The sequence below is a fragment of the Cupressus sempervirens genome, chromosome 3, assembly GCF_028749045.1.
Source record: "Cupressus sempervirens isolate cs-2001-9-10 chromosome 3, ASM2874904v1, whole genome shotgun sequence".
NCBI lineage: Eukaryota > Viridiplantae > Streptophyta > Pinopsida > Cupressales > Cupressaceae > Cupressus > Cupressus sempervirens.
The window spans coordinates 786407398-786479486 of NC_143120.1; the positions used below are offsets into that span (position 1 = coordinate 786407398).

At 35.9% G+C, this 72089-nt stretch overlaps 1 protein-coding gene across 2 annotated transcripts; it reads right to left on the reverse strand.

The window, feature by feature from the left end:
* Positions 1-7432: 7432 nt before the first annotated feature.
* On the reverse strand, positions 7433-37174 carry LQY1 (DnaJ/Hsp40 cysteine-rich domain superfamily protein). 2 transcript variants are annotated; one of them, XM_089821919.1, is made up of 6 exons: positions 36838-37169; positions 8799-8882; positions 8648-8699; positions 8343-8499; positions 8099-8142; positions 7433-7773 (listed from the first exon to the last, which is right to left on the reverse strand). In XM_089821919.1, the coding sequence occupies exons 1-5, from the start codon at positions 37060-37062 to the stop codon at positions 8121-8123; spliced, it is 540 nt and encodes a 179-aa protein (XP_089678045.1). In that variant the 5' UTR covers positions 37063-37169; the 3' UTR covers positions 7433-7773; positions 8099-8120. The 2 variants fall into 2 exon arrangements, with proteins under 2 accessions (XP_089678045.1, XP_089678046.1); XM_089821920.1 differs by lacking the exon at positions 7433-7773 and having other exon boundaries at positions 8097-8142; positions 36838-37174.
* Positions 37175-72089: the final 34915 nt, after the last annotated feature.

Below are 72089 nucleotides of genomic sequence, written 5' to 3' on the forward strand. Positions count from 1 at the left end.
GAAATAACATCTTAAGTATAAGTCAATTTTTTATTTGCATGTATATGCTCCTAATTGCCTCAGCAATATCATAGGATATTGATTTGAATTATAACAGTGTCTTGTATTTGCACTACTCCACAAAAAATCATTGTTCTAAAATGTATCTCCAATGTGTTTCTTACCATTCTGTGTTGTGTTTTTGATGCAGCTTGCCATTTCATTATAGTGGGTGAATTCATCAGTTGTAATAAGTGGAGATTCATGGCTGTCAAAGTTTGATTTGATGGCATTATCTTTTACACCACCTGGAGTTTAATTTTAATAATGGTTGTTAAAGTTCGATTAGTGTGTCATTGTATGAAAATTCATGTAATTGACAATATGAACCATGAAGTTTGATGGCATTGAGGATTATATGGGATAAAGGAAATTGCCAAAAAAAAAAAAATCACAAGACATTCATAAAAGTTATGTTGATGAACATTAAATTTTGTGAGAAATTAAGTGGTCAAGTATGTGAAAATGTGCTTATCAAAACCAAACCAGAATGAAGCTCACTTGATCTTTGATGAAATGAATAAGTTTGTGCCAAATTAATGTCACTATCAAGACAATGGATTAATTAAGGTTAACTGCTTATCAATTAACCTTACCCATATTGCTTTGTAACATTTTTCGTTGTAATTTTTTTAAAAAATTCTGTTATGATCCTAAAAATGTCATTAACATGACATACATTTATCCTTCAGGTGGGTCAATAAATAGAGAACAAATTGATCCAAAGAAAAGTTCAATGATACATCTAGAAAATAGACACAGTGCTCAAGCAAAAGCGTCAACACATACACTATAGATTGAATGAACCTGTTTGCAAGCATGGGTGCTTCCTATTAGTGCAAAAGAAATGCACATCTTTTTAATATAATACAAGCATCCAAGCTCGTCTTTTGTCACTCTTAGGTTTTTAAGACGTAATATTGATCTGAGTATGTGTAATGATGCACTAGCCAGTAAACATGATTGCCAAAAGAATTTGACTGATCGAATCATAAGAATATTCTTGGTAGATCTTACAATAAGTTGGAATCAATGCAAAAAGATTTTAAAGTCATGAAGGATGTAGCAATCTAATGTTGTAAAACCGAGTATAAAGAGAAGAATGTTGCTATAATGCAATGCATAGTGGGTTATGCAGAAACGGCATGAAAGCAAAGATAAGACTTTCAAGGCAACAGTGCATGGGTGTAAGCTTTGTGTAGTATGTTGATTTGCAAGATACAATCATAAAAAGAATACCTTAAATAGAAAATGATGGGGGAAAAATAAAACAGATAAACAAGAAATTTGACAAGCTACAAACTGGAATCAAGAAATCTCTGTCAAGGCAAGTAATAATGTATAAAAAATAGAGCTGAAATGAGCAGTAGTTTGATTAAATTCACAACAAAATCAAAAGTATCTTAATAATTTCAGCAGTTATATTCAACCATAATGGCTGAACCCCATGAAGGTGACAAGGTCACTGTGAAACTCACCTTCACTGTTGAATCTTGTTGATGCGGGTTTCGTGTCACTACATAACATATTAGTAATTGGATGCTCGATACAGAATATCAAATACACAATTCCTCTCTTGAAAAGTTATCTCTCATGGGACATGAGTATAACTCCAATGTTCCTTACACCGTTGGATACTCGCTCAGTTTTATCAATGTGATTTGCTGGTAATCACGTAGGCGGCCTTACGTTTTCTTGTTTGAGAAAAATTTGGATCTTGGTGAGAAAATGGAGATGGTGGTTCGGTGTGAATGCTAGATGATGTTGATGGCGCGATGATGGCAATGTAGGGTGAATGGTGATGGAAGGTGAGGATGCCGATGTTTTGGTTTACTTCTCTAACTAACCTCTTCTAAGCATGAAATTTGGCTACTCAACTACTCCTACTCCTAAGAATGGAAGGTTAGCAGATGGACGGGGATCGAATCTAATGAAGGCTAACCAGCGGCCCTACCTCCATAGATGCAACGCTTCAAAGGAAAGTAAACTAGATCACCACACAAAGCCTCCCAACCAGCCGCTAGGATGCTAGTGGCCTAGTGTTGACCCCTATCAAGCATCTACCAAAGCTACCATGCAACTATCCATTTTATTTTACTCTTACTCTAACAACTTGAAATGAAATTGCTTCAACTTGAAAAGAAAATTTAACTATGTGGAAGTAGAAAACATGCAATAACACCCAATGTTCTTAGTCAACATGCAATGAAAAAGAGAGCACTTTGGTATTATTTTCGCAACAATTTCTCCAACCCCCCCCCTTTACAAATGAGAGCCAATGGCCTTATATAGAGGTCCAAAATACAATGGACGGTAGAGATCAAAACAAGATCGACGATCCAGATTGGATCCAAAAACCCTAATTAGGGTTGCCACCCCATCGGCCAATGAGAAGATGCCACCTCATCAATGGACCAATGAAAAAAGTGCAAAAGTGGCAACCAATGAGAAGGCACCAAAATGGTGGCCAATCAGAAACAAACACTTGTCCTATTCTAGAAGAAAGAGAAAGTTGCCACTTGGGCTTACATAAGATGATCTTCTAATATAATTCTTCTGTTTTCTTTTGTTCTTTTAGCTAAGGCAATGAACTTAGCTAGCCTTTCGTTAACTTCTTCCATAGGAGGACAAGGTGTGTGCTTCGCTCGGAGTTCTGCTGACTTTGCCACGCTATTTGCTGCTTGTAGTATCCTTTCGCGATCCTTCTCATATTCCTTTGCAAACCCAATAAAAGCATTGAGTGAGGAAAGGGTGTTCAGATGTTTCCTTTTGACGGCAGCCTTTCCTAACTCATCCAATCTCGATCCAAATCCTGTCTCACTGACATCCTCCTCTCTAATACCCTCAAAATCAAGCGCCACCCCAACGTCGCTCATCATGGTCGAAATGGAAGTGTCGACGCTTGGGCCGTGTTGTGCAATCTCATCATGAATTTCTTCAAGTGTTCTGAATCTGGTAGTCAATGCGACATACCAAGATTCAACTATGCTCAGTCCTCTCTCATCAACCAACCGGGCTCTTTCTAAATATGCCTCCGGTAACCTAATGAACGCCTGCAGCCTAGGAATAACCAAATCCTTGATGGGAAGAAAATTCTTCCATTCCTCTTCAAATAATCTGAACTTGTTTCTAACAGTCACCAATGACTGGAATGTTGAGATGAAGGAGGGAAAGAAATTTCGCCCATCTTGGATTGTATCATAGATCCAACCCCTTACTTCATGTAACTGAGCTGATACCTCTTCTAAATTGCTCCCGCTGTCTTGAGGAAGGGCTGCCTGATGCAGCTGTTGGATTGGCTGGCAATCTCTCCAATATTTGTTTTCGGCCTCCAACTTTACTATCCTTTCGTTTGCCTTCCTCAATCTTTCTCTGATTGATGCTATGCCTTCCTGAACCTCCTCACATTCTATATCATCTGTATTTCTTCCCAAATTATGTTCTACTATTTCGTACTCCTGGGCTGCAATCTCATCCGCTACCTTATTGACTCTTGGTATAGCAATCTGAACCCTTCGGTGACCATCACTATCGCTTCTGATTACCCTTGCCATCGTATTTGCCATCTGTTTTTGGTTCTCGCTATCATCCTTTTCTATTAGTCCTTGGATATCATCAACTGTGTGAGCCATTACCACCTCGCCTCTCGGCATAAGCATTTGCCTTAACCATAGTGGTGCAGTGCATCTCCCCAAATCCGGATTCGGTTCGACCAACAAAGCATCACCAACGGCCTTAGACGCCTGACTTATCTCTTCAATATCAATCGGCCCATCTTCTTCTCTACTAGTTTCTGCCATATTTCCTTGCTGGTTCTCCGAGAGAGGGGAGTACTCCATACTTTCACTGTAGCCACTTGATTCCGAATCAGAGCTCACCTCCACTGCGGCCCCTTTATCACTCGAATTGACCTCTTGGCTTCTAGCCTTAGTTATACTCTCCCTTGACGGCGCTGCCCGCTGTCTCTTGGCTGGAGGTTCCGAACGTTCTTGGCTTTTCTCTACCTCCAAAGCCCTCTTCTTGCTATTTCTAACTGTCTCTGATTGCCGGCCACTTCCTTCACCCTTCTGTCCGATTAATTCTACTAGACCTTCCTTCGGTTTCATCATCTCATAAGTAAGGAGAACCTTTTGTCTTTGTAGCTTTCTCAACTTGGCATAATACCACGACTCGGTATGCAAATCTACTGTCCTTGTGACTGCCTCCAAGGAAGGATCCTGATGATCGTCCCAATCCACTGGATTCAACTCTGTTCCAACTACTGTCTCATAGTCTTCTCTCAACACACTACGATCATCCTCCAATTGATCAGGAATATCAAGGCCGCTCCATCTGATATCTCTCATCATGTTCACCGACAATCTCGAGAAAGCTAGCTTTCTCACGTGAAAATCATCCTTTGCATTGGCCCAAAAGTCCTCTATAGTGGGAACATGCTTAAATTCGCTTCCATGAGATGCCTTGATAAGACCAACAGGGTCGAATCCTTGCCTTGCTCTGTACCATCCTAGATGATACCACTCCAATTCCTTTCCCGCAGCCTCAAAGGTGGCCCGACTTGGGCAACTATCATTGCCAATTATAATTGAGAAGGAAACGCTTGTTTTCCCCTCATTCCTCATTACTCTATCATAGTGCTCAAGCTGCCTAGCCAATTCCATCAAAACTACCTTGTCGGGCGGGTATCTTGGAAGCCTCTTGGGACAAACTGTACTTCCTGCCACTCTAATGTATGTGAATTGCGGGAATTGGATGAACCAACTCCCAAACTTCTTAATCCTTGCTTCTGCTTCCGATGAAAGTCTCTTAGCAGGCGCCCCTTGTAATACCCTTACTGTCTTCATGGCGAATGCATCGCAAAACATCTTGTAATCCTTGTTATTGTGCAAATGAAGCCGCGGATAGCATTCATGCACCAAATATTGCCCCGGCCCATTACCAATCTCTCCTAAGGCCCTAAGTCCCGGACTCTCATACAATCTAGCAATTAAGTAAAACAGATAGGATCCCATGTAGAATTGCCTTTGGTTTTGAACTGTTCTAAGTTGCAACTCTAAATTTTCACTTATGATCCTAGCCCAATCAAATTTTCCTTTTCCCTTTTCAATTTCATCAATGAAGAAGTACATCCAGTTTTCGAATTGCATAGCTTGAGCTAGGCCCATGATCCGGCTGAGAAGAACAATGAGATCGCCATATTCCGGCTTGAAATCTGCCACTGTAAGCCTTGTTGATTTGTTAACTCCTTTCCTGCCTTCGTGTATCCAATTCCGCTTTAGATGTGAGAAGTAGGCCTCTTGGTTACCTTGAAATGATTTGGCCGCCTGATCCACCATTACAACTGTCATGCCCTTGCTCTGGGGAATATTAAATGTCTCTTCAATTGCTTGTTCACCAATGTTGGCCAACACTCTCTTCCCTTCGCCAAAAATGATGGATTTACTGTCTAGATCAAATCTAGATGCACACTCCATAATCAATTCCGGACAAGGCAAAGTAGGAGGAAAAGCTGCTGCATGTACAATTCCGCTCTTGTATATCCTCTTTGCCAAGGGGGATTGTCCTTCCTTTAGTCTGTCCCTCATCCGTATCATGTCCACTGTAGCGATATTAGTATCGGTTATTTTCTTCATTTTCGAGAAGAAGGAAGTTTTGGGCGTCATATCCTCTTTGTCTTTCTTAGCGTTTGCCCGCTTGGGATTCTTACTTGCACTATCATCCTCCATGCTCGTCGCCCTATTACGGGATGGTAGAGTGGTGGACCAAAAGGCAAGAAGAACCAAGTAGTGCAATTCTTAAAAAAGAGTGAAAGAATGGATGTCAGCTTAAGCACTCCTTGCAACTCTAGATGATGACTTTCACCTTAACTAATAATCTTACAGCAACTTTTCGGAACCCGGGATATGACATCAAAGAATTACAAATCCCTTTGCAAATTAGAAAACAAAGCCTCTAAGCTTATCCAACACTTGCCTTCTATGCAAAAATCAAACTTTCATATGTATCTCTTCTCCCAACAAAATTGCCCAAATCTGATATAAAAATTGCAGCCCCTCTAGAAAATCAGAATTTTGTCTTCCACAAATTTCGGCCCCCACAAAATTCGGCTAAGCATGAAAAAAAATCTGCCCTTCCACAAAATTCGGCTAAGCAAAGAAGGAGCAAAATCTGTAAAATCTGCCACCTAGGGCACAAATCGCAGCCCACAAAGTGGAGCAAAAATCCCCAAAAACGCAAAAAATCTGGCCCTTAGACAAATCGCCCAACAATGGCAATGGAGAAATTGCCCAAAAATCGCCAAAAAACTGCCTTCCACCAATTTCGCCCAAGTCTGGAAATCTGCCCTTGCTTCAAATTCGCCCAAGCATGAAGAGCAAATGAATTGATGAAAATGAAATGGGAGGGGACTCCCTTTATAGCAGCTTTCACCTTCCTCCCAGGCTGGCCGACTTGGTCCTATAGAGAAAAAAAAACCAAAATTAAAGCTAAGTTAGTGGCCCACTTTAAATACTTTGCCAAAATTTTAATTTTCTAAAATGAAAACTGCACCTTTAATTTACTAATTAACCACAAATTGCAAAACGAAATTGAATGGTGCCTTGGGGATGCTAAAAATTTCTATTTAATGAGGGTTTGCTAATTAATACATCCTTGAAATTGAATTTTGGCTAACCAAAAGCCATTTCTTAATATTAATTTACCAATTTCATTAAATACCAAAAGCTTTCAAGGCAAATTTAATCTATTAAAGCCAATTTTTGCAATTTTCCTCTAAATCGATTTTGCTAAATAATTAAAATTTTATGACAAAAAATAAAATTGCCTCTAGAGTAAAAATCGATTTTGCAATTTAACCTCATCTTACAAAATTAAATTTTATTTCACCAAAAAAAATAAATAAATAAGATTTTCCAAGAACCTAAGTCTAACGAAAAATTTCCTTATTTGAAAATCATTCAAATTTACAATTAAATCCAAATTTTCAAAAGAAATCGTCTAAGTACAAAATTCACAATCTTATCCTGCCAAGTTGAAATCAATTTTGAACTTATTCGGCCTAAGGATAGAACTGATAGCTCTGGAAAATCAAGTTGAAACCGGGTGAAAAATACATCTAACCTTCTCCGCTGGCCCTAAAGGTGATTAAAAAGGGGGTCCCCAAGATTTTGGGGCGATGTGTGAAAACCTCACAACAAATCTCCAAATGATACAACAAGCACATGATCTACAGATACCACGGGTGTATAATATGCTCTCTATCATCCATTTTTGAATATGCAGCAGTTTGAACTTTGGTGATAGCGAAGCAAACAGTAGCAACAGACATATCCATTTTTTATGTTTTTATTGCAATGCCTTAGTTTATTGTGTTAATGGTCTGAGACTCCATAGATGGAAAATTGATAATAAACCAGGCCAAAAAGTCCTGGTAATCTGGCATTGCAATTATTTTGATGCACTTATTTTGTACAGAGAACCAGAAAAATGCTAAATTGCACAATTTATAGAACAAAATAAATAGCCCTTGCTAGACTTGGTACATATTTTCATCCTCAAGTGTGTCCCAACCAAGTTGTACAAACAATGAACATAGCACAGTGAAAAAATAACAAATAAAAATGTCTTGAAAAATAGGCAGATAAAGCTTCAAAACATTGGATGAGCAGTGCAGCAAATTGGTCATCTCTTTTCTGCTGCTAATGAAAATGTCTTCAGCAGACTTTAATCTGAAATCTGTTGATCATACATCAACTCAATATATTTTTTTCAACTTAAGGACAGGAGCCAAAGAAAATATGAAACTTAAAATGCCACCACATGGTCAATATCGTAATATCATTATTAGTTGTTACACACACAAACATATACATATATGAGTATATATACATGCCTACATATACATACATACACCTGTGTGTGTGTGAGTTTACATATATGTATATGCATCCATGCATGCATACATTATATTTACACACACCTATACACAAACATGAACAAAAAATGTTTTATAACATGAATAGCAGATTTTAGGAGGAAATATCCATGGCTTGAAACATACCAGAATTTTTAATGTGGATCAATCAGTCATCATCCTTAAACTCTCTGCACAAACAAAACAATTCCTTTCACAATTGCAATTATGCAAAACAGCATTTTATGTGAATGAATTTAGCTTCCAAAAAGTTATTTATTACATTCTAGAGAATTATAGATAGTCTACAGAAAGTGCAAATTCAGAAGGTTATTATTGTTAGCCTGAATAACACACCTAAAGATCATTAGTCATTAATAGAAGCGTGTACCTTCTGTCTAAGTACCGAGGCTGGATTCCTGTACCTTGACATGTAGTGCAGGTCAAAGAACCTTTTCCTTCACAGTTTACACATTGGGATACCTCAGTCTGATCTCCTCCAAAGTCAACAGTAATGTTACCCGCTCCCAAGCAAATGCGACATGTTTCTGCAGTTTGTTACACACAGTGACTGAAAGAGAAAGGAAATCGTAGCAACCACAGTAGATCCAAATGCATGATAATGTTCTCCGATACTGACAGAATTTAAAAAAATGGAAAACATCAAACGTATGAGATAAAGGCATTGAAGCTTACGAGCACCAGTTCCTTTGCATGGGAAACATGGCTGGTCATTCTCGCGATTTGCCTGATCATAAATTAAGACTAATTTATGTATGACAGATTCTAAGTATGACTTCCTAAAGCCATTGAAAACAAGTTGCATAACTGAATAAAAAGCACATACTGCATTATTGATTTGAATTTCGTAGAACACTGGAATACCAATACCAACAGCAATGCTGACAAGACCTACAGAAACAGCAACAATCTGTAATCCCAAAGTCAGTAAAGATTATCCCCAAATACTTACTAACAGAAACAGAAGATGTTAAAAAGGTGTCTCAATGTTGTCCACTAAATTATGCTAGAAAGCATCAGCGAAATGTGAAGCTTCTAGAGAAAAAAAGGGAATAGATTGTAAATGCCATAAATATTGAACCTTCATTCCTGGTATTAGGACCTTTGCTGTGGGTTTCTTGCCTCAATGACTACATAAATCGCTTATCTATTAGTTGGAATTATTTTTAGCCACTGATTGAGAATTCCTGATCATCAGCAACATATAATGCAATAGCCTGGTCAATAAATCTGGATTGCATTGAGAATAAGAAAATACCCATCTTAAATGTATTCAAGCTGGGCAAACAACTACTGAGGGTCAAAACCTAACAATCCTTTATATTGAAATGTAGAAATTATGGCATGCAATGCAGACAGTGTTGTGTGTGAAGAATATTATAGACCAGCAATGTGCTGGATGGTTGGATCATCAATATTAGGGATAACTTTAAGAAATGCCCTTTTAGAAAAATGTATGAAATCGTAGCAAATCCAATATTATTTTAGAGGCAAAATAATTAAATTGTATTGGCAAAAAGAAATTTCAAAGTTGGAAAATTTTAAATTTTATTGGCGATTTGTTTTTTGGTCGTATGAAAATTTTGTAAAACCCTAGCGAATCTTTAATTATTTAAGAAAATCACAACCAAAAGTACAAATACTTAGAAACCATAATTTTATAACATTTAAAATACAATAACCCTTTTTAATAGCTGTTAGATGATTCTAAATCAACAATATATATTATAGATCCTATTTCGGGCTAAAATGTTAAGAACAACAAGTTTCAAAGAAAGTTTCCAGAATAATGACACTTGTCCACAATAAAATCTATTTCAGGCCAAAGATTTTAAGGATAAAAAGTTCCTTGGAAAGTCTCCGGAATAGAGACACTTGTCAAGTCTATGTACTTTACATATAACCTAACTTAAATTTTTACCATAGATTGGAAATGTGACCATCGAATAAGACATGCCTCGGAAATTGTAAGCGAAAATATTTAATTTAGCCTGTGGCAACATTAGATTACATTGGCGAAGTCATCACAAAAAAAAAAAAAATTATGTATCATTATTGGCAATTGGCCTAAGCATAGGACCCAATTTTCATAAAGTGTGGGCAACGGGGCCACCCTGAAAAGTGCAAATTTTTTCGCCAAATTCAAGGTCCTCGATGAGTGAAATTTACCACTAAAGTTATCCCTGATCATCATTGATATGGGTTAGTAAATGACAAACTAAACCCTAGTTCTCGAAACAACAAAAATACGACAAGCATTGATACTTTAAATATTCCAGAGTGGGATGACCACTCCTTAGAAACTAGAGCTAAAGAAAAAAATTGTAGTATTAAAATTAAGACCAATAGTAATGGTGACCAGCATCTGTTGGCTGTAGGAAAATGTCTTCGGTCAATATTCTTTAAAAAGCTTAGTTATAGAGTCAAACTAACCCAAATTGCACTCTTAAAGACATAATGACTCAATCTATTAGGTCTAGATCCTATGAATTTATATCATCCTAATTAGACCTATTCTTTGCCAAATAAGTTGTACTACCACCAAATTGCATGCATGCTTCATGATGCGTTATGCCATTCCTCTACAAGTATGAATTGTAGTTCCAATTCCTCGTCCCTTCAAATCCTCACTTAGATCTAACTAAATAACAACAATATGTTGGATATTGAAGTTCAAAATGAAGCTCATCGGATTCTCCATTATCTGCCTTTTGGTATTCCTCTTTTTGGAAGACTTATATAGAACAATGTGGATAATGTAATTATATAAGTGCACAGTAAAAGTATGTCTACTTTTGTAAGTGTAACCATAAAAGAGATATTAATAACCGGCATAACATGGGTGCGCACACCCAAGATAAAACCTAGGCACACTAGGTGCGCATAGGTCTCGGGTGTGGGGACATAGTGCACCTGTGCTTCGACACTACCACTCGGACACCGCCGCACCGCGACCACATCGATCAGTGCACCCGGACGGGCTAGGGGGAAGCAGGTGTGTCACGCATGCACAAGTATTCCAATGCGTGCACCCATGCACGCAGGGTGTGTCCAACGCCCAAGCTAAAAAGTCAAGAATTTTAAAAAAATTCTAAATAATTTTTTTTACTGTAGTTTTTTACATAGGAAAATGGTTGTGGATCCCATGAGGTCTCTTTCAAGCCTTAATAAGGCCAATACACCCATTTTCATTTCACATTTGCATTTCATTGTTTCAAAGCAACAAGGAGCAAGGTGAGAAAAAGCAATTGGAGGAGTTTGGGAGAGCTCAGTGAGTGATTTTGCAAGGGATTGCAAGATCAAGAGGAGCAAGAGGAGAAAGAAGATTTGATTTTGCAAGTGATTCATCAAGCTCAAGGTAGGCTTTTTATTAGTTTTTTGTTTTAGATTCTAGAATTTATTTGTACTTTCAGCTTTGCATTTAATTTTTCAATATTTCATTCTTGATTCATGAATCTTGTTGATACTAGATAGTTCTATGTTATTGTTTTTTTAATTTTATTATTGTTCTATGATTTTTATTTTTGTTACTATAATAGGTTGAAACGTATTTAATTTACTATTTTTTTATTTTCTAGAGTTTTAAGTAGGCTAAAACTAATTTATTTTAATGTATTAAAAAAATGTAAATTACTAATAATTAATTAGGCCGAAATAATGAAAGGTTTTAATGACATCCACGAGACCACCAATCTAAGGGACCAAAAGGACATCTAAGCAACCTACTGAATTTTCTCCAAGTTGTTCCTTTTGTTGTGGAGATGTATTAGAAGATTAGCCTTGCCTCCTCGAACAATTCCTTCATACTACTCACCTGCAAGTTTTCCTTGTACTTATTGTGAATATCTTTGTAAGCCATACACTCCTTCACAAAGTGTCATTCCGTTTCCACCATTTCCTTGCTGTAAAAGGTACAGATTCTTTCTTCCCACCCCTACTTAGGCACCTTTCATCTACCAGTTTCACATTGTAAATGATGAGAGTTGGTCCTTATCTAAGCAATTAAAATTTCAGCCTTGCCTTTAATTGTGGATCCTAGATAGTCTGTCTCCATGTTCCCCTATGTGCTTAAATTCTTTGATGTAATATGCTTTTGTCCTATGTAACATATTAGTCCACATGACAGATTTGAATTTCTCTAACACCCATTTCTTTATCTCTATATTGGTGTTTGGACATTCTTGAGGGTTAATGTTCCATTTGTTCAACCACTTGTTGTTTTGTTTCCTCCAAGTTTTTTCCTACGTCCTAGCTCCTCCCCAACCACCAATTTAAGCCAATGATGATTATCCACATTTCCCACTTTGTTTAAATAGCTAAGCAATCGGATAATAGTTGAGAAATGTAGTTTTTACTTTATAAATGGCATTTGGTCAAATTGTAGAAGACATGGAAATTAATGAGGGAAGTGCATCTGAATATGAGCCTGAGGGAAGTGATCATGGAGCTGATGTAGATGCTCCATCTAATTCAAAGCCTCATTATGTTGCACTAGAGGTGCCTTCTATTGATTTCCCTTTAGAGACTGTGGCACAATTTGCTAGGGGTCCTTATGATCCAAAATCCCCTCTAAAATAATTTGAGAATTACACTCCCTACAATTGTAGGTGGTGGCACACGGAAATGGAAGTGTAATATATGTGGAACAAAATGGTATGGTAGCATTACGAGAGCTAATGTACACCTTTTGTGGACTAGGTATGGTCTGAGCTCATGCCAATTCTTTGCAGATCCTAGGAATGTGAAATATAGAATTGAAGTGAATAGACTATGGGACATTCCTAATGATATTGCAGTCCCAGTGCCTAAATCTTTGGCTGCTAGGCAATGGTTACAAAATATAAAGCAATTACAAGGGTCGCGAGATACATCTACACGTATCTTACATCAGAGAGTAGGGACTAGTCACCTACATCACCCATTCCTTCATCTACACACAGTTTAGCAGGAGATAACAACAAGGGAGATGGAGAGCAAGTGCAGATCCTAGTGGTAGTAACCCCATTGCTTAGTTACTTAACATGCATGCAAGGGAGTAGTTAGATGATGACATTACTGATTTCTTCTTTCCAATGGCATCCCAATACATGTGGCTCGATCTCCCTATTTTTTGAGGATAATGTCCATGGTGGCTAAAGAGGGATGACCATCATTTGAGCCACTAGGTGAGCACAAGTTGAGGACCACAGTGTTGGATAGGGCCTATGACAGGGTTGGGGTCTTGATGGAGTAGATGAAGGCATGTTGGATTGAGTCAAGTTGCATCATTATCATTGATGGGTGGACGACCATCAAGAATTGTCCACTCATCAACATTATGGTCACATGCACTGAGGGCCCATACTTTTGAAGGCAATTGATTGTTTAGGGCATCGTAAAGATGCTGATTTTCGGTTTCATGTGCTTTAGGATTCCATTGAGAAGGTTGGGCCACAAAATGTGGTCTAACTTGTGACAGATGTAACACGTGTGCAAAGCTGCAGGGAGGGTTGTTGAGGCAGCTTATAGGCATATTTGGCAAAATCCATTTTGTGTGCATGCCATGAACAATGCACTTAAGGACATGGGGAAAATTGGCTGAATTAGACAGATGGTTAATGATGGGAGAAAGGTGTGGATGTTTATCTACAATCACCATACATCACATGCACTTTTCAAGGGCATCGCAAAGAAGCAATTCCTTAAACTAGTTGAGGCCAGATAAGCCTCATATTACTTTCTCTTGGAGAGATTGATTGAGTTACAAGAGCCATTGCAACTCATGGTTATGACACAAGAATGGAATAAATGACTCAAATCCAAATTAGAGCAAGGGAAGAGGGTGAAGGACACATTGAAGAGTGATCAATTTCAGAGTGATGCAAAAGACAGTCTCCATCATTACTCCAGTGTTCCAAGTGATTAGATAGGGAGATGCAAATACACCTAACCTTGGAGAGGTTTATGAGTTCATTGATTCCACGCTTGGGCAAATGAGGGTTGTTGCACTTGAGAGGGACCGTATTCTAGCATTCTATACGAAGCACATTTAGCCTATCATTCATGGCAGGTGGGAGAAGCTGAACACTCCTTTGCACATGGTTGCCTATGCATTGAACCTGAAGTGGTACATGCCTAGGCTTGGTAGAGTCGCACCACTTTAGGATGATGAGGTGAAGGTCAAGTTCTTTTAGTGCATTGCCAAGATGTATAATAGTGACACTACTAGTGAGATTCACTCCGAGTAGTTGAAATTTGTCAGTCTTACAAGTAAACCTTAATTCTTGATTCAATGTTCAAAATTCTTTATAATTATAAGTTTTAGTACTTATAACTTATTTAATACTATGTTTTTTCATTACGAAAATGGGTTTGAAGGGACCTAGAAACCCAAATACAAAGTAGGTGCAAAGCTAGACAACTAGCAAACTAAACCGAAAGATATTCAATAAGCTCTTAAAAGTAAAAACAAGTCATAGATACAACACGATAGTTTCTTGGGGTCTATGTAGAGATGAGTGTTATTTTTGGTTTCCTACATCCTCGAAGGTATTTTGATGTAATTACTTTGTTTTTTGATACGATTTTATCTAGTTTAACTCATATTTCATTTGGTCCATAAAACGAACCTTGTATTGTTTAAGTTGAGGATGGACTTAGTCTCCTTAGTGATTGACCCTGTATGATTGTCTAGTCTCATCCCATGGGGTTTGTAAATGTTATTTGGGCTCTCACGTAGTGTATTAAGAACATGAATGTTCATTCTCGTTCATGTTTTGGGTTGTCATGGAACCCTTGGAAGCGTTTTTAAGTCTACCACTAGTGGACGATTGTTTGAGGATCGCAGTTTTGTTTCTATCTTTTCTTATGCAATGATGTTATGTTTATATGTAGTTACAGTTAATGATTATATAGTTGCAAGAAATTTTTTATTAGTGTATATTTAACCCTGTGTTTAGAGGGTTCCTTGGCAAGGCATAACATGTTCTCTATTAAATTGGAAAGTTGCGATGGTAACCAACAATTGGTGTTTGGTCAAAACATATTGATATTTGATAATGTTGTTGGCACTCTCCTTAGTGAAGACATGAGGAGGAAAAATCAAGGAAACTCATCAAGTGATTCTTTGAATTTTGGCAATAGAGGGAGACCTCAAGAAAGAGGCAAACATAATAATAGGAGATCAAAATATGGAAAGACGTAAAATTCTAAAGGAAGAAATGGAGATTGTTGGTATTGAAGCAAAGGACACACCAAAAGAATCACTATTCATACAAGAAAATGAAAAATCAATCAAAGGGCACACCAAAAAGAATCAATATTCACACAAGAAAATGCAAAATCAATCAAAGGAGATCAAAGTTAACACCTCATATCAACAAAGGAAGGTGCTTTAGTCTTGTCAACAAGAAAAACTACATATAATTCAAGGGTGTTCGACTTCAATGCCTCTTTTCATGTAACCCCATGTTGGGAAGTTTTTTCAAAAACTACCAAGAAGGCAATCTTTAAAGAGTCTAACTTGGTGGAAATGAACCATGTGATTTTATTGGCAAAGATGACATGATGTTTAGATTAAAGAATGGACAAAAGTGATTGTTTTTAGATGTGAGACATTTTCATAAAAAGGGATATGATGCCAAACAACTTGACACTCAAGGATGTAGCATCGCCTTTTCTTCAAATGCTTGGAAAGCGACCAAAGGAGCCTTAGTGATTGCAAAAGGTAGAAAATTGGGTATGTTATATGTGCTAGAGGGCCACACTAAAGTGAGAACTGAAAAGGTAGTTGTGAATAATGAGATGGAGCTTTTGCACAAGAGGCTCAAGCTGTTGTGATGCAGAGCCTAATCAAACTCAAAGGTTAATTTTTTCCCACTTTGTTCGGCATGGTTTCCCCCAAGATTTTACTATGGGGGTTTGGAGGTAGTAGTTATTCGGCTGCTATTGTTTCTATTAGACGAGTTATTCTAGCCCTAATTTTTAAGCGTCAAAAAGCTTGTTAAAATGGCTTAGGGTTAGGGATTTCATAATACGTATACAATTGTAGCTTCTTGTGGCAGTATTGAGTTGTAAGGGATTGTGGATTGTAATCCCTGGATAATAATAATATTGGACTTGTTATTGGTGGACGTAGCCCAAGGATTGGGTGAACCTCATTAAATCTTTGTGTCTTGTGTTCTCTTCTGTGCAATTTATTATTTTCTGATATTGGTTATATTTGCATGTAATTGTTATTTATGTTCGTGGTTAATCCTAACACAAGTATACAAGCACAACGAGCCTTGAAATTTTGCTTAAGGGATCAACTTCTAAGTTTGAAATTAGTTGACTTTAAAAATCATGTGAGCATTGTATCTATGGAAAATAAAGATGGGTTAGATTCTTGAAGACCACACATGACAAGAAGACAAATCCTTTGAGGCTCATGCACTTGGACGTGTTTGGTCCTACAGAGGTAAACCCCAATAAAAGGAGCAAATTATTTTGTCACTTTTCTTAATGGTTGCACTTACAAAGTTTGGGTTAAAATTTTAAATAGAAAATCAAAACTATTTAGCAAATTTAAAGTTTTCAAAGCAATTATATCAGACCAGAGATAAATCAAATGTATAAAAATAGATAATGGTGTACAATTGTACTCTGGATTTTAATGACAATTGTGTAGAAATAGCATCCTACATATCAAACATGGTCTACTCACCCATCAAAAAAATGGTGCAACTAAGAGGTTGAGTCAAACAATTTTGGAGAAAGCTTGGAGTATGTTCTCTAATGTAGGTTTGGGGAAAAATTTTGGGTAGAGGCAAATAACATAGTGGTTTACTTTCAAGGCCCTTCATCTCAATTAGATTTTGACATTTGGAGGAGATATCAACAGGAAGAAGGATTTGCTACAATCATCTGCATGCCTTTGGCTGCAAAGTGTTTTCTTACATCCCCAAGGAAAATAGAACAAAACTAGGTGCCAAATCAAGAAAAAAATGAATTTTTGTTAGCTATGGAGAGAAGGAATCTGGCTTTGAAGTTTAGACTATAAGATCTGATTGCCAAACAATTAATCTCAGTGTTGCATGGGTGCGTCCACCCAGGGTAAAACTTTGGTGCACTGGGTGTGTGTACATCTCAGGTGTAGGTACGTTCACACACCTATGCTCTGTCATTGCCGCTTGAGTGACAACGCATTGAGAACACACCATTCGACACACCCTGTTGAGACAAGGGTGCATGAATGCGTCTCAGGTGGGCTCATGTGAGCACGGGTGCTTGCGGGGTACTTCAAGGGGATGTGCAGGGTGTGCCTGGTGCCCATGTTTAAAACCCAAATTTTTTTAAGTTTTTTTATATTAATGTTTTATTGTTCTTTTTTATATGGGAACCCTATTTGGAGAGACTAGATAAAAAGGGTCATTGGTCACTTATGGTGCATGATCATTTATCTTTAAAAGAAAACCAAATAAAAAGGGTCATTGGTCATTTATCATTATCATTATGTTTAAAACTTTAATGTTATTAATTTTACAACTTTCTATGAGTATGTTATTGTTATCTCTAAAAATCACACCCTTGTCCAGTTACAGAAAACTTGACATTTTTGGGAAACATGGAAACACTCATGGGTAGTGGGTGTACCAGAAATAAGAGTGAATCTTTGGGTTCTAGGCCGGCTGCTTATGATGCTCATTAGCCATCTCCTTGGGAGCTACCGGTATAGTGTGAATCTCCACTTGTTGATGCTGCAACTCATAATTATTTGATGAAGGGGCAGATTGCTTGATGTCCATGGATGAGCAAAACATCTCCAGCTTATCCTAAAAATTGTCTTCATCAGAATCCTCTTGCTCCACTGCAGTAGGTTGAGGGTCAACCTCATCAATATCATCATGTCCTTTCTCAGGGACAGAGCTATCCTCAAGGCTCTCTTTTCCATCCTCCAAATCACGGAGGGGTGTTTGCTCCAACAAATGATCTTCTTTCTCCAGCAACAAAACCTCATTTTCATCTAAAGGCTCAAAAGCCATGATTTGTTCCTCAAGAGAAGAAACAACCTTTTTTTCTTCTTCTTCTACCTCAACAAAGGAGGGAAACTCTTCAAATATGAGGATTGGATCCTCTTCCTCTTTCTCAATTGCTACCTATTTGTCCTCCTTAGCAGGCTGCAACTCCTCCCATGGCAACTTTGTGGGCTTTGCTACACTCTCCCAAACTGAGATGGTTGAATCATCAAGAGTCCATATGACCAGTCCACCCTCAAAGAGTGAAATGGTAATGGGTATGGAAGGCTCATGGGGCCATCTTTTTCACACGAGGAGTGGAGAAGTTACAACAGAAAGCTCTTGTGATGGAGGGGACTTCTTGAAGCTTGGGATGACAAATTTTGGAGAAGGGGCTGCCTCTGCTTCCTTGGTCTAAAACTCAGCTGACTGGAGCCTCATTTCCTCCTCTCTTACTGCAGCAACTTGCCTTACAAGCTTCTCCTCAATGTGTTTCTGTCTCTCCCTCGCAACTTCTTGTTGTTGGAGATAGGCCTGGTATTATCTCCTCCCGCTGTCTGTTATACTCATGTTGCCTTTCAATACTCCTCGTCTCCTCTTGAAAGCTTACCAAATAGTCATCTAGGCTTATGCTATCAACATGTTGAGGTTGATTCTGATAATTATCATGATAACTGGAATTAAACTGACCCTCATAGGGTTGCTGATGCATACTGGCAGGCTGCCATAAGGCTTGAGCAGGCGTTAGTTGGTGGTAACTATATGGAGCTTGCTGGATATTTGCTGCTACGGGATTTTGAATATTGCATTGGGCATATCCAGCATTGGATATGTCTTGATATGGATGAAAAAATGGGACATGCGGGGAATTTTCATGAAAATGAGGGTGATAAGGCATATTTCCATGAAAAGAAGCATGCTGAAACATTCATACAAGCTGGAAAATCACTAAAATAAATGAAAACCAGAAAAAACAGGTCTGATTTTCCATATGCCAGCACTTTATCTACTTGAAAACAGTAGATATTCTTCTAGAGTCGCTAGATGTGTCTCTTTGCTGCCTCCAAAGGCAAAAAACTACTGCTGTACACATCAAACAACAACAATAAAAAAACTTTAAAAGAACTGAAAAATCAGCTCTTTGTCCCATTGGGCGTGCCAAAACTGTTATCTCTAAAAATTGTACCCTTGTCAAGTTATAGAAAATGTGACATTTTTGAGAAATATGAAAACACACTTGGGTAGTGGGTGTACGAGATATAGGAGTGAATCTCGAGTTCTAAGTCAGCTCCTTATGATGCTTCACCTATTTGGTATTCAAACATAACTTAAAACTTAGGAGGGAAAGAGATAGAAGGATAACAGAATTAAAACTTAAAACTATGGTGATGCACCAAAATGAATCTTTGAGCGTTAACAGATAATCAACACAATAGAAACCTATAATAAAAGAATTTTAGTACACAACTCAATAACATGATCCTTGCATAAACAATTTATAAGGAGGCTGAATAAGCTCAACCCTTAGGAGGAGAAGACTCTCACAAACTAAGACTGATTCTTAAGACCAACACAACTTATAACCTGCAAAGAATTGTATTTTTCTGCATAAAGGCACCAACATGAAATACAACTTCAAGGACAAAGAACATCACATGAAATTGCATCAACATTAAGTACACAATAATAGAGAAAATGAGAAGGCACAAACTATGTATTATTGCTCAAAGGTGTTACAAATTTGTATATCTCAAAGTGAGTTACAAGAATTAAGGCAAGAATGAGGAGGAGGACTGGAAATATCACAAGTCCTCAGTCTGCCCTCAACTATAACTGCTTTACAAATGAGCTTTAAGCTCATATTTATAGCTTCAACTAGCTGCACCTAGGAGATAAGAACTTCTTGGTCGGATTTTATCACACTTTTTGGACCCTTCGAAGCACTTTAAAAAGGTGATTTAGTGCTGGAAATGCTAGTCGTTGTCAACCTTATCATGGAGGCCCTCCATTAAGCAATCTTATCTTGTCAAAAGCTCATAAAGACTCTGAAAAGTGAACCACTTCAAAAGTAAAGTTCCACTCAGCTTTCTATATTATCAACCCCATCCTCAATGACTTGGCAAAGCACAAAGGTTTGTCTTATCTTATAATGTGCCCTGCATTTACTCTACTTAGGACTGTCCTCTTATCTTGATGACTGGCCAAAGCATGCATATTTGTCTCATCCCCTTAAAATAAATCATAAAGTCACAACCCCACTAAGAAAAGTAAAACTCCACTTAGAAAAGTAGAAGTCCACTCATCCTTATCTTCATGGCAGCAACCCTTTATTGCATCTATAAACCATTGAAGCTCTACTTGCTTGAGGTTGTAGGTGAAAATATGCTAACATTGCCAATTTTAGAAAGAATGCTAAAGATTGGTAACAATTACTAAGTTCAATGGTCATTGATTATGAAGTTTCAAGTTTGGAGTTTGAACTTATGGTTTGTGAATCACATTTCAATTTGCTATATTCATTGTTCAACTATATTTGGTATGTTAATTAAGTATCATTTCATAATTAGCATTTCAAGTCATATATGCATACTATGCAACATCCCCCCTCGCCTCCCCCCCTTCCGCACCCCCACCATCCCCAAATTGAGGCCCTTTTTCTCCCGCACCCGAAAATTGTTTCAACATCCCCCTGCACTGCCGTACCCTCACATTGGAGTAACACTGGTTAATTTGCATCAGAGATGTGATATTAAATGAAAATATCATGCTAGGTCTGCAAGAGCAACAAACATAAACAAAAGAATATGTGTCATTAACAGACATTACTAACAGAAATGATATATCTGCATAGACACTGAAACCTGGAGGTAATTTGCAGCCATCTGCACAAGGCTTAGTTGGAACAACTCAAGTGGAAGCCTTGCATCCCACATAGGTTATTCCCTACACAGTGTGACATGAGTTTAAGGAGAAATCCATCTCTTTCATCAGCCCCCACCAATTACAATGCCTACCCTACACTCTCCCAAGAAATCTACCTCTTTACTAGCTCCATTGCTTCCCCAGTCACCAACATTGGGATGTATTGCTAGCTTGAATGCCCCCTTGCAGCCTCCACTTAACTTCACTGTGTTGTGGCCTACTAGTCCTGGAGATTATCCCACTTGCTCTACTTTGACTAAGCCAATTGGGACAAGTGTTTGGGTGGGATTGTTCCCACACAACCCTCCTGAAGTCCCTCTTTATCACAGTCCCTCTATACGAGTCTCCCAATTCTAACTTGTTGACCTCTACTGAGCACTCGGTGTCAGAAAAGTTGCCTCAACATACTTGTATCTTTCCTTGGTCTAAGTGGCTACCAAATTCAGCAATAGGGAATTCAGACTTACAGCCGCCCTCCTCTTTGTCACACTAAAATCATTGAATGGATGATACTACTAATATGTAGCGAGTAAGGCAATTACTTAATCAGCATCTACAAATATTTCCTGGTATAACAGAGCAATAATAATGTTGGTGATTCTGATAATATGCAGAGGAGTAATATTGCTGACGATGATAATGTTGGTACGCTAGACAAATTTTCAGTACAAAATATATAGAGAGTCAATCACAGGAGATAGCTCCTCAATTATAGAGGCCCACCAAGGAGTGTCAACTCCAGCCAAACTTGCCAATTACATCCACCCTAATCTAATTTCTAGTCAAGCAGACCTAGCTACCATCAAAGGTGCCTACAAAGACAGATTGTGTGAAATGGGTGGATGCAATACAAGATAAAATGGATTCCTTGATGGCCAATTACACAATGGAGGTGGTGAAGTTTCTGGTGCAAGAGCACCTAGGAGGATACAATGGAGCATGAGGACACTAGAGGAGCATGGAGGAAGCTATGACTCTAAACAGGTCAATTAGAGTCTGTTAAGGCCAATCATGGCATTTAGTAACAATAAAAACAATGTAAAGATTAAGGGTTAACATGGGCCAATAGTGCCCCAAGAGTTAAACTTGATGTATAAGGTCACAGACAATGTAAAATGACCCTAAAGGGATCATATTCCATGAATTCGTAGTTTAAGAGGCTTTAGAAGTTAGTTAAAATGAAGTTGTAAATTCAATTTTTTGAATTACAATGGTCAAGTCAATTTAAGCAGGAATCTTAATTTTGTGTTTGTTTAAGAGTATAATGACCTCAAACCAATTGAAGTTGGTGAAGGCAGTTGTTTACAAGTTCAGTAAAGCCTGATCAAGGCATGGAATCATCAAAGTAGGATTTGGGCACATGTTTGTTCAGAATGATTAGAGATAAAGCAATAAAAAGATACTTTTGTTCTTGCAAATTCATGATCAGAAGGCTATTGTGATTGGTGTGACACTAAGATGAATTAGACATCTTATTTCTCATTCCTTTCAAGTTATTGTATGGCTGTTTAATCAATTTGAAACAAGATTTCATTTTGTGCTGACAGGGCCTAAGGGTTTTAGATAATTTCTTCTCACAATTTGATAGAAATAATGGGAACAAGGTCCATTCTATGAATGAAACCCTGATCCTCATAGAATGGACCTCTCTAACTTGTGATTGGTGTGACATTATAGATGAATTAGACATCTTATTTCTCATTCCTTTCAAGTTATTGTATGGCTGTTTAATCAATTTGATACAAGATTTCATTTTGTGCTGACAGGGCCTAAGGGTTTTAGATAATTTCTTATCACAATTTGATAGAACTAATGGGAACAAGGTCCATTCTATGAATGAAACCCTGATTCTCATAGAATGGACCTCTCTAACTTGTAAATTATGCCACTAAACACAGATATGCAGAAGTGAGGATTAGACGGATATCCTGTGAGTTGGCAGAAGCAGGGTGCATTGATTTGGAGCCTAACCTATAGCAGTAAGAGATCTGCCTTAACAAGGTGGTGTTTTTATTATTGATATTGCTTACCAGGGTCAAGGAGATTGTGTTGGATCCTTGAATGAGTCTCAGAAGTGTTGGGAGAGGCCTGATCTAGAAAACCCTAGGTTTAGGCATAAATTAGTGAGGGTTTTGGGGCTCTCATATCTAACAGTGTGATAGCATCAAATTGATTTGGAAATCCTTTGACTGGAGTCATAATCCAACTCTGTCGTGAGTTTCAGGGGTTAAGGTAAGTATTTCTTGTACCTTTTTGTAAAAGTGGGCTAAATGCCCTTAAAAGCTATCCACAATGTCAAGACAAAGAGGTTGGTCCAAAACAACAATATCCGATCTTTGAATAAGTTGAAACACTCTTGAAAGGGTATTAGGAACTGTGATTAGTTTGGAGAATGATTTGGAAAAGTTTGGATAAAACGAGCAAAAACATTCACTGGAGGACTAATTAGGCTAGTAGGCCTAATAAGGAGCAAAATTGGGTTTGTGTGCATAGTGAAAGAATGGAAATTTGGAACCTGTTGAATCTCATTATAATAGGTTGGCGTAGGTGTTTGAAGACCTTGGAAGTCATTGTTAAGAGTGAGATTGGCATTTACCCTATGCCTTAAGCTGTCTTCGAACACTTGATATAAACTAAGAGATTGAATCCATTTGCAAACATATTTGTCTAAAACATCTTGACCCCCAAACCCCTCTGCATCATAGTGGTATCAGAGAAAGAAGTAGGTCTTTGAGGGAGATAAGAATTTGGTAAAAGGATGGCACCTAGAAACCAAATGGAAAGAGAAATTGAGGAATTAAGGGAAGCATTGGAAAGAGAGAAGAGAGTGAATAGGTAACTAGAGGTTGCAAGGGAGAAAGAGGATGGGCAGAGTAGGAGAGAAAGGTCACTGTTACTTTCTATGATAGAAGCATTGGAAAAAGAGAGAGAAGAATGAAGGATTGAGATGAACCATGGAAATGTGGAAGTACACAATGAAGAGGATGCATGTGAGGAGCGTGGGGAAGAAGATGATTGTGAGGAGAGGAGATTGATCAGAGTTTTGAAGGCAGTGCAAGGCAGAACAGTTACAGGTCTTGTTGATTTGCCTATGTATCATGGAAGAATGGAGAGTTTAGAGGTATTGGGTTCGATAGAACCCCTTACAAATTTTTTTGAACTTGAAGATATGGAGGAGGATAAGAAAGTGAAATTTGCTAAGTCTAGGCTAAAGGGTACCGTGTTGACATGGTGGACAAGCATGCAAACAGAAAGAATGGCTAGGGGATTGAACAAGATAACTAGTTGTGAGAGGATAAAGACTATGGCGAAGGGACAGTCTCTACCTAATAATTTTCCAATACAAACAAAAAGAACAGGGCAAAATTTGAAACAAAGAGACATGGATGTGATGAATTATACAAAGCAATTTCATAAATTGAGTATAAAAGGAGTGGAACATAAGGATGAGAAGGTGGCCATGTATTTAAATGGCCTTAGATTCAATAGAAAAGATGAAATAGGCCTGTGTACCTAGAACACTTGAGTGGTTTCAACTTGCTGTTAGGGAAGAAGAGAAGTTAAAGAGAAAGAATGATAGACAAGGAAGCAACAATAGAGGAGGATAATCAATGAGAGGAAGAGGGGGAAGGTCTGTAAATAATTCACAGGGACAAGACAGCAAGGAGAAAGGGAGGTTACAGCCATAGAGGTGGACGAAGATATGGTGAAGGTAAAGGAACACATGTGTTTACTGGAAGGTGCTACCATTGCAATGAGATAGGGCACCCATCCTTAAAATGTCTTAAATGGGATGAAGGGGAGAGAGGCAAAGAAAAGAGGATTACATTGACATAAGAGGAGACTGAAAAACAAGTCATGCATTCAGCAGATCTGGTAGTAGAAGGAGAATTTCTAATTATCAGAAAAGGCAAGCCATTCCAGCAACCACCAAAGGTATCTATATTTAAAACAAATTGTTTGAGCCGTGGAAAGTTATGCACATTGATTATAGATTCAGGAGCACATTATAACTTAGTTTCAATTGATATGGTGACTAAATTGGGATTGAAATCAATAGATTGTCCTAATCCCTGAAAGGCCACTTGGGTAAGTCAAGTGCAGCATGTGGAGGTTAGTCAGAGGGCATTTGCTGATTTCACAATTGGGCCATATCAAGATCAAGTGCTTTGTGATGTTATACGTATGACTTCTGGACGTGATATTGGGAAGACCGTGGCCACATCAAAGGAAGACTATTCATAATGGTTATACAAACAAGTATATATTGCATAAGGATGGTATGAAGTATGAATTAAGCCCATTACGTTGTATCGTGATATTTTTTGGAGAGAAGTTGCAGTTGACTGTGCAGAGTAATGAGGAAGAGGATGCTGGTTGGAAAGATCATGAAAGGTTGCAGAAAAAGGGGATGTAAAACAGTCCTAAAGAGCAGAGAAGTTGGGACTTTAACTAAGTAAAGATTGGAGACATAGAATGCCATGTTATGGAACAGAGAAGTACAGATGGCCCTCTGACATTGCAGAGGAGGACAAATCAGAAAAGTGAGATGGGAAGAGATGGAAGGTTGCAGGAACAAGGTTCTAGGAAAGGACACCAAAATTTTGTTTTGATAGTAATGCTTTTAATAAAGTGAATGGAGGTTGTATAAGGAGAAGGATAACAATTTGGGAGTTTATCTTCCCTGTCCAAGATCAGAAAATCATCATCAAGAAATATGCATGATATTTGGCGCAAGTCATACAACTATTGGGACAAGAGTTTCTTTCTTGTTGGTAAGTATGGTGCAGGAGCACCTAGGAGGACACAATGGAGCATGAGGACACCAAAGGAGCATGGAGGAAGCTATGAGGCTAAACAGGTCAATTGGAGTTTGTTAAGGCCAATCATGGCATTTGGTAACAATAAAAATGATGTAAAGATTATAAGTCTCAAGGGCGTGAGAAGGACCCTAGGACCAAAATTGGTGTAGCATGGGCCAATAGTGCCCCAAATGTTAAAATTTATGTATAAGATCATGAACAATGTAAAATGATCCTAAAGGGATCAGATCCCATGAATTGGTAGTTTAGGAGGCTTTAGAAGTTAGTTAAAATGAAGTTGTAAATTCAAATTTTAGCGGGAATCTTAATTTTGTGTTTGTTTAAGAATCTAATGACCTCAAACCAATTGAAGTTGGTTGAGGAAGTTGTCTACAAGATCAATAAAACCTGATCATGGCATGTAATCATTAGAGAAGGAATTGGGCACATGTTTGTATGGATGGATCAAAGATAAAGCAATAAAAAGATACTTTTGTTCTTGCAAATTGATGATCAGAAGCTCGTTGTGATTGGTGTGACTTTGTAGATGAATTATACATCTTATTTTCAATTCCTTTCAAGTTATTGTATGGTTGTTTCTATTGGAATTATAGATGGAGTAACTGAGAGCGGGGGTGAATCAGTTACTACAAAAAACAATTCATAGATCCCTTAGATGTCTTAAATAACTAGTTACTGTTGATACTCAGTAATCACTTCACAAAATGCTATAACTCGGTAGATTGATTTGTTACTGGTCTCCAAGCATTTATTAATATTAACATGCATGCAAAAGTAAATAACATGAACACAAAGGACACTAGATTTAACGTGGAAACCCAATATGGGAAAAACCACCAAGTAACTAGCTACCAATTTTCACTCTTCTGAAGTGAGCCCTGTAAGGAGCCAACTCTGTTAAAGGTTACAATACATATTGTTAGGTGTGACCCTGTTAGAGGATTTAATCACCTTGTTAAGAGTGGCCTTGCTAGAGGTCTTTAGAACAATTCAACTGAACTGTCACCTTGTTAGAGGATTTACAAAATGGTTGTTAAACCAACTCTGTTAAGAGATTTTGAAATCACTGCTACAATGGTTAGAAAGTAACAATGAATTGACCTCAATAAGATGCAACTGAATTTGCTGATTACAGATCTCTATTCTGCACTATTAGATCCTTCTCAATCAAATATAGCTTTGTTGCTCCTCAATGATCTCTGATCATCCTTCAAAATTCGCTCTTACAATAATCAGTCCTCTTTCTCATTCACATTACATCAAATCCATCACACACACACACAGAATTCACAACTTGACCTCTTATATATACCATTCAGATTATCAAGTCGGCTCATCCACAAGTTACATTTACCAATAAACCATACATCAGTCGGCTACATGTATTATATTGAACAAATAAACTTTATTTCACAAAACAATGAAATCCTTCATTGGCCGACCCTGCTCGGTAAACACTACTCCAAAAACAATTTCCTGAGTTAACCATCTCAACTTGGTTAACACAAAATCTGCAAAATTCTTTGGCTACCGAGTTTACTTGATAAGAACTGAGTTTTCTTCGCTGACCATGAGAGCTCGATAAGAACTGTCTCTGACATATTTCCCTTTGAAAGACCAAGTTAGCTCGGTAACAACTAAATTTTCTTGTTTAACCTTGAAAGTTCAATAACAACTATTTGTACAAGGTAAAGGCTGAGAACGCTCGGTAGACATTGTAAACTTTCTTTGCTAACCTTCTAAACATGGTAAACTCTGTCTTTTGCCTTGCTAACCAACTGAGCTCGGTAGACTCTGACTGATAATTGATATGACATTTGTGTAACATCAAAGACAACACACAATTGAACAATTGTATCAACAATCTCCTTCTTTGGCATTGATGGCAACACAACATATCATAGCAGAATGAAATTTGAAAATAAGTCTTTTCTGACAAAATGCTTCTCTTTCTTACATTTTATTATAGTAATCTTCCTCTTTCATAGTAATCTCTCCCTCTTACATAAACGCTCTTTTTCTTGCAAATTTCAGAAAGATATGATAGTAAACTCTCTCTCTTTGATAGCACATGCCAAAGACAACACAACTTAAATGAAATTCAATGTACTTTAAGTATTGATTCATATGCAATGTTTTCATTACTTTATTGCATTAGCTGATAAATCTTCAATTCTGTACCTGTTGATGCATTACTAAAACTGTATTTTAGTGAGCTTCAGATAGGGGAATGACCCCTAACTTACCTCTTAGGTACATGAATGCATCCTTAGGTAAAGGCTTTGTGAATATGTTAGCAATTTGTTCCTTTGTATGGATATATTCCAATATGATTTCCTTTTCTTGTACCAACTCTCTAACAAAGTGATACTTTATAGCAATATGCTTGGTTTTTGAATGCATCACTGGATTCTTGGATATGTTAATTGCACTTGTATTGTCACAAAACATAACAACAGGTTCCTTTATTTTTTGCTTCATACTTTCCAATAACTATTTGAACCACACAATGTTTGAGCAGTTTACTGCTACTGCAACATATTCAGCTTTTGCTATGGACTGGGATGTACAGTTTTTCTTTTTACTTGTCCAAGAAACCAACCTTTTTCCAAGAAAGAAAGCTCCTCCGCTTGTATTGTTTCTGTCATCAACATTCCCTGCCCAATCTGCATCAGTGAACACTTTTAAATCCATATTTCCTCCAAATTTATACCATAATCTATAATCTTCAGTTCCTTTTAAATATCTCATGATCCTTTTGCTTGCCATCATGTGATTTTCTTTTGGTTTTGCTGAGACTCTTGCTACAATTCCTACTGCAAGGGCAATGTCTGGTCTTGTGTGCACTACATACTGCAACTCTCCAATCATAGATCTATACAATGTCTGATCCACTTCCTTTGATTCATCATCCTTGGTAAGTTTCAATCCAGTACACATAGGAGTTCCAACTGGTTTGCAGTTTTCCATACCAAACTTTTTCAGTATCTCCTTGATGTATTGAGATTGAGTGATGCAGATGCCATTCTTACTTTGATGAATTTGAAGAAAAACAAAGAATTTGATCTCTCCAAACATTGACATTTCAAATTCCTTGTTCATTTGTTTAAAAAATTCTTTGCAAAGACCATCATTTCCTATGAACAAAGTATCATCTACAAATATTTCTGCCAAAACAATCTTATTCTTTGGTCCTTCTTTGATATACAAGCTACTATTATCATTAGTTCTTTGAAAACCAATCTAAATAAGATAGTTATGCAATTTTTCATACCATGCTCTAGGGGCTTGTTTCAGACCATACAAAGCTTTATGCAATTCGCAAACTATGTCCTTTTTGTCTGGATCAACAAAACCTTTAGGTTGTTCAATGTAAACCTCTTCATCCAATATACCATTGAGAAATGCTGACTTGACATCCATTTGATAAAACTTTGAATCCCTTGTATGCAGCATATGCAAGTAAGGTTTTGACACCTTCTAATCTTGCAACAAGAGCAAAAGTCTCTCCATAATCTACACGTTATTGAGAGTATCCTTTGCATACCAGTCTAGCTTTTTTCCTGGACACCTTACCATCTTCATTTAACTTGTTTCTGAATACCCACTTAGTTCCAATCACATTTTTGTCTTTAGGTCTAGGTACAAGAGTCCATGTTTTGTTTTTCTCTATCTGCTCTATTTCTTCATTCATAGCTTCAATCCAACTTTCATTTTCTAGCGCATCTTTGACATTTCTTGATTCAAAATCAGCAAGTAAACAAGTGCCTTTCAACTTACTTCTTGTCATAGTTCCTTCAGATTTATCTCCAATGATCTGATTTGGTGCATGATGCCTTCTGACATACTTGGCTAATACAGGTTCCTTGCCTTTTGAACACTATGCATTTTCAACCTCTTGCATTTCAGCTTCAAATTCTGGTTGCTCGAGCTCGGTAGCTGCTGATTCGGTAGCTTTTGTTTGCAACTTGGGTTCTTGCAGCTCGGTAGGTATTGGCTTGGTTTGAACTTCCTGCAACTCAGTTACTGAAGACTCAGGAATTGAAGATTCCTAATTGATAAGTGCATTTGGTACTACATCAGGTTCAATGTTAAAAAATCTCCTATAATCTTCTGGTTCCCTTCTGCTTTCTTCTTCAGTTCTTTCTGCAAACTCATCAACTTTCACATGTGCACTTTCTATTACTTTATGAGTAGACAAATTCAAACATCTATATGCTTTACTTTTGCAAGAATATCCCAAAATATTTCTTCATCACCCTTTACATCAAATTTACATTTTTAGATTCTTTCAAAATGTAACATTTGCTTCCAAATACCTTTAGGTAACTCACATTTGGTTTGTAGTCATACCATAACTCATAGGGGGTTTTGAATGAGTCCTCCTTCAGTTGTACTCGATTCAAGGTATGAACTATAGTGTCGATAGCTTCCTTCCAGTATTTGATAGCAATGCTCTTTTTAATCATTAATGTTCTTGCACAGTCCATGATAGATCTTTTCTTTCGTTCAGCTATTCCATTTTGTTCAGGGGTTCCAGGTGCTGAAACCCGTCTTTTGATTCCCCTTTCAATGCAAAAGTTATTGAACTCATGAAATGAATTCACCACCTCTGTCCAACCTTAAATATTTTAGTCTTTTACCTGTTTCCTTTTCTACTCTAGTCAAATACCATTTAAACTTTTCAAATGCTTCTGATTTCTCTCTTAGGTATATGATAGTCATCATTTTTGAGTAATCATCAATAAAAAGAATGAAATTTTTTTCACTAGTATAACTTTCAATTCCTATAGGTCCACATAAATTAGAATGCACAATTTCTAAAACTTCTTCAGACTGATAGTTTTTGCTTTTAAAGCTAGTCTTTCCCATCTTGCCAATTTGACAATTCTTGCATAGACCAACCTCAGGTTTCTTTATGTGAATGTCTTTTACTTTCTTGAATTTACTTATTTTTACCAAGTTATCAAAGTTCACATGACATAACCTCCTATGCCATAACCAACTTTCTTCAACTTGAGCAATAAAACATGAACATTCACCAAGTTCAAGATAAAACAAGTTACCTTTTGTTTGAGTGCCGGATTCAATCAACTTTCCTTTGCCATCCAGCAGTCTTGCTTTTCCATGTATGAATTCCACTTTGAATCCATTATTAAGTAGCTGTGTTACACTCAACAGATTGTGTTTTAGTCCTTCTACCCAATATGCATTATTACATACAAGTTCTTTGGTTAGAGAGATTCTTCCTTTTCCTTTTATGCAACAAGGTTCATTATTGTCAAATCTCACACAGCCACCATCATAATCTTCAAAATGTTCAAATTTAGTTTTATCACCAATCATGTGATGAGAGCAACCACTATCTATAATCCATGTATCATTTTTGCTCACATGAGAAATAAGTGTCATTTCCTCATCATTCTCAGATTCATCCTTTATAGCAATGTAAACAATTTCATCTTCTTCTTCATCATTAGAATCTTTAGCCATGAAACATGTTTTCTTACCTTTATCTCTGAATGATTTGAAGTCTTTCTTGCCATTGCACTTGTGACTTTTCTTCTCATCCTTGTTCTGCTTATTTGGGCACCTAGCAACAACATGTTCAATTTCTTCACAAGAAAAACAGATTAGAGGTATCTTACCTTTGTATTTCCCTTTGCCTCTTGAATATTTCCTTGCTAGCAGAGCTTCAACCAACTTAAGATCACTGTCCGAACTCTATTATGATTCTTCATCACTATCTGACTGAGAATCCTTTGTCTTCTTGCCCTTCTCCTTAAGTGAAAGCTTGGCTTCAAATGCTGATTCAACGTTCTTGGCAGCTGGAACATAATTGTCATAGTTATCTAGCTCAAATGCAGTCAATCTTCCAACTATGGCTTCTAAATTTATCTTGTGATTTGCTTCACATCTTCTTTCTTGAATTGCAGAAACTCTGATTGCATAAATACGAAGTAGAGCTCTAAGAACTTTACTTATAACTATTTCCTCCTTGATATCTCCTTCAAATGCTTTGATTACACTAACACATGCTTTAACTCTTTCAACATATTTTGCAATGTTTTCATCCTCTCTCATCCTCATTTGATCAAATTTTCCTCTCAAACTTTCTACCTTGGCTCTTCTTACATTGTCATCACCTCCATAGATCTCTTTTAGCTTGTTCCACATTTCAAAAGCAGTTTTGCAATCTTTGATATCATCAAATTCTTCATAACTTAGAGCAGATGCAATATCTATCATTATGTTATTGTGAGTCTTCTTTTCAACAATATCATTGATAGATAATGTACCAGCAGGTTCTGCATATTTTTCATCAAGATACTTCAGCCCTGTATCACCAATAGAAGCTAGATGAAGTCTCATCAACCCCTGCTATGCTGAGAAGTTGTCCCTGTTAAGTCTTGGAATTTCCCTCTTATAAGATATCTTGACATTTGGCTTAGATCCTTGAAATCTTTTCCTGCAAGCAACAAATGCTCTGATACCAATTGTTGGAATTATAGATGGAGTAACTGAGAGGGGGGGTTGAATTAGTTACTACAAAAAACAATTCACATATCCCTTAGATGTCTTAAATAACTAGTTATTGCTGATACTCAGTAATCACTTCACAAAATGTTGTAACTCGGTAGATTGATTTGTTACTAGTCTCCAAGCATTTATTAATATTAACATGCATGCAAAAGTAAATTAGATGAACACAAAGGACACCAGATTTAACGTGGAAACTCAATATGGGAAAAACCACCAAGTAACTAGCTACCAATTTTCACTCTTTTGAAGTGAGCCCTGTTAAGAGCCAACCTTATTAAAGGCTACAATACACATTGTTAGGTGTGACCCTGTTAGAGGATTTAATCACCCTGTTAAGAGTGGCCTTGCTAGAGGTCTTTAGAACAATTCAACTAAACTGTCACCTTATTAGAGGATTTACAAAATGGTTGTTAAACCATGGTTGTTAAACCAACTCTATTAAGAGATTTTGAAATCACTGCTACAATGGCTAAAAAGTAACAATGAATTGACCTCAATAAGATGAAACTGAATTTGCTGATTACAGATCTCTATTCTGCACTGTTAGATCCTTCTCGATCAAATATAGCTTTGTTGCTCCTCAATGATCTCTGATCATCCTTCAAAATTCGCTCTTACAATAATCAATCCTCCTTCTCATTCACATTACATCAAATCCATCACACACACAAAATTCGCAGCTTGATCTCTTATATATACCATTCAGATTATCAAGTCGGCTCATCCACAAGTTACATTTACCAATAAACTATACATCAGTCGGCTACATGTATTATATTGAACAAATAAACTTTATTTCACAAAACAATGAAATCCTTCATTGGCCGACCCTGCTCAGTAAACACTGCTCCAGAAACAATTTCCTGAGTTAACCATCTCAACTCGGTTAACACTGAAAATCTGCAAAATCCTTTAGCTGCCAAGTTTACTCGATAAGAACTGAGTTTTCTTCGCTGACCATGAGAGCTCGGTAAGAACTATCTCTACCATATTTCCCTTTGATGATTGAGTGAGCTCGGTAACAACTGAATTTCCTTGTTTAACCTTGAAAGCTCGGTAACAACTATATGTACAAGGTAAAGCCTGAGAACGCTTGGTAGACATTGTAAACTTTCTTTGCTAACCTTTTGAACTCGATAAACTCTGTCTTTTGCCTTGCTGACCAACTGAGCTCGGTAGATTCTGACTAATAACTAATATGACATTTGTGTAATATCAAAGACAAAACACAATTGAACAATCGTATCAACAGTTTCTTAATTTGAAACAAGATTTCATTTTGTGCTGACAGGGCCTAGAGGGCCTAAGGGTTTTAGTAAATTCCTTATCACAATTTGATAGAACAAATGAGAACAAAGTTCATTCTATGAATGAAACCCTGATCCTCATAGAATGGACCCTCTCTAACTTGTAAATTATGCCAGTAACCACAGATATGAAGGAGAAGCGAGGATTGGAGGGATATCCCTTGAGTTGGTAGAATCAAGGTGCATTGATTTGGAGCCTAACCTATAGCAGTAAGAGATCTGCATTAACAACCTTGTGTTTTGATAGTTGATATTTCTTACTAGGGTCAAGGAGATGGTGTTGGATCCTTGAATGATTCTCAGAAGTGTTGGGAGAGGCCTGATCTAGAAAGCCCTGGTTTTGGGCATAAATTAGTGAGCATTTTGGGGCTTTCATATCTAACAGTGTGATAACATCAAATTGGTTTGAAAATATTTTGATTGGAATCATAATCTTACTCTTTTGTGAGTTTCAGGGGTTGGGGTTAAGTATTTCCTGTATCTCGTTTGTAAAAGTAGGCTAAATTGCCCTTAAAAACTGTCAACAGTGTCAAGACAGCAAGGTTGGTTGCAAACAGCAATATCTGATCTTTGGATAAGTTAAAGTACTCTTAAAAGACTATCAGGAACTGTTATTAGTTTGGAGATGATTTGGAAAAGTTTGGAAAAAACTCACAAAAACGGTCACTGGAGGCCTAATTGGGCTAGTAGTCCTAATAAGGAGCACAATTGGGTTTGTGTGCATAGTGAAACGATAGAACTTTGAAACCTGTTGAATCTCATTATAATAGGTTCAGTAGGTGTTTGAAGAACTTGGAAGTCATTGTTAACAGTGAGATTGGGATTTTCCCTATTATAGCCTTTAGGTGTCTTGAAACAGTTGATATAAACCAAGAGATTGAATCCGTTTGCAAACATATTTGTCTGAAACATCTTGACCCCCAAACCCCTCTGGATCAGTTTCCACCCAATCAAAAAGCATTGAAAAATCAATGTGTACAAATTGGAAAAAAGTAGAGGGAAGCAAGAGTTTAGAAACAATATCAGGCCAAATTGGTGGTAAAGGGGTATGGCCAATAAAAGGGGATAAATTTTAATGTGCGGTCTTGGGATTGGCAGCACTATATGACCTCGAGTTAAAGCACCTTGATGTTAAGAAAGCATTTCTCTATATTGACATAGAAAAGGAATTATATATGCAGCAAACTGAAAGTTTTGAGTAAAAAGGGCAAGAGAATTTGTATTGCAGATTCAGGCAAAGCTCATATGGCCTCAAACAAGCTTTGTGGCAATGGTATCTAAAATCTGATTAGTTATGGCTAAGCAACACTTGAACAAATGCAAATCTGATTTGTGTGTCTACTACAAGGTGTTGGCAAATGGTGTGTTCTTTTCATTGTTGCTATATGTTGATGATATGCTGGTGACCTGCACAAGCATGAGTTTGTTAGTAATTTAATCCAACAATTATCTCACAAGTTTGCATTAAAGGATCTAGGAGCAGGAAAGGGTGTTCTTGGTATGACCAAAGTCCATGATAGACATAAGAGAGATTAGAATTTCACAATAGAAATGCACTGACAAGGTTTCAGACTGGTTTAACATGAAAGGTACTAATGCTCTAAGCACACCACTTGCCGATCATTTTGGTTGATCCTCCAAGATGTGTCCCAAGACATAAGAAAACCAAGAAGACACGAAAGTTATTTCATATTAATCAGTTGCTGGGAATCTCATGTACACCATAGTATGCACTCAGACATTGCCTATACAGTGCGACTGACAAGGTTTCAGACTGGTTTAACATGAAAGGTGCTAATGCTCTAAGCACACCACTTACCGATCATTTTGGTTGATCCTCCAAGATGTGTCCCAAGACATAAGAAGACCAAGAAGACATGAAAGGTATTTCATATTAATCAGTTGCTGGGAATCTCATGTACACCATAGTATGCACTCAGACATTGCCTTTACAGTGAGAGTTGTGAGCATATTTATGAGTAATCTGGATCAAAGTCATTGGCAAGTTGTTAAATAGATCCTACAGTATTGGAAAGGCACTTTAGGTCATGTTTTATGCTTTGGTCCTTTGGAGGAACTAATGCATAGCTGCAAGGTTTCATTGATTTCAATATGACCGGTGACATGGACAATGGAGATCAAATACTGGTTATGATTTTACATGTTCGGGCAGCGCTCCGTTGGGTCTCAAGATTGTAATAAGTGGTTGCACTCTCCACTACCAAAGTGGAACACATTGCTGTCACTGAAGATGCTAAGGAAATGATATGTTTGCAGTGATTATTGAATGAATTGGGATGCAAACGACATGTTTTCACTCTCTTTTGTGATAGCAACAATGCTATTCACTTGGCCAAGAATGTAGCACTGCACAATCAAACCAAGCACATTGAGCTACAATATCACTTCATCCAAAATGTACTCAGAGCATATCCACACTAAGGCGAATCCAGCTGATGCAATAACAAAGATAGTTTCGAGGGAGAAGCTCATGTTTTGCAGGACTTCTAAGAGTGGCTTGCAGCAATGTTTGGACTTCAAGTGGGAGATTGTTGGACAGTGAAGTCCAACTGGCAGCCTATTGGATTCTTTATTATCTGCCTATTGGCATTCTTCTTTTTCTAAGACTTCTATAAAACAATGCCAATAATATAATTTTATCACTGAATAGAAAAAGCATAGTTGCTGCTGTATGGGTAACCGTAAAAGAGATATTAATAACAGAGATTTCCCTCTCTGAATGTAGCCAATTTGGTGAACCATGTTTGTTCTGTGTTCTCTTTTGTTTTGTCTTGGGGTCTTTAATTCTGATTTTGTCAATATTTTATCTGCAGTTCACGTTCAACACACTAGCTATGATACCACGCAGGAAAATTTTGGACGCACAGTACTGATGTACGAGGTATTAGAGGCTAGTTTTTTTTCTTTTCTAAATCAAGATACAGAATTTTAGTGTTATGCCTTGGAAGCAAGCTTTAGCTCGTGGAGCTATCAGTGTGACAAGATATTTAGTACAACGACAAATCCTTATTATTGGGATTTCACTCCACAACCATAATGTATCCGAGGAAATTTGAATTTCGGGATTTAAAGAAGCTTCAAATAGTGGATAATGGTGACCTACTAATCAATTTTGGTAATTTAATATTATCATTGAACTAATTTGTGTTGGCTTATAATGAATGAAATGTCCAGTTCCTGCAGCATTCAATTCAGCTCAGCAGATAACGAAAATGCAAGTGCCTAAACAATTATATGGGTAGCAATAAAAAGTGAATGTGTAAGAGAGTACCCACCGTATCCTGGTCTAATTCAATAGCTCGAACGACAGGGTACCCACGATTAAACCGCTGTTTGCCAGCATTTCTCTGTGGCGATAAAGTTTTCAAAGGAGGGCAAAATTTTGAAGTAGATAATCCAGAGAAACGCGAGTGAACTCGTCGAGAAAATGTCGTGGACGGAGCACAAGATAGCGGAGGAGAGAAAAGTCTGTTGTGACAATGCAAGGACTCCATTGCCATCTCCCCTGTCTACGACTGACTCCAATAGATCGACCACTGCAATATATTGTGAAATTGAGTGCAGGCAGCCCTATCCGTTTCGTAGACAGCTTTTCCACGTGGCGGGCGTTCCAGGATTTGCCGTTGTGGCACTTTTGATTATATTTTTAAAAAGAAAGGCGAATCGACCGTAGCGGAGAATTATTAAAAGGGTTTTCCATTGTTTTATTTCTCTTAAGATAGATAGATGATTTTTAAAGTTACCAGATTAAACATAGTCTCTAAGAGACTTCTAAGTAAACCAACTTTAATGATAGTTTTATCTTAAAAGCACCTCAAGGAATATATATATTTTAAGGTTCAATATGTGTTTTAGTATGATAAGCTTTAAGGACTGGTTTCATGTGTTAAGTTTATTTTTGTTAGTAGTCATTAATTACATTTTTTAGCACCATTTTGTAGAGTTGATGGTCTTGTAATTATTGTTGGTTTTTTTTAGGAGGTATAAAAAATAGAATTTTAAAATGAAATTCTAATAAGAAATTTTGTAGATTTTTTTTTTTTGAGAATAATAGGAGGAATAAAAAAGAGAAAAAGAAAATTGTAGAGTCGTGTCTTTTTTGTCAATAAGTAGTGGTTGCTTATTTCTGTCCTTTTTTATTCAAATCTTATTTTTAATTTTTAAATAATTGTTGCTCCACCAAAGTAGGGATAGATTCCAAATTATCATTTTTGAATGATTGAAAAATGGCATGGGCACATTAAGGGGCTTCGTAGTAAATGGTTCATAAGGTGCAACACTTGGTGAAGGTTTTGTATATAGAGTTGCAAGCAAATTGGGTTTAACATTAGAGGAAACTTCGTGGTTAAGCATATTTTAGCTAAAGTAATACCGAGATCGATGTCCTCTTAAGAAGTTGTTATACTTCACTTCTTTGATCATCACCTAGATGCAATGAGTGATAAGTGTTACATTCATTCTCCTGAGAAGGGTTTTTGTGAATCACTACTTGTGACACAAAGACAACACACTTGAATCCTAATAGAAATATCACAAATTACACTAATAATTGTGAATTTAAAGTTGTTATTGTTGATAATGATCACCCATAATTGAATGAAATATATATCTTAGTTCTAAAAGAAACAAATCATGTGATACCACATAAATTGCACAAGTATGGGTCTCTCTTTTGCACAACCATTGATCTTTGTTTGGTATTTTGGGTGCCTTGGCTTTGAAACAACATGTTGATGTAGCATCATATTTGATGATGTGGCCTTGAAACCTTACTTATAAGCAAGAGGTTTGGCAAGTATGTTTTATTAAAAAATGAGAGTGATTTGAAATTTTCTTGTGGGACTTTGAGAAGCACGAAGTTATTTAATGACTCAAAAATTTCATCATAATAAGACTGCCTACCATTAATTAAAGGAAAGGTGAAGATAAAGAACACATAATCAAAAATAGAATCAAAGTAAGCAACTTCCCTTGAGAACCTTATAAGTTTGCTTCCGAGATACTCTTAGGTTTGGTTTTCTCTTAGCCCTTTCCTTGTCCAAGCTCGATGCTCAACTATTGGGTCCTCTCCCCTAGTTATAATTATAAAATATTTGACTCTTATTCCATTCACAAAGAAATCCAAAAATATGTTCTAACTGGACATCAAGAAAATCCTTCACAGGTTAGAAATTCTTCACCCAATCCTTCCTCTCCCCCTACACATATAATACTTCACCCTATAATTGACCCACTCTAATCCTCTTCCTTGCATATTTATCCTCGAAGAAATCATAGTTTTTTCCAATACTATTCAACTATGATTCAATACTTATAATTCTTCTTCTAAAGTTTCCAATAGTTATAGACCATCAAAGGTAATACCAATACAAATTAGATTTCTCAATCAAAAATTATTTTGTCTCATGAATACCTTTTGATAACCACTATTGAATATTAGTACATTGTCTCTAAATTGCATCCTTGAACTTCTATCCTTTAGAACAATCCTTTGACAATCTTTTCTCAACAATTCTTAACAAATTGACCATAAATGTGTTATAAATAATACAAACAACAATGCCCTTATTCAATAAATGATCCGGCAATACATCTTCAATTTCAGTATTTCTACCCAAGGAGCAAGTGCAACACATTTCACTAATTTTATTCAAATATCCTTCAAACCAACATTGTTTGAATAACATCTAAATCAATAGAGGTTGATTCAAATGGGGACACGTGCTCTTTTTCTTCCTTATCTTTCTCCCTTTCATCTTATTATTTTGATAAAGTAATAGTTTCCTTTCATTTTATACAAATTTTCCTTTTCTTAGGTTCCAAAGGGGAACCACCAAGCACATTGTTCAATTCTCTTTTTTTGGAGGAGGAATCTCCTTAGTGTAGCTAATTGCTAAAGTTGGAGACACGTCTTAACTAGACAAAAACTCACCTATAAAGATAAAACATAAGATTTACATATTTCGTATTATCCTTCAAATTTTCTAAGTACTTATAAATCTCTTTTCTAACAAGTATGTTGGTTAACCAATCCATGTTTTCTCTACTTGACAACAATCACAAAAAGTAAAATAACAAGCACATAATAAGAGATTCAAAAGGAAATGCATAACCTTCATTAACTGACTTTATGGTATTTTCAAGTATGATTTCTAACAATAATCTACACAAGTTAGATTGCATGTCTTACCTAACTATTTTGTGTACCAAGCACATGACTAAAATAGATGTAGAAACTTCACAAAATTTCATAAAGTATTTTATAATTAATGCAAAAACTAGCGTACCTCACACTATATCAACAAGGGTTTGATTAGTAGAGAACATTGATCTTTGTCAATGCCAACAAGCTTCCAAGCTTCAACATACTTCACTTTCTTCTTCCTTGGAATATCCCTAACACTACAAAAACCCATTATCACCTCAATTACCTCATTGGTAATTGCATAGGGTTTTGTCCAAAATTAGTTGTCATCCTTGAACTGATTCAACAAAAAATTGAGACTCATTTTCTTCAAACTAGGAGAGTTCTCCCCAAATGTCAAAGCACAAAACATGAACATGTTGCAATTCATCTTCATCTAACTTTTCTTCCATATGTCTTATCTTTTTGTGATCTAATTCCTCAAATTCAACTCCTTTCAATACCTTTGGAATCATGAATAACCAAACTAGACTCCATCTTAGTGGTTTGATCTAAAACCTCTCAGCACTAGGGGAAATGACCCAATAGTCACCCAAGCTAACTATGTGTACCTACAGTTCCTAATCCGTATGTCAAAATTTATTGATTTTTTTAGTGAACCTCCATAGGTGAGTGACAAGCTTAAAGATAACCTTACAACTTTCCCACATTTACCATGCTCTATGTAGAATGTGTAGAGTATGATGTGGTCTAAAAGTGCCATTTTAAAATGTTCACCCGAAACCCACCACCAAGACCCCCAATAGCTGATCATCCAAAAAATAGTACTTTTTGCACAAATGGACCAATCAACAACCAATAAAACTTAAAAATGACCAACTATTAGTAAATGTGTGATTGGAAATATTTTCTTTTGATTCCTTTATTTCTTGACTTACTTTTTTTGTCTTTCTAAAAATTGAATCTTCTTCCTTGTCTTAGATATACAAGAGTTCATTTCCTTGAGATTTTCTTTTAGTTCTTTTGTCTTCTATTTTGTCCATGTGATGTCACTCAATATTGTATTTACTTCTTCATCAAAATACTATGCTTTGTCTCTATTTTCAACCAATCGAGATCTCCCTCAAGAAATTGTGCTCAATCTGCAAGGGACCAAGCTTTGGTACCCAATGTTGAATAGCCTCAGATAACTAAGATGTGGAGTGAATTAGTTGTCCCAAGATATTTATAAATTTGAATTATACCAATAACAATGCTAACTCAAATTGGTAAATATTTATAATCATGAAAGAACAAAAGAAACACCAAGCACAATGAACACCAAATTTACATGGAAATCTAAGATGAGGAAAACAAAGAGAAGATAACTCTCATGAATAAGAATGCCAGTTAAGGTGATTTTTATGATGATCACTTTAGCTAAGGCTCATTGTTAGTAGACTTGTTGTCAATCAAACTCATTGTTTAGAATATAGAATATCTATGAAAACTAATACAAAATAATGATCTTACAAAAAAAACATGAATTGATGAAATTACATCTTTAGATGCATGAATTTAGTTCTAGTGAGTAGAATTACTATCATCAATAGTAGATTTAAACTAAAATCTCCTACCATCTTTCTATTCACTTCTTTAAAAGCTTCCTGCAACCACATTTTCGTTGTTATTAATATTATCCTTTCAGACATATTTTTCGGATCATGTACTTCACCATATAGTTATACTCGCATCACGTCATCTTCATTATTTGCACAACTTATTATTTTCATCATCATCCTCATGATTGGATTCAAAATATGCTCTCTCTCTCTCTCTCTCTCTCTCTCTCTCTCTCTCTCTCTCTCTCTCTCTCTATATATATATATATATATATATATATAGACACACACACACACACACACATTTGATAAACATATGTTGTTCTAGAAAAACATGTCACCTTGATAATAAGTAACTTGTTGTATGGAAAGAGGATCAATACAGTGACACCACACCCAAAAGTAAGGCCACACATATGAGAAATGTACAACATACTACCAAGGGACCCAAAGATAGGTTTTACCAAAAGATAAATATGTACTAGGAACAATAAGAATGCCACCACCAAGACCATGTCTTGATCATAATAAAATTCAACACCAAGAAAAGGATAACATTGAGAAGAAATTTACAAAACAAGGATTCTAATTTTTATACTGAAAATCTCAATATATCATGTAAATGATCACATGCCAAGGGAACTTGAAAGAACATTTTGATGAGGAAACAACTCATGATGCAAAATGAATACAACACTAAAAGAAAATTCTATTATCTAAGATGAGAAGCTATTCCATTCATTCAACCTAAACAAACCTAGCTATGTATCCTATGGGCTACAATGTTATCAAATTTTGGAGAAAATCCCTTCTCATGACACCTTCTCCAAAAAAAAGTCTTTTTCCCCCAAGATGGGCCTTAAATAGCTTATTTTATGTTTGGAGCCCAGAATGAAACTCTACATTTTAAATTTTGGTCATTGAGTGTTAATATGAGATTGCTTTGAAGTGAAGAACCTATAATGGAATAATCATTATTTTGTCAATGATGTCAAACTTTCTACTTATTGGTGAGACAATTGCTTTTTTGGTCTAAAAGCTATCATTTAGTTGAGTGGTGAAGAGGATTTGAAAAGAGGATATAATAAGAGTACCTAGAGAAAGGTTGAGTTATTTGGTATATAAAAGAAGCACTAAGACCAAGTAAGACATTGATACTATAGTGTATTGTTTATCTACTTAAAATCTGAAATGAAAGATTACAAGTTAAGATTGGAAGAAGATCAAGTAAGAAAAGTGTCTGCCAAGCCTTGTCAAGCAATCGGTGCAAGCCGAGAAGAAATCAGTTGAAGTCGACTAAAAATCAATAGGTACTGATAAAAGAAGGCAAATAATACAAGTCAAGTGAATGCTAGTATATGCCGAGAAAATTTTAGTTGGTGTCGAGCATCAGTAAACTTTAGTGTTTACCGAGTGAAGTAGTGTTGGTTGAGTGAAAGAACAGTATAGATGTTGAATTACAACAAATAGTATTGAATTGAAGATTACTGAAGTTAAGACTAGAAGAAGATCAAGTAAGAAAAGTGTTTGCCAAGCCTTGCCGAGCAATCAGTGCAATCTGAGAAGAAATCAGTTGAAGTTGAGTGAAAATCAATAGGTGCTAAGAAAAGAAGACAAATAGTACAAGTTGAGTGAATGTTAGTATATGTTGAGTAAAGTAAAGTAGAGTGTGAAATGAAAGATTACTCAAGTTAAGACTGGAAGAAGATCAAGTAAGAAAAGTGTATGCCAAGCCTTGCCGAGCAGTCAGTGCAAGCTGAGAAGAAATTAGTTGAAGACGAGTGAAAATCAGTAGGTACTAAGAAAAGAAGACAAATAGTACAGGCTGAGTGAATGTTAGTATATGCCGAGTAAAGTTTAGTTGGTGCCAAGCATCAGTAAACTTTAGTGTTTATTGAGTGAACTAGTATTGGCTAAGTGAAAGAACACTATAGATGTCGAGTTACAAAAAATAGTGTTAAATCAAAGATTTGATGAATCTGAGCTGACTAATTTGATTTATTGAATTATGTGAAGCATGTGGAAGATAACTATGATAAGCTAGTGGAACAGAATTCAAGGCAAACTATTTTGAGGTGAATTCAAGGAAGATTGTAGAGGAAGTTTCTAGAGGAACAAAATGGAAAAGTGGGTAGATTCATTAAATCCTACCTAATCCTACCTAACCCTAAAATGGATGATTGTGGTTAAGTAGGAAAAGATCTAAATTCTCTATTTATAGAGATAGTTGGTCAGAAGCAAAGGTTCTCATGTGTAAGAACCTAAGGAAGATAAGGAGTCTAGGGTAATTCTTCATTCAGTGGCTGAACAAAAGAGATTGCAATTGGCATACAAAGCAAGAACACTTAAGGGGATGAATGCTTGAAGGGTGAACAAGCTATCAGAGCTAAAGAGTATGAATGCTAAGTAGAATGGAGGACTAAAATAGAGATGAGGACAAAAAATATTATAAACATAAAGGAAAGAAGTCTTGCTAAATTGCTGAGGAGGAAACCAAAGATGGATCTGATGACCATGATGATGCAGTGGTGTATGTTGCGATGAAGGATGATTTTGATGAGGATGAGGCAACTACACTAGTATCTTATGTGAACAAGAGTGATAGATTGGTCATTGATAGTGGGTGTTCACGTCACATGACTCAAGATAAAGTAAGTTCATTACCCTTGATTATTACAATGAAAATAGTGTAAGATTTGGTAATGATGCACCCTGTTTGATAAAAGGTAAAGGATCAATCAAATTGATAGAAATGATCATGTGTGACAATGCTTATTATGTAGAAGGACTTAGCTATAACTTGTTGAGTGTGTCACAATTGAATAGTTCAAGTTGCAAAGTTGAGTTTGAGAAAAAGAAAGCAAAGATCTATGACACTGATGGGAAACTTATTAGAAAAGGTGATTAGACTAGAGGTAATCTATTTTATCTTGACATGAATGATGCTACTTACCTTGTTGTAGAAATTGATGATGTATGGCTATGGCACAAGAGGTTATGTCATGTTAACTTTGATAACTTAGTCATTATCAATAACATGAAAAGAGTCAGAGGTTTGCCTAAACTAAAGAAACCTGACAATATGATTTGCAAACAATGTTAGTTAGGCAAGATGACAAAATCTAGTTTTAAAAGTAGGACTCAAACCTCTAAAGAAATTATGGAATTAGTTCATATTGATTTGTGTGGACCAATTGATGTACAAAACTACAAAGGTGACAAGTACATTATCCTATTTGTTGACGATTATTCTAGGATGATGATTATTTTGTTTTTGAAATAAAAAGTTGATGCTTTCCAAATGTTTAAGTGGTACTTAGCTGGAGTTGAAAAGGAGATAGGAAAAATCTTGAAATGTCTAAGATCTGACAAAGGTGGAGAATTTACATCAAATGAGTTTGAGATATTATGTAATGATACAGGAATTAAGAGACAAACTTTTGCACCTAGGACCCCTCCACAAAATGAGATAGTTGAAAGGAGGAACAAATATGTAATGGACTATGCTAGAACACTCATGATGGAGAAGAATGTTGCTTTGAAATACTGGAGAGAAGTTGTAAGTACAAGTGTCTATACCTTGAACTGTGTACTAGTCAAGAAAGGTACTCATTCAACACCTTTTGAACTATGGTATGGATACTTGCCCAATGTATAATATTTTAAGGTATTTTGAAGCAAGTGCTACATTCTTAAGGGTTTTGGGAATGGTAAACTTAATGCTAAAAGTGAAGAAGGTATATTCCTTGGCTATTCCACGAGAAGTAAATCTTATAAGTGTTTGAATACTAACACCAACAAAGTTGTGGAAAGTGTAAATGTGAAGTTTGTTGAATATACAAAGGTACGTGAAGCTGAACCTATGAAGGAACCTAAAGAGTACAAATCCTTTATACACTTTTATGAAGGAATGCATGTTGATGAAGTTGTTGGAATTATAGATGGAGTAACTGAGAGGGGGGTAAATTAGATACAACAAAAGCAAATCCACATATCTCTTAGATGTCTTATAAAACTAGTCATTGATGTCACTCGGTAGCCACATAGAAAAATGTTGTAACTTAGTAGATGTATGTTAACTTATTAAGCATTCACAAAGATTTAACATGTATGCATAAAAGAAATAACATCAACACAAGAGACATCGAATTTAACGTGGAAACCCAATATGAGAAAAATCACCAAGTAACTAGCTACCAATTTTTACTCTTCTGAAGTGAGCCCTGTTAGGAGTCAACCCTATTAAAGGTTACAAAAAACATTGTTAGGTGTGACCCTGTTAGAGGATTTAATCACCCTACTAGGAGTGGCCTTGCTAGAGAACTTTTAGAACAATTCATTAGAACTATCAACCTTGTTAAAGGATTTATAAAATGGCTATTAAACCAACTCTGTTAAGAGATTTTGGAATTATTGCTACAATGGTGAGAAAGTAACAATAAGTGACCTGAATGAGATGCAACTAAACTTTGCTATTGTAGATCTCTATTCTACTTCACTAGGTCCTCACTAATCAAATACACCTTTGCTGCTCCTCAAGGATATCTGATCTTTCTTCAAAATTCACTCACACTTTCTCTTCACACAATCAACTCACTTGCATGCTCACTCATTCATCCATACTCTTGAATTTACAAATTGACCTTTTATTTATACATTTCAAATTGTCAAGTCAGCTCATTTACAAGTTACAATTACCAATAATCATTACATCAGTTAGCTACAAACATTACATGAAACAATTAAAAAATATTTCCCAAAACAATGAAATCCTTCATTGGCCGACCTTGCTCAATAAACACTGCTCCGTAAATGATTTCCAGTGTTAACCAAGTGAAGCTCAGTAAACATTACAAAATCCTTTGGAGACCGAGTGAACTTGGTAAACACTGACTTTCCTTCTTTGACCTTGTGAGCTCGGTAGAAACTAATTTCTACCACAGAAGCCTTCATCGCCAGAGTGAGCTCGGTAGTAACTGTCTCCATAGTGTAACTTCTAGAAATGCTTGATAGACTCTGTAATTCACTTTGTTGACCATTTGAGCTCGGTAAACTTTGTCTTTTGCTTTGCTGACCAATTGAGCTCGATAGACTCTGTTTGATAACTGATATGACATTTGTGTAACATCAAAGACAACACACAATTGAACAATTGTATCCAATAGAAGTTGTTGTAAACCAACTTGTAAATCAATAGCAAGTTTCAGTGACTACCAAGTCACATGCAATGAATGTCAAGTTGCATTTAGAAATTGAGTTACAGTTAGGAGTCGAGTTGCAAATAGAATCTAAGGTACATTGTGATTCTAAAATAAGTGTACATGAAAGGAACACTGATCTACCTAATTGAGAAGTACATAGTGATTCTAAAGTTGACAGACCCATTGAACAAGGAAGAGCAGAACCAAGATCGTCAAAGTATGTTAAAAGACATCACCCTACTGAACAAATTATTGGAGATAAAGAAGCTAGACCAATGACAAGGAGTAGGTTGAGAAGTGATAAATGTTTATTGAGCATGCATGAACCTAAGATAGTGAAAGATGCCTTAGAGAATGAAGACTAGAGTAAATTCATGAAAGAAGAGATTGATTAGATTGAGAAGAATGAGACATGGACTCTAGTACCTAGACTAGAGAAAAAGAATGTGATTGGAACCAAGTGGGTGTACAGAAACAAGTTAGATGAGAATTGTGAAGTCAAAAGGAATAAGAAAATATTACTTTACAAGGGGTATGCACAAGAAGAAGGAATTGACTATGGAGAAACATTTTTTCTAGTTGCAAGTTTCTCTACTTTCTTACTCTGCATACAAAGGTTTCAAAGTTTATCAGATGGATGTGAAGTCAACGTTTCTGAATGGTATATTAGAATAAGAAATTTATATAGAACAACCTGAAGGATTTGATGATCCAAACAATAAGAACATGGTATGTAGACTACACAAAGCTTTATATGGTTAGAAGAAAGCCCCAAGAGAATGGTATAAAAGCCTTCACAATTATCTTGTGAAGATTGGTTTTGAGAAGACTAATGATAACAACAATCTGTACTTGAAGAAAGGAGGTAAAGGTATTTTACTAGCTGAAATTTTTATTGATGATATCATATTTGGAGGTCAAAATGCATTATCTAAGGCATTTGCAAATGAAATGAAGGAATAATTTGAGATGTCTATGTTTGGAGAGATCAAGTTCTTTGTTGGTTTGCAAGTATATTAGATGAAATATGGTATACACATCACTTGGTCTAAATATATGAAGGAACTATTGAAAACTTTTGGATTGGGGGAATCAAAACCAGTTAGCACTCATATGGTGATAGGACATAAACTTTCAAAGATCATTGATTCTGCTAATGTGCATAAAACATTGTACAGATCTATGATTGGGAAGTTGCAATATGTGGTATATAGTAGACCCAACATTGCATTAGTTGTTGGGATTGTTGCAATATTTTTTACAAATCCCAAAGAGAATCATTTGATGGTTAAGAGAATTATGAGATATTTGAAAGAAATAGAAGACTATGGTCTATACTACAAGAAAAATGACAAATATGAGTTAAGAGCCTATACAAATGTTTATTGGGCTGGAAACATTGATGATAGAAAGAGCACAAGTGGTGGAGCATTTTTCTTAGGAAAGAGATTGGTCACCTAGACTATTAAGAAACAAAATTATATATCTCAATCTTCTATTGAAGCTGAATATGTGCTTGTTGCAATAAATTGTACAAATGTGGTATGGATCAAACAAATACTTAAAGGTATGAAGGAGGAAATCACTAAACTTGTGGTACTTTATTGTGATAATACAAGTGTTATAAATATATCAAAGAATCATGTGATGCACACAAAGACTAGGCACATTGCAATCAAGTATCATTACTTGATAGAGTTCGTTCAAGACAAAAAAGTGAGGATGGAATATGTGAATAAAAAAGAAAAGATAGTTGATATATTCACAAAAGCTTTACCTAAGGATGCAGATGAATATATTAGAGGCAAACTAGGGGTAATACCCCTATCCAAAGCTACTTAAGAAGCATGAGTAGTGCCCTGCATCAATTAAGTTGAATGTTGTATCTTACAAATTGATGCAGTGGATCTTACTTTAGGAGCTACCTAAAGTAATGAAGGAGTTGAATTAGAAGACTTACAGAGACATGTAAGGTGATAGAGGGAGAACTTGGATTGATTATATCTGTGTGTAGAGATGACAAGTCTTTGGCATTGTTGTCAAAGAGGGAGATATAAGAAAGAGGGAGATACGTATCTGAATATCAGAAAGAGGGAAATAGAGAAAGAGAAAAATGACCTATAGAGGGAGATATAAGAGAGATACATTGAAGGAGATTGATAAAGTTTTCATTATCCTATACAAAGCAAGGATATATATTGATAGAGGGAGAAATTTCAAAGTTATTATTTTATTTTTTGGTATTGTTGTTGGTATTGGTTTTCCATCAATGCCAAAGAGAGAGATCATTAATATGAGATTATTTTGAAGTGAAGAACCTATAATGGAACAATCATTATTTTTTCAATGATGTTAAGCCTACTACCTACTAGTGAGACAATTTCTTTTTTGTTGTGAAAGCTATCATTTAGTTGATTGATGAAGAGGATTTGAAAGAGCAGATAACAAGAGTACTTAGAGAAAGGTTGAGTTATTTGGTATAAAAAAGAAGAACTGAGACCAAATAAGACATTGATACTATAGTATATTATTTATCTACTTAAAGTTTGAAATGAAATATTACTCAAGTTAAGAGTGGAAGAGGATCGAGTAAGAAAAGTGCCTGCCAAGCCTTGCTGAGCAGTCAGTGCAAGCCAAGCAGAAATTAGTTGAAGCTGAGTGAAAATCAATAGGTGTCAATAAAAGAAGACAAATAGTACAAGCCAAGTGAATGTTAGTACATGTTGATTAAAGTTTAGATGGTGTTGAGCATCAAAAAACTTTAGTGTTTTTCGAGTGAACTAGTGTTGGTCGAGTGATAGAACAATATAGATGTCAAGTTATAGTAAATAATCTTAAATCAAAGATTTGACAAATCTAAGTTGACTAATTTGATTTCTTGAATTATGCAAAGCATGTGGAATATAACTATGATGACCTAGTGGCACAAAATTCAAGGTAAATTGTTTTGGGGTGAATTCAAGGAAGATTGTAGAGGAATTTTCTAGAGGAACACAATGGAAAAGTGGGTAGATTCATTGAATCCTACCTAACCCTAAATGGAGGATTGTGGTTAAGTGGCAAAAGATCTAAATTCTCTATTTATAGAGATAGCTAGTTAGAGGCAAAGGTTGTCATGTGCGAGAACCTAAGGAAGACAAGGACTCTGGGTATTGCTTGATTCAGTGTATGAACAGAAGAGATTGTAGTTGACATACAAAGAAAGAAGGCTTAAGGGGATGAATGCTTGAAGGATGAAGAAGCTATTAGAGCTTAAGAGTATGAATGCCAAGTAGAATGGAGGACTAAAATAGAGATCTAAAATCTACAAGTGAGTTGTAAGTTTTTATCAGATGAAGTCCTACTATTAATTTCTAATAACTATACTATTGTGGATAAAATCCTTTGAATTAAGGTTGACCTTATAGTCATTTGTAAATCCTTTAACCAAGTGAGATTTTAATGGAATGGTATAAAGTCCTCTAACAATGATCACTCCTAACAGGGTGATTAAAATCCTTTAACCATGTCACATTTAACAATGTGTATTGTAACCATTAACAAGGTTGGCCTTTCATAGGGCATCACTTTAGAAGAGTGAGAATTAGTAGCATGTTACTGGTGGTTTTTCCCAAATTGGGTTTCCACGTAAAATCCTTGTGTCAAATTGTGTGAATGTTCTTATGGAATTTCATGTTTACATTTCTACAAAGTTATTTTGACCTAGGACAATAACCTACAAAGTTAAAGTTTTGTATGATCTAATGGATGCATGCATGTTGAGGTTTTATGGGTATGGATCTAATTAGTATTGAAAAGTTTTATTTGTACATCTAGACCTTGGATAAATGATTCACTCCCCCTCTCAGTTATTCTAATTAATTCCAACATTGAGCACCAAAATAAAGGATTTAAAATTCAAATTAGAAGTAGGTATGAAAATAGGTTGTTCCTCAGAAGTGCTCCAACTTTCAAGAGGCATAAATTTTGATCTTGCTTTGATTGATGAACTTAGATAAGGGGATACTATGAGGTTTTCACTTATCAAAACATATATGTTATATCTTGTAGGAAAACTTTGGAGTTATGTTTTGGAGGAGATAACTCAAAAAATTATCTAAGTGTAACAAATGTTTACTATCAACAGAGGCACCTTTTTGAATGGTGAGATTCACAGAGAGAGAATTGGCACATGCAAAATTAATAGGAGGTAGTATGGACATTGAAGATCATATCCCCAAGTACACATGTCATAATGATCTTTATGAATAGAGTTATTAGAGTTTTACCAATTGGAGTCATGGATAGGTAGAACATAATAGAGGCAAGGAATTGGTAAATTGTGTTAAGGAATTATTTTTATTTACCAAAATAATTACTTAACTATTATGAAATGACTTCCTAGATGTTAATCTAAACTTAACATTCATGGAGAGCTTCCAAAAGAATTGTATGAAAATTTGAATGAAGTTAGATTGAAAATAAAGAAGGAAGAGGAAACTTTGAGAGAAGAAGTTGTTAGAAAATCTTATGATGGAAAGAAAACCACATAGATGGAAAGAATCACATGCAAAATTTATCCACTTATGCAAGATAAACTTAAAGTTATAAGACTCATGGGAGGTCTAAAAGAAGGGTTGCAAGGGCTATTGAAGAACTTGACAATCAAATATTAAGTGAACCCATGAGCTGATCATACATTAAAGAGGATAGATATGAAGTGATCACACCTTCATCAAAAAAAGTGTAACATAGTTCATTAGAAATGGATACTTCTATAGTAGTAGTAGAGAATCCATTAATTGAAACCACCTTAGATGCACCTGAGAAGGAAGAAACTATTGATCAAATAGATATGCCACATCAAGAGGAAGGAAATTTAGTGTAAGGGGAGAATTCATCACAATTGACACCAATGAAGATCCCTTTATAGATATTTCAATAGACCCATTTGGAACTCAATTAGAGTTGAGTCTTGGCAATTTGGTAGCTGAGAATATTGTAGACTATTCTAGCTCTATTTCAGAAGAAGAAGAAGAAAAAGAAAGAAACATTAAAAGAGGAGAAGAAATGAAAATAGATAACAAAGAAGAAAATGAAGAAGAAAAGAAAGAAGAAGAAGGAAGATAAGTAAAGAGACAAGAAGAAAATACAAGGACTGAGGAGGTTTCAGAGCCTCAAAAAAACAAACCTATTTTAGAGGCCATCCTAAAAGTTGAAACATCACAAGAGGTTAGAGAAAAGAGAAAGAGGTAGAGAAGATAGTGACAGAGGAAGGAAATTAGACCACATAGATAGATGATAGTCAGAATCTATAACTAAAATTGATCACACCCACCAAGGAGACTAGAAAAGAGACACCCAACTCATATAAATCCCCATTGCATTCACTTTTAGTGAATATGATGAGGAGCACACCTTTGGCACCCACATGAGATACATAAATTGAAATGCTTAGTCAAATATCAAGCAAAATTATTAAGAAGAGCAAGTGTATCAAGAGGACTCAAGAAACTCTTGAGAAGGTGGCTAATAAGTTACAAAACATCATCCCACTCAATACTAGTGAACTAGACCCAGATAAGAGAGCACAAGAGTCAATGAATGCATTTAACAATCGTCTTACCACTCTTATAGTAGTTGCATCATCCAAAGCACAATTAAGTTATGATGCAAAATTATTTAGCACAATATGTGACAATATTAGAGCCGATTTAGTAAATCTTGACTCCTATATCAAAGAGTTAAGAAGATGTCTAACATAAGGAAAGACTTTATATGGACAATGTGCTTTGTCACAATATTGCATCAGAGATGTAATAGAATATTTAAAGGAAAAACAAGAGGAGTTGTAGAATATTGTGAATGAGCTACAAATACCTATTGTGTAGATTGAAGGTCTGGAAAGTAGAATTGGCAAGGTCAATGATGATATTATCTTGCTAGAGATGAGAAGGGACAAAATAATGAAAATATTCTCTCTCTCGAGGGAACACCTCACCTTGAAATTTTATCATGTTTAGAAGTTGTCGAATGAATGCCTTAAAGCCAAGGTATCATATGAAACTTTTGTATATTCTGATTTGAATGTAGTGGAGATAACATCTTATGGCCTATGTGCATTAATTATCACATCTAAGAAATTCCAAGATACATGGGACAAGGAGTTCACAAATTTGAAGATAAACTTTCTTGATTGCATGGCATGCCTATCAAACCAGTCATCTTGAAGACATAAAAGGTAGAATTCTAAAATTTTGGCTTGTAAATAGTTTTTGACACTCACCTTTGTCATTGATGTCAAAGGGGGAGTAGTAGCGTGGAAAATTGTCTAATGTAAGGAGAGTTAGTATATATTGTAAAGAAATACATAAGGTATAATTTAAGGAGAATAATGTATGCAAAACGTACAAGATGGAATATAAATAGAAATGATCCACATTTTGTCAAATTTTGTATGGCCATGTGAAGGACTTCACATTTTGTAATTTTGAAATATTTGGGACTTAGCCAATTTTCCCATATGTTTCCATCAATGCCAAAGGGGGATGTTGTTGGCAATTTGGCTAAGGGGATACTATGAAGGTTTCATTTATGGAAACATATATGCTATATCTAGTAGGAAAACTTTGGATTTATGTGTTGGAGATAACTCAAACAATTATCTACGTGTAACAAAGGTTAACCATTAGTAGAGATACCTTTCTTAATGGTGATCTTCATAGAGAGTGAATTGGCATGTGCATAGTGAACATGAGGTAGTATTGACATTAAATATCATATCCTCAAGTGTGCATGTCATAATGAGGTGTATGGGTAGAGTTATTAGAGTTTTACCAATTGTAGTCATGTATAGGTAGAATAGAATAGAGGCAAGCCAAAATAATTACTTAACTATAATGAGACAACATCCTAGATGTTATCCCTAACTTATCATAAAGTAATTTTATGTTTTGGGAAGCATGCAAGAAGGTTGAAGGCCAACAAAACATAAGCATTGGATATAAAGGAAAGGGTTTTGTATGTGAAGTTGTGAGATGTCTTTTAACATTGAAATGAAAATATTATATGATATGAATTGTGTATTAGAGTAGAGAAAGATAGTATATGTAAAGTTTTGTAAAGAGAGCCACCAAGGACAAATCAAAATTTGAAGATATCAAAACTATCAGAAGGTTTTGTATCTATACCTTTTGTGTACAGAATATATCATTGTATATGCATGTTTAAGTAGTGGTCTTAGCTTGCTACTTTTGTAATTGTAATACCAATTCCTAATAGGTTTGAGGCTTCTAAAAAGGACTAGTTCTCTAACAAGGAGAGATACACTACATGGATATAATAGACTTCTAACATGGTCAATATCTTTCACAAGATACTTTTGATTACTAGATCATTTTGTGGGTACCTACCATCCCCACAAGGGTTTTCCCTTGGCCAAGGTTTCTCAAGTTTAAAAATTAGGGTGTTATTAGTTGCATTGGGTTATTGTTATATTTACTTTTTAGTTAATCTTATATACCTACTTAAAGATTGTTACAGATATCCATAGCTGGATAAAAGTTTGTGGAATACTGATTCACCCACACACACCGCGCACCCCCCCCCCCCCTCCCCAACACCTCCCTTAGTATTTCCTATTTCTAACGCTATTTACACCATTGAAAATCTCTTTGAGTTCTCTACAATAGTATGGATTGCCTACAACCATCCTCAATTTTCCCAAGATAAATGAGAGCATTTAGTGCCTCAAATATGACTCCAAAGTTTTCTTAGGATGTCTTTGAAATTTTAAAATTGTAATAAATTTCACATGGTGAATTTTTTTCATCTAGTTATTTTTCAAGAGTGCTTAAAATTCCAATTACCATCTTTCCATAAGACCACTCTCTCTAATTATTTGTAATGATGACCCTCCTACAAAATAACTCATTTTTCTTATAATTTTAATGTCCACCTAATATTTTAAAATTTGGCCCATAAAATTAGTAATGGAAATTTGATAGTTGGAGTCTCTAATTTTCTCAAATAGATGTCCATAAATACAAAAATATCAAACAAAAACTTTCACTAGACATAATTTTGTGTGATTCAAGATTGCCCTGACACATTTGGATGTTCTTGCACTAGACACCTAATGTAATTTGAGAATTGATCCCATCACATCTTAGCTAGTTGAAGAAAACCCAAATAGTCAACCTCCACCTTGGATAACTAGGTTGTGTCTTCCATAGGTCATCCTTTCCACTTCACTCGGTAATCCTCATACAATTTATTTCTAGTACTCCTTGCCACATGATAATGTAGGATTTCTTCAATCTCCTTCTCAGATGTAGGAATGGGAATTGGATATTTATCAAGTACATGCTCCTCCTCTATGCCACACTCTCAATACTTTGTGAAATATACAATGTTAAAAATAGGGAAAACATTGATTCCTTTTGGCAACTCCACCTCTTATGCATTCCCTGAATCACGCTTCTTCAAATTCTTATTTTGACCAAATTTCTTTATCTTTAACTTGTTGTAGGGTCCCATTGGCAGCTATTATTTCCTCAAATACACTATAACCTCATCCCCAACTTGGAACTTCCTCATGTAGATTATTGACAAGTTTAATAAATACCTTAGCCTTAATACTAGGAATGCCTCATTGATCCATCTTTCTTAGCTCTAGTGCAATCCTTGGACTACCCTTGTATGTAATTTGGCATGGTGACCTACCAATACTTATATTTATAGAATTATTGTAAAGAATTCCCTTAGTATAATCAAGTCCATTCCTTGGGATTATTGCCTACTAAAAACCTTAGTAGGTTACCCACATTTCTATTTGCTACTTTAGTCTATCCATTAGTTTGTGGGTGATGTTCAAAGCTAAACTTCAATTCTTTTTTTAATTTCTTCCATAAGGTTCTCCAAAAATACCCAACAATCTTGGTATCAAGGTCTAAAACTATACTCTTTGAAAGATTGTGTAACCTCACCACATCTTTGAAGAATAAATTAGCAATGTGAACCATGCCACACATCTTGTGGCAAGGAAAAAATGAGACATGTTTGAAAACCTATCAACTATAACAAATACTAAATCATTGCCTATGTTGAAAACCTCTCAACCATCAAAAATACTATGACATCTTTGATTATGTCGTCTAGCCAACTTGTTTTATCTAGAGAAATAGGTTCCTCACAAACCTTCCAAGTTTTTGCAAAATCAGGATCCTTGGGATACAAAGTCTTGAGCTCATTAAACCCAACCACCTCAATCTACATTTCTATCAAAAATATTTTCCTCCTATTTAAGGCATTAGAACCCTACTAGATCATCCACTCTTGTGCTTCAAAATAAATGTATAGCTCTACAAAAACTCTACCCATTTTGAGTGCCTCTAATTCAATTTATCTTATCTATTTAGGTATTTAAATGATTGATAACCTATATATATATCCTTTGGCAATAAATAATACCTCCATTTATTCAATGCTTGAACTATTACAGAGAATTAAAGGTCATTTTGTTGGTTTAAATACATATTTACTATTTACACTTAAGTTTACTTAAGTTAATGCATTATTTTATTATTTTGCATTATTTTATTTTGTGAGACATTTACGAGTTTGTGTACTCTTGTGAGTTGTCATGTTGACAACATAGGAGTTAGCACACTAATTAAGCACATGGTGGCTACAACCTTGTCATTCTTATCCATTCATCTAGAATGATGGATATGGCATGTGCTTAGTTGTCATGATGCTTATCTTATCTCCTGGTTCTTTCTAGAGACATTCTAGGTGCTTCTTGAGAGGCTTTTATATATAGGCAATCCTAGTGTGTTTGTAGATCACATACTAAATAGAGCAATGTATGAGGACATACTTTGATAATTGGTCATATCTATTTTTGGTCTACAATTGTGCTTGTGTTTGAGTTCTTAGTTCTTAGGTGAATTTTTCTCTAGGAAAAATTCTTACATGGTATCAGAGCTTGGACATTTTCTCATCACATAGCCATTCGAGACCATTATTGCTTCAGCACATCAACCTGAATTTGGAGTACTACAAAAATTGGGTGCATCTAGAGCTAGATTTGACCTCACCATTACATCCATAATGTTGATTCGGTGAAAATTGGCTATAAAGTTGCCTACCCTAGGTCAAAGTTGATTGTGAGGAATTTTTGTTTTGCAAATCGGCACTCGAAGGCCCCAATTTGTAGCATTGGTATCATCATTTCAGATTTGTATATTTAATTTTCATATCTACATTTTTTTTCATTTGCATCTCTATTTTTTTTTTTTGGATCTACATTATTTTCTAGAAATTTTTTGGCCACATGAGAGATTTTTTGCAGGTGAATATTGGAGCTTGTTGGTGCAAATTAGATATTTGCATCACATTCAGAAGGTCCAAAAGCCCCCAAATTGGATTTTGTTTCATCCAAATCAGACATCTGAGGCAAAATCTAGAGCCATTTGTTTTTTGGAGGCGCAAAGGTGATTATAAAAAATATAGCAGCAATGATTTTCAAATAGCAATATCTCCCTCATACGAACTCCTTTTTGTGAGCAATTTTTTGTTTTGTTTTGGGGTAGAGTTTTGTGATCTACACATTGGTGCAGGTGGTTTGAGATCTCTATTCTTGAATTTTTCTACAACTCGCAAATCTTGATTTTTGCCTCTTAAAATGCTTAGTATGGGCTCATCTGGACTCGAAATTAGGTTTTTTTTTTGAAAGTGCATTTTTTTGGTCTACTTTCTAGATCTGAAATCAGATTATAGGTTCTGTAGATAGAAATACTACATTCAAAAGTAGGCCCTAAATTGGCAAGTGGCTATCAAGTGCCTAAATCATACATTGGGGGGGTTCTTTGACTTATTATTCTTGTTATTTGGGGGTTCATTGATTTATCTCATGGAGGAGTTCTGTTTCACATGCCAACATGGAGTTAGACCTAGGTTGACAAAAAGAAACTATCACAAATAGAGTGATACACTCCTTGATCATCTAAGAAGAAAGCATAAGGAAGTATTTCCTTATTTATGTTCCAATGAATTGATCTCTAACACTGAAGAACATCCACCTATTACTAGAATGTTGGTTCTCATTTGTACCAAACTCTCTTCTTCTGATTATTATAAGGTGGTTGCCAAGTTATGGTATCTATATGATCTTTGGATGTATCTTTGGGAGCTATATGTAGATCCAACCATTCCTCCATTCTTAAAAGATCTCATACCTCTTGTTGCAATCGACTCCTCTTCAGATGAGATCACACCTCCAACTCTTGTTGCTCCTACTAATCCTATTCCAGCCATAGATGCTTTAGATTCTATGTCCCTTTATGTCTTCCTACTCTACCTTCATGTAACGACTTCCTTTTTGCTCTTGTAGGCCTATTCATGGAGTATCACATTGAAGATGTGGGAGAAACTATTGATGATATTTGTCTTCTCTTTGAGACAAATACTTCATTCATTGCCACAGTGATATATTCATGTACTTCAGAACAACAAGATACACTTGGTCTTCTAGCCTTAGGTGATGAAATCTTGTCAGACATTTCAGCTCTATTCGTAGAGTCACACACAATGAATTTGGAAGACTTCTTTGATGATCTACCACTTCTCTTTTCTAAGGACGATCCTTCTACAGTTGTTGCAAGAGCTCACTCGTACCCTCATGTTCATTCTCTACATGATCAGTCTTTTCAGGTTGATGTGATTGTGGATACTTATGTACAACATTTGCAGGAGGTCTCTTTGTCATTTGAGAAGACTATTGGTTTTTTGAAAATAGTTCTACATCACTCCTTGTTTGATTTTCACTTCTTCTCAGCAATTCTGGAGGAAGCAATCATCAGCATCGACACAAGGACACTTGAACAGGTTTCAGCAACATTGTTCATCATAAAGATTCCTTCTCCATACAGGGGACGCATCTCCTATGTACCCTTACATTTGTTTCTTCCAAAGGGGAGGAACATCATTCAAAGGTCATGGATCAGCTTCTACATCAGAGCATTTCTCACTAGTTGGCCACTACCTTTAGGGGGGGGACTACCTCGTCTCCTTCTTCTCCCTTTTTTTTGGGGTGGGGGGGGGGGACTTTTTCCTCTTAGGAGGTTTTATCCTTCTCCATTTTTCTCTTGTATATACTTGATGTATGTTGTAATGGGGGGGTCTTGATTACTCCATCCATCCCTACATCCCTATTCATCTCTCTTTTTGGGGGAGGGTTTTTCCCATGAGGTTTTTCCTCTTTCTTTGCTTTATGAGAGATTACATTTCATTATGTAAATGGGTACCCAACATGGCCTAGTAGCCGAGACCCATCATGCATTTTGTTAGATTGTGGTGACTGATCAGGAAAGTATTGTACATACTTCATAATTTTTTTTTTTTGGGCAGTGGCCGACATGGTAGCGGACATATTATGGCCGACATATGGCCGACATGTTATAACCCTAAAGCGGTTTAATACTTGTATAAAAGGGCTTAGGGTTGGGTATTTTTCATAATGTTGTGATGCGAAATTGGTTCTTGGGGCGGTATTGAACTGTAAGGGATTACGGATTGTAATCATGTTGTAATCACTGGATTGTAATAAGATCGGACTTGTTGTTTGGTGGACATAGCCCAGGGATTGGGTGAACCACGTTAAATCTTGGTGCCTTGTGTTCATTTCTGTGTGTTCTAATATTTTCTGTTATTGGTTATATTTGCATGTAGTTTTTATTTCTGTTCGTGGTTTATCCTAACAAGTGGTATCAGAGCAAGGTTGTCTTTCAGTTATCCTCTGTAGGAAAGTCTCACGGTAAAGTGGGAGTCTCACAGTTGAGTGGGAGCGATGGCAGATGAGGGTAAGTTGAGGGTTGACAAGTTTAATGGGCAGAACTTCCAATTATGGAAGATGCAAATGGAAGACTATTTATATCAGAAGGATTTATGGAAGCCGTTGGAAGGAAAAGCCAAGAATCAGGGAACTATGTCAGAGGCTGAATGGGATCTTTTGGATAGAAAGGCACTCGGAAGCATTCGGTTATGCTTGGCACCATCGGTGGCATTTAATATTACAAAAGCAAAGATGACAAAAGATTTGATGAAAAACCTAGCGACACTGTATGAAAAGCCCTCCACTTCAAACAAGGTATTTCTCATGAAGCATTTATTTAATATGAAAATGGTAGAAGGTGGATCTGTTGCAGATCATTTAAATGAGTTTAATACTATTACTAGTCAATTATCTTCTATGGGTATCAATTTTGATGAAGAAATTAGGGCTCTCTTGATTTTGTGTTCTTTGCCTGAAAGTTGGAATGGCTTGGTAATGGCGGTGAGTAATTCTGTTCCTGGATCTAGTACCCTAAAATATGATGATGTGATTGGTGTTATTTTAAGTGAGGAAACTCGTAGAAAATCCTCAGGTGGATCTACATCAAGAAGTGCTTTAAATGCACAAAGCAGGGGCAGAACGAATGAAAGAGGAAGTAACTTTGGAAATCGTGGGAAATCAAGAGGAAAGTCAAAGGGGAGGAGGTCTCAATCGAGAGGACCAAATGATTGCTGGTACTGTGGGAAACCAGGGCACAAAAAGAAAGATTGCTAGAATCGAAAGAAAAATGAAGGAGATAAATCAGATGGAGACAAGGAGGCAAATGTGGTAAGTAACAAATCCAAAGAGGATGCTTTGCTTCTGTCTTTAGAGAGTGTTGATGATTCATGGGTTTTAGATTCTGGTGCTTCTTTTCATGCTACACCTCATAGAGGTTATTTCATTGATTATGTCCAAGGGGATTTTGGGCTTGTTTATTTGGGGGATAATGAACCCTGTCAAATTGTTGGAAAGGGAAAAATTAAGATTAAGTTGCAGAATGGGAATCATTGGCTACTACATGAGGTAAGACATGTTCCAAAGCTGAGTAGGAATTTAATTTTAGCAGGGCAACTCGGTGATGAGGGTTGTGTAGTTACTTTTAATGAAAAAAATTGGAAGGTTTCAAAAGGTTCCCTTGTAGTAGCAAAAGGTGTGAAAGTAGGCACCTTATATCTTTGTACAGGTCATATTGTTCCTTCTACTTTGATTGTTTTAGAGAAAAATGAATGTTCAGGAACAATTACTGCAGTTGAGCAAGGAGAAAAAATAGCTGCTGTAGATTCTGATACAACGCTGTGGCACAATAGACTTGGGCACATGAGTGAGAAAAGTATGAAAGTACTTCATTCAAAGAAAGTTTTACCAGGTTTGAAATGTGTGAATATGGATTTTTGTGAAATTTGTGTGTATGGAAAACAAAAGAGAGTGAGTTTTGTAAAGACTGGAAAGGAAAACAAAAAGGAGAAATTAGAGCTTGTGCATACAGATGTATGGGGACCGGTTCAGGTATCTTCCCTTGGTGGCTCTCATTATTATGTTACATTTATTGATGATGCAACTAGAAAAGTATGGGTTTATTTCCTTAGACAAAAATTTGATGTATTTCAAACTTTTAAGAAATGGAAATGCTTGGTTGAAAATGAGACTGGTAAGAAATTAAAATGTCTTAGATCTGATAATGGTGGTGAGTATTGCAGTCATGAATTTGAAGATTATTGCTCCACTAATGGTATTTGTAGACAAAAAACTATTCCAAGGACTCCACAAGAAAATGGAGTGGCTGAACACATGAACAGGACTATAATGGAGCGTGCAAGGAGCATGAGGTTGCATGCTGGGTTGCCCTTACACATGTGGGCGGAGGCTATCAATACTACAGTATATTTGATTAATAGAAGCCCCTCTACTCCTTTGGGTTGTGGTATTCCAGAGGAAGCATGGACTAGTAAGAAGGTGAGTTATTCTTTTCTCAAGACCTTCGATTGTGAAGCTTTTGCTCATATAGACTCTGAAAATAGAACCAAGCTAGAAGCTAAATCAAAGAAATGTGTCTTTGTTGGATATGGCATTAATGAATTTGGTTATAGGCTTTAGGATTTTGAAAATCTTAAAATTGTTAGAAGTCGAGATGTCATATTCAATGAGAAAGTGTTGTACAAAGATCTGTTGCAGCAACATGAGAAGAAAGAAGATGATTATGTAGTGTTGGATGATACTTCAAAAGCTAATGTTCTAGCCATCCCTCATGATGTGCAACAATTGCAACAACAAATACCACACACACCAGTAAATGTTAGATGGTCAACAAGGAAAATTAGACCTCCACAAAGGTTTTCTCCCTCTTTCTATTCTATTTTACTTACTGATGCTGGTGAACTTGAAAGTTATGATGAAGCTGTGCAGGTGGATACTAAGATTCAGTGGGAGTCTGCAATGAAAGATGAAATGGACTCCTTGCTAAAAAATAAGACATGGGATTTGTGCAAGTTGCTTGCAGGTAAAAAGGCTTTACAAAATAAGTGGGTTTACAGGTTGAAAGAAGAGGAAGGAGGTAAGAAAAGATTTAAGGCCAGGTTAGTTGTAAAAGGATTTGCATAGAAAAAGGGAATTGATTTTGATGAGATCTTTTCTCCTGTTGTTAAAATGACTTCTATTCGTACTGTTTTAAGTCTTGTGGCTACTAAAGATTTGAATTTAGAGCAGATGGATGTTAAAACAACCTTTCTTCATGGTGATTTGGATGAAGAAATATATATGGCTCAGCCACAGGGTTTTGAGGTCAAAGGTAAGGAGAACTTAGTGTGCAAATTGAAGAAAAGTTTATATGGCTTGAAGCAAGCACCTCGGCAATGGTATCTGAAATTTGACAGTTTTATGCATGAGCATGGATATAACAGGTGTCATTCAGATTACTGTGTTTATTTTAAGAGGTTGGATGATGATAGCTACATTATTTTATGTTTATATGTTGATGATATGCTTATAGCTGGGTCTAACATGCATCATATTAAGGGGCTAAAACGCCAGTTAGCACATGGATTTGCTATGAAGGATTTGGGGGCAGCAAAACAAATCCTTGGTATGTAGATTTGTAGAGATAGGAAGAACATAACCTTGACGCTATCTCAGGCTGATTATGTTGAGAAGGCGTTGCAACGTTTCTGTATGGAGAATGCTAAATCTGTCAGCACACCTTTACCTGGTCATTTGAAATTGACTAAGGAGATGTGTCCCAAGACACAGGAAGAGGAGGATAAGATGTCCAAGGTACCCTATGCTTCAGCTGTAGGAAGTTTGATGTATGCTATGGTATGCACTCGGCCAGATATTGCACATGCAGTGGGAGTCGTTAGCAGGTATATGAGTCATCTAGGATTTGCGCATTGGAATGCTGTCAAGTGGATTCTCAGATATTTGAGAGGAACATCCAATAAGTGTTTACACTTTGGGGGCTCTACTACTGATTTACAGGGCTATGTTGACTCAGATTTAGCTGGGGATATTGATACCAGGTGGAGTACTACAGGTTATGTCTTTACTATTGGTGGGGCAGCTGTGAGCTGGGTTTCTAGGTTACAGAAGATTAATGCTTTATCCACTACAGAGGTAGAGTATGTTGCTACTACAGAGGCAGCCAAGGAGATGATATGACTTTAGTTCTTCTTGGAAGAATTGGGACATCCTCAGAAGGATAATTATTTGTTTACAGATAGTCAGAGTGCCATTCATCTTGCTAAGAATTTAGCTCTGCATTCTAAGACCAAACACATATAGTTGCGGTACCATTTCATTCGGTCAGTTTTGGAGGATGGACAGTTAAAGTTGGAGAAGATACATACCAATGAAAATCTAGTAGATATGTTGACAAAGGTTGTAACAAGCGAGAAGCTGAACTCCTCTTCAGCTTCAGTTGGTCTTTTAGACTAAACATGAATAAAAGAACAACAAATTCCAGGGTGGTTTGATCCAGTGGGAGCCCCATGCAGTAGTTGTATTGCTACAGGATCAGTCTCCAAGTGGGAGATTGTTGTTTAGTGTGGACCTTGATCAGTCCCCAAGTGGGAGATTGTTAGATTGTGGTGACTGATCAGGAAAGTACTGTACATACTTCATAAATAGTGGGGTTTCAAAAATTTTTTTTTGGGCAGTGGCCGACATATTATGGCCGACATATGGCCGACATTTTATAACCCTAAAGCGGTTTAATACTTGTATAAAAGGGCTTAGGGTTGGGTATTTTTCATAATGTTGTGATGCAAAATTGGTTCTTGTGGCGGTATTGAGCTGTAAGGGATTACAGATTGTAATCAGGTTGTAATCACTGGATTGTAATAAGATTAAACTTACTGTTTGGTGGACGTAGCCCAAGGATTGGGTGAACCACGTTAAATCTTGGTGCCTTGTGTTCATTTCTATGTGTTCTATTATTTTTTGTTATTGGTTATATTTGCATGTAGTTTTTATTTCTGTCCGTGGTTTATCCTAACACATTTCATCCTAGATTTCATAAGCTTAAGGCCATTCCCCTAAGTTGCACTTAAGGGGGGGTGTTGGTGTAAATACGTATTTACTATTTACACTTACTTAAGTTTACTTAGGTTAATGCATTGTTTTATTATTTTTCATTATTTTATTATTTTATTTAGTGAGACACTTAGGAGTTTGTGTACTCTTGTGAGTTGTCATGTTGACAACACAAGAGTTCACACCTCTTTTATGCACATGGTGTCTACAACATAGGAGTTAGCACGCTAATTAAGCACATGGTGTCTAAAACCTTGTCATTCTTATCCACTCATCTAGAATGATGGATAAGGAATGTGCTTAGTTGTCATGATGCTTATCTTATCTCCTGGTTCTTTCTAGAGACATTCTAGGTGCTTTTTGAGAGGCCTTTATATACAGGCACTCCTAGTGTGTTTGTAGATCACATACTAAATAGAGCAATGTATGAGGACATACTTTGATAATTGATTATATCCATTTTTGATCTATAGTTGTGTTTGTGTTTGAGTTCTTAGTTCTTGGGTGAATTTTTCCCCAAGGAAAATTCTTACATGGTACCAGAGCTATACCAAAGTCTTACACATATAAAGAATACTTTGCATCATTTGATTTCTCACTAAAATATGTAATGTGCTTACCTTCTTGGATGAAAATGGCTCTAATGGAATTACTACTGGCATTACAATCCACTTAGAACCACTTGTTGAAATTAGGGACTGCTAACATTGGTTATTTTGTCACCTTCTTATTTAGAAATTCAAAACTCCTATAGTCCATTTAAACTCTTTGTTATCCCCCTCACTGTCTTATTTAGTGGTTCATAAACACTACTAAAGTTTCTAACAAACTTCTTGTAAAAACTAGTCAAACCATGAAAAAGATTGTATGTCAGTAGCAGATCTTGGGATAGATAATTCTAGGATAACCTTCACCTTCTCTAGGTTCATTTTGGGACCATCAAATGAGACAACAAATCCCAAGTAGACTAATTCCCTTTTTGCAATGCTACACTATATATTAATCAAAATTTTCTCCTCCCCTAGCTTCTCAAAATATCATCTAGATACAAAAGAAAATAAAATTCCATATATTTTTTTAGCTCCTCATTCATGAGTTGCATAAAGGTTCTTAATATATTTTTTAAACCAAAGGGTGTGACTAACCACTCATACACACCTTCTTTTGTCTTAAATGAAGTCTTCCATTTAGCACCCTCTTTAATCCGAGTTTATTGATACCCGCTCTTGAGGTCTACCTTCAGGAAGTAATGAGCTCCACTCAAGAAGCTCATAAGATCATCCATCCTTGGAAGGGGAAATTTATATTTGATGGTTATCTTGTTTATGGCCCTCTAAGAGTTTGTACACATCCTCCACTCTCCATCCTTCTTTGGTGTTAGTATTGTAGGTACTGCACATGGACTTTGGCTCTCCTAAATCAGACCTTTCCTTAGAAATTCTTGAACTTGTCTATTCAACTCTTCAGTCTCTGTATGATTCATCCTATGAGTATCCTTATTATAAAAAATGGTACTAGGGACTAAGTCTATTTGATGATTGATTTGACTTACTAGTGGTAATCCCTCAAGAACATTATCAAATATGATGTCCTAAAACCTATTCAATAGACTTGAAACCTTTGTTAGAAATTGTCTACTACGTTCTTTATCCACTGTAGGAATTAAAACATATCATAGGTGCTAGTATTTAATGTCATCCAAAAATATCTCCCATCAACAAGAAATACCCTAGCACTACTACATACCTTTGCTTCTCCCTTCATTAGGGGTTTCATCTAATGAAAAAATCCACCATTTTTCATTAAATAGGTGTTTACATGAACATCATGTATAACACATCTATCATATTTCCATGACCTCCCCAACAACATATGACATGCATTCATTGGTATGATATCACATATTACCTCATCAAAATGGCTCCAAATCTTGAACTTCACCAAACATTGTTCATTGACAATGACTTTGTGGTCATCTTGCAACTAGGCAATTTGATATGGATGTGGGTCTTGTTGACACAAAAGTTTGCACCCTTGCTTGAGGTATGACCCTCAAGAAAGCTTGTGTAACATGGAAATGGCATCCAGGTGTGGGACTTGCGCTCTTAGTTTGAATCTCCAGAGAAGGTTGACTTCCTTACAATTAGGATGCACCTAACTACACTTTGAAGGAAAAGGGAGAAGGAGATGCATGAAATCAAATTACCTAGTTTAATCTAAAGGGGGTGATGCACCTAGATTGAATGGTCACAATTCTATCTACAACTACACAAAACATTAATGAAAACTTGAATTACAGTAGACTTCACTTTAGTCTATTCCCCAAAGTGACATGTAGGTTTGAAACTGATGAAATGTTGAAAGGAAAGATAATATTCAATTATGAAATGTTTGGAACAGATTAAACACAACATGTAAACTTAGGAAATTAGAAACAAAACATTTACTATAAGGCATATACATGCACTAGACAAAAAAATATCAAGATAAGGTAAGGAAAAAAGATTTCATTAATGAAAGGAAAAGTTGAAGAGAATAATGTTGCTACGACATACACATAGAGAAGAACCTCTAAAACATATTTACAACTACCTTTTATAGAGTTTGGACATAATTCAGATATTACATTGAGTTCAAACTCTAACCAAGTAGAGTTGAGATTGCAGAGGAGCAATAACTACTGAGAAGAAGAAATCATGATCAAATGTACATCCCCATATAGGAAATCAAATCTTTTACATGTAAATATGGCCTGAATGGACAGAAGTAGTGGCCATAATCATTCTGATTGGGTAGAAGGAAAGCTAGAGTAGTGGAGGAAAGAAAATTGCATTTATTAAGCATGGGGAACACTAGAGAGTGGTTGTAGGTGATCAAACAGATTTGATTTACCATCAATTGAGCTATTGGTTTCATGTTCTCTATGCTAGATTAGATATATCATTAATTCAATTGGAGTCAATCCTCAGACCCCACCATGTGGCCCCATGTCCTTGAAGTTTTTTGCCACCCTACCCAACCTTCTATCTATTTGTTGACCTGTGCCTTTTCTAGTGTTCATAGCTTCGGCTTGCATTTCTCTTTAACTGTTTGGCCTTGCAAAACCACGATTGCCCCTATTTATGCATGATCACTACATTGCAACCTAAAACCATGTTGGCTCCTTAACTATTGTGACCTTGTGACTGCATGAAAATGACCTTTTGTACCATCACCATGGTTTAGACTTAACAAAATTCTAACTATATGATGATGTGAAATCAACTAACTTGCCTTGGTCACACCTTCATAACTAAAGATCCTCATTAATTGTTTAAAACTACAAAACCACAACCACCTCAATTCTCAACCTTATCACTTCTTCACAAATTGTTTATCCATTATCCTTTTAACTATTGCAACCCTGCGAACAATAATGCTTTAACCTAGCCACCCTTTGTAGCTGAACCTAAATCTAGCATCAAATGTTTGTGACTTTGTGATTGATGTGAAGTTAACTACATGTGTTACCTTTTGCACCATTGCAGTTTAAATCCTTATTGCATCTTGAACACTCATGACTATTTGAAGACAAGGCTTTGACTGTGATTGTCGAATCACAACTTAAGACCTTAACTTTGAGGCTAACCACATGAATGAGAAAAAAAAGTATTCACACCATTTCTACCTTAACCATGGTTTGCCTTTGACTCCATGCAATAGTGTGAACAAAGGGGATCATTTCTTCATAGCCATGACTATAGTTTAGCATTAACTCCCAACAACATTGCAAATAAAGAAGATCTCCATTTTTCTTCCTTGGCCTAGGATTAACCTTAATCACCTACGACTATGTGATGAATTGATTTTGACTAAGCTGTTTAATTTCACATGGTTGCAACTTAAACTTTTGTAGCTCATTGATGGAGTGCATCGAATGAAATGATATGTCCTCATTCCATGAAATATTCCTTTGAAACTAACCCATGCAATGCTACAACTATAGGAACTCAAAAGGATCAAGCCCACCTGGACATGTGTCCACCTATCTCCTACTTGCAACTTGCAACTAGGGTTTGGCACTTAACTCTACAAACATGTGCACAAGAAGGTTTCACCATCTTACAACTCTAACCATGATTTGAGATTAACTCTTTTTGACTAAGAAACCAGAGACATTTTACAACCTTACAATCTACATTAAATGTTATCACTTTGTCTTGTGAAGTTGCACTGACCATGGTCATTAACTATTTCATGCACTCGTAACCTCTTTGATGGTTAAGCCATAAAATGCAGTGACCACACGATGAAAGGTAGTCACATGGTCGCGACTTGGATTTTATGATATGATGCAAGGGGATTAAAGAACTTAGGGATATAAGGAAAATTCAAAGTTTTATGTATCCCTCTTATCATGCATGGTAATAAATGAACCAATCAAATAAACATCATCATGGCTACCACCCTAGATATTCAAATTTTGGAAGGGGGGGAAAATGGTTAACACGTTTCTCTCTCTCTCTCTCTCTCTCTCTCTCTCTCTCTCTCTCTCTCTCTCTCTCTCTCTCTCTCTCTCTCTCTCTCTCTCTCTCTCTCTCTCACTCACTCACTCACTTTAAATTTATGACCATTTAATCTCATTCTAAATTGCTAGTGCTCCCACTATCGATAATCGAATCACAACATGTACCCTCACTCTTGCACCTAGTGAGAAATAAACTCTCCCTTTGATCTAAATCCTTCTCTTCACAAATTAGATCTCTCTTGAAAATGAAGGTTTCTCCCCTCTCAACATTATCTAAGTGCTACATGAGAAACTCTTGCATGACCTTCAACTCTCTTATGCATCCGTCTTTGGTAGTGATGAAATTCATAAGATTGATGCTCTTCTTCACTTAAATAGAAATCAACTCCTCTAAAACTTCCTCTAGGTAGTCCTTATCAAGGAATTCCTCTTCCTCTTTTATCTCCATGGTTTTAATCATGGGGCTATTGAACCATTATTCCTCCAATTTTGACTAGTACCCACATCTTTATTTTTCCTCTGCTCCTCATTTTGACTTCTAAAGGATCTACCACCACATCTTCCTCATTGGTTGCATGCTCTTTACTTTCCTTCATACCTATTTTTTTATCTTCTCCTTAACCCTTAAGGAAAACTTGTATGCCTTGTGAGTAATGGTCATTGTAACTAGACTTAGCCCCTCTTGAATACTTGGCTTGACCCATTAAGGTATCAGAAAACCTTCTCCATATTAGTTTTGCATGACCTATCCTAATAAAGACTTGGTAGAAATCCTCTATATATTCCTTGACAAAATTTCCCACTTGCTTTAACCCTTACATCTTCTAGAGAAAATTAAGCTCATAGGCAATGAGAATGAATTGTCTCTTCAATTTGTCCACCATATGATCTCATCTTGCTATCTTCTCCTTTTCCCTAAATTTTTCTCTAGCTTGATCTCTTGCCACCAAATTTTGGCATGACCTTTCAATTTTTCCTTCACAAATTTGAGCTTGTCAAGATCTTCTACATCTTCATACTCTAAATAATTCTTCATACCATTGATCCAATATATTGACTCTTTTTAGATTAAGGTTTCCAAAAAATGTGGAAACTTTATCTTTTGGTCTCTTATCAATTATGGAAATAACCCTCAGAATCCTATCACTCTCTAGATCCCTATCTACTTCATGTTCTTCTTCAAGGTGCCCTTTTTCTTTAAATTATTCTTCACTTTTATCTCTTGCCCTAATATTAATTCCTCTTTGTAGTTGTTATTTCAATACTTTCACTTGTCTCTAGAGAGCTCTAAAACCCTCTTTTGTAACACCAATCATCCACCATGGTTCATTCATGGAGGAATTTTTACACTTATTACACAACCCACAACCATAATATTTACACAAATTTCCTCATAGTAGACAATCTATATACACACTTAGGAAAACCTAGTTGTGACACCACTTGATGAAGGGCTAACTTGAGACACAAAATGATCACAATAGTAAAGGAAACTTCTATTATCTAAGATGAGAATCTATAACATTTAGTTAGTGTAAACAAATCTAATTATATTCCCTATGGGTTAGAATGTTATTAGATTTCGAAGAAAAACCCTTCTTACAATACCTTTTCCCAAAAACTGATTATCCACCCCCAAGGTGGGCCTTAAATAGCCTATTTTATGTTTGGAGCCTAGAATAAAATTTATATTTTGAAAATTTGGCAATTTGGGGCCAAAATAGAGGATCTAAAATTCAAATTAGAAGTAAGTATGGAAATAGGCAATTCTCAAAAAAGTGGTCCAACTTTTGAGAGACATAACTTTTGATTCAAAACTTTGATTGATAAATTATTTCTAATTTCAAAAATATCTTCGAGTGATCTATAGTTCTATGGACAACCTATAACCATCCCCAATGTTTTAGGTCCATACCATTTAGTGCCAATAATCTACCTTTGATGGTTTTTCAAGAGGTATTCAAAGACTTAAAATTGTAATAACTTTCAAATGGTGAAACATTTTGACCTAATTCTTTTTCTAGAGTGCTTAAAATTACCACCTTCCCTTGATATCAAACCCTCCAATTATTTATTATTATTGTCCTTGTACAAAATAACTCATGCCTACAATTTTAATGTTGACTTGAAACTTTGAAAATTGACCCAGAAAAGTAGTAGTGGAAATTTGAAAGTTGGAATAAATAGTTTGTGTAAATAAGTATCCAAAAATAGAAAAATATTAAACTTAAAATATCATAGAACATATTTTTGGGTGATGCCTAAATTTCCTAAGACCACTGTATGCTCTTGCATTAGATATGAATATGACAACCATCCAAAACTCATCCACCAAATACAGTAGATGTACCAGAAAGTTATATCATTAATACTACACAAATTACACCATCCAACTCTATACAAAAGTATCATAACATAAACCAATTTTGTTTAATGTCAAAGCCATGATCAACTAGTACACTAATTTTTACATCATTGAACAAAATGACAAAAACAATATCTCAACATCACCAACATGAGGAAACTAAAGAAGAAAAAGGAAAAGGAAGGATGAGGTATCCACTTATCCAAGTGAGAAAATGGGGTGCAATTTCTTAGACATGAAAATGTACCCATTGGACTTATAAGAATTCTAGTAGGAATTAAAAAAATATACCTGGGCATAGGATTTAAAAAATATGCCCATGGGACTTTAAAATTTTCCCCATGAGACTTACAAAAATGTACCCATGGGACTTAAAAAATCATCTCCCGGGACTTATGAAAATGTATTTGTACAACTTAATACCTAAAGTTCTTATATTATACATGTTAGTACTTTCTTATGTTTGAAGTACTTACATTAAGGATTGAGCCTATAGGTGGTCTCATTAACATGCACACTACCTTTTAATGGTGTCACCTAAGGCTAAGCATTGATACAAATTTGGAGCATATAATACTTAAAGGTCTTACACTCCCCTTGAATGAAATCACCTTAAAATAAATCACTACACAAATATTTTTGTAAGTAGTGACTAATATTCCAATCCCTTTTTTTGTATCATGGCCTACATTTTCTTGAATACAATTAAAAAGATCTTTTGTGATAGAACAATTTTCCTTTAGTGAGGTTTCAATGAGTTTAAATGCAATTTTCTCTCTTTGTAAACAAGATGATTTGGAAAGAGTATATTAACTTTAATTATCATATGGTAAGATAGTAATATTACAAGCATCTAGTTGAAACTCTTCCAAATATTCAAAGTCACATTAATTCTTCAATAGATACTTTTGCATTTCACTCTTTCAAAGAGAAGATAGATTTTCTTATTAGATTACTGAACCATCCATCTAATAGCACGTATACCATACTTAATGAGAATTATATATTATAATTATGGAATATATTAAGATGATTTTGGTAGTATTTTCATTGATGCCAAAAATATTACACTACTAATGTTTCTACTTGTTTGATGTTTGTTGGTTATTGGTTGAATACTTATGTTTTGGTTATGTGTTAGATATATTCATTCTATGCATTTTTTAGATTATGTTAATGGGTGTATTGATTCTTGTGATGGTGGAAATGGGACACAACATCACATTGGTAGGAGAATGACCAAGGTTCCTCTACAAAGGAGATATGATACATATAAAGAGAAGTACTAATGTATGATCTCCTTTAGTGTGAAAGGTCCCTTCAATTTT

What these genes read in the sequence shown, in the direction of transcription:
- LQY1 (XM_089821919.1), bottom strand. Translation starts at nt 37,062, where the DNA reads ATGGCAATGGAGTCCTTGCATTGTCACAACAGACTTTTCTCTCCTCCG. An exon ending in TTGAATTAGACCAGGATACG is followed by an intron (nt 8,883 to 36,837) that starts GTGGGTACTCTC and finishes TTGGGATTACAG; the next exon opens with ATTGTTGCTGTTTCTGTAGG. An exon ending in ATGCAAAGGAACTGGTGCTC is followed by an intron (nt 8,500 to 8,647) that starts GTAAGCTTCAAT and finishes AACAAACTGCAG; the next exon opens with AAACATGTCGCATTTGCTTG.